The sequence below is a fragment of the Staurois parvus genome, unplaced genomic scaffold (assembly GCF_062004578.1).
Source record: "Staurois parvus isolate SC_StPar_1 unplaced genomic scaffold, SC_StPar_1.0 ptg001812l, whole genome shotgun sequence".
NCBI lineage: Eukaryota > Metazoa > Chordata > Amphibia > Anura > Ranidae > Staurois > Staurois parvus.
In genome coordinates this window covers 689,175-750,575 of record NW_028319608.1, presented here as the reverse complement: position 1 = coordinate 750,575, position 61,401 = coordinate 689,175, and the positions used below count along the sequence as shown (strand labels likewise).

Here is a 61,401-nt window from a genome sequence, read left to right as displayed (position 1 = left end):
TTACATAATTCCTTTTTGTCCATTATTCAGAACATGATGGGGCCAATTCACTAAGCTGCTGGAGGTATTTTATCTTTGTTGCTTTATCTCATCATGAAATCATCCCATTCATGTACATAAATAATGTGACCCCCCCCCCCCCCTTCCCTAGGTCAGGCATCACTAAATAGTGCACCATGGTCCGGATCCAGACTGAGCCGCTGTCACATCCGGACCCGCAGTCGCGCCATTTAGGAGCCTTCCTTCCCCTTGGCCTCCACATCTGTCCTTCTAAAGGCAGAGCAGAGAGCGGAAAGCAGGGGGTAACAATGAACAGAGAGCGGGAGGCACAGCAGAACTAAATGGATGGGAGTGGGAGCTGCAGGAGTTGGAGTTAACTTACCAGATTAACTACCAGGTGATTGGTTGCTAGGACATTTGGCTGTCCTAGCAACCAATAACCAGCTTGTTAATAGGAAAAGTTAACCTCGGCAGCCCTCCCATCCAGTGCTGCTGTACCTCCTGGCCGCTCTCTGCAAGGTAGGCAAAAGGACATGGTTGTGAAGTGGAGTGGGCAGGGGGGGGGGGGGATGTGAAAAGGGGGGCAGTGCTGTGATGGAGGGGAGATGTATTGGGGGTCAGTGCTGTGTGGGGAGATGTAAAGGGGGGCAGTGCTGTGATGGAGGGGAGATGTATTGGGGGTCAGTGCTGAGTGGGGAGATGTGAAGGGGGGCAGTGCTGTGAGGGGGGGGATGTAAAGGAGGCAGTGCTGTGATGGGAAAGTATTGGGAGGCAGTGCTGTGGGGGAAGATGTAAAGGGGAGCAGTGCTGTGGGAGGTGAAGTAAAGGGGGTCGGTGCTGTGGGGGGAGATATAAAGGGGAGCAGTGCTGTGGGAGGTGAAGTAAAGGGGGAACAGGGCTGTGGGGGGATATGTAAAGGGGAGCAGTGCTGTGATGGGGGGGGGAGATGTATTGGGGGTCGGTGCTGTGGGGGGAGATATAAAGGGGAGCAGTGCTGTGATGGGGGGGAGATATATTGGGGGTCGGTGCTGTGGGGGGAGATATAAAGGGGAGCAGTGCTGTGATGGGGGGGAGATGTATTGGGGGTCGGTGCTGTGGGGGGAGATATAAAGGGGAGCAGTGCTGTGGGAGGTAAAGTAAAGGGGGGACAGGGCTGTGGGGGATATGTAAAGGGGGGCAGTGCTGTGGTGTGGGGAGGGGTCATGTAAAGAGGGGGGCAATGCTGTGGGGAATGGGTGATCTTAAGGGGGCAGTGCTGTGTGTGGGGGGGTGATATAAAGGGAGGGGGGGTCAGTGCTGTGGGGGGGGGGATCATGTGAAGAAGGGGGTAATGCTGTGGGTTAGGATGATGTGAAGGGGGCAGTGGATACTAATGTGAAGGGTAAACTGATGTGAAGTGGGTGGGTGTGATGTGTGGCGGACTGAGGACACTGATGTGGGAACCGGATTGTGATATTAGGAGTGGGCTGTGATGGGAAGGATCTGTGACATCGTACAAAGAAGCAATTTGGACCTCTGCTGGAAGAAACGTTTGCTGATTGGACCTCCATGAATTTTAATTCAATACCCCTGCCCTAGGTCATTACAGAACTCTGTAAGGAATTTAGAGAAGACCGCAGATACACAGGTACAACTTCTGTAGGAGGATTTGTTTCATCTCTGTGTATCACCTGAGGCCAGTCACTTCACTGGGTATATGTGAGGGTTTACAACCACTTTAAGCTACAACCAGTTGGTTGCTTTGGTCCAATCAGAGTTCACTGATACATCCCGCCACCTTGTAGATTACAGTACCATGTGGGTCGCCGTCCACCAGAGTGAAAATCGGAATCTGAAAAGTGTCCCACAGCTTGCGGACGAAAAGCCTGGTGTTCAGATCCGGAACTCCTTTACCCTGCCAACAAGACACACACAGGAGGTTACAAAACCCGAGTCCTGAGGTCAGCCCAGCAGACAACACAGTCTCATCTCACCGTGATGAGGATGCAGGGGCCGCACCTCCCACAAAAATCGTCATCGAGGAGCCTCTGGAAAGTGGCGTCTTTTTCAATAACAAGGACAAAGCGGGCATGGGTTCTCATGTCTCCAGGGTGAAGGAGGAATAACAACTGCACAACATATATTCAAATCTTAATTTTCTCTACTTCATGTCCTCTTATTGGCCAGTGAGGCTGACATGTTTCAGGCATTATAGGGGGCCCGCTCCATCAGGGCTTCAAATGTTAAATGGAAATACCCAGAATGTAGAGGACTCCTAAAGTGGCTGTAAAGCCTTCAGGTTTTTTGTATTCTATGCAGTTAGGGTATAAACCTTCAGTGCCTGGGATCCCCCCCAGACCCCCTTATACTTACCTGAGCCCTACTGTGATCCAGCACTGTGCACGAGAGTAGTGGCTCTCCCAGCTCTGTCTCTCTCATCACTGGGCAGATCGATAGCCATTGGCTCCTGTTGCTGTCAATCAAACTCTTTGATGAGGCAGTGGGGGCCGGGCCTTGTCCCACTGTCTTTGTCTATGGAAGCAGGAAACTGCGCTCAGGAGCGAGCCCGCACAAGTGCCCCCATAAGAAGCGGCTTCCTATGGGGCAGTGGCTGAAGAGGAGGCCCCAGGAGTGTCGGCGGGGGACCCAAGAAGAGGAGACTGCTCTGTGCAAAACCATTACAGAGCAGGTAAGTATGACATGTTTATCTACTTCTCGACTTCAGCCCGTCAGATTTTGTTCGTGGGATCACAGCCGGCGGCCATAGCCGCGAGCACTGATCATCAGAATACAGAATACACTGATCATCAGAATACAATAGCTCAGCAGGAGGGATTCCCCCATCAACCCTGACTGGGTTGATGGGGGAATTGAGCAATTTTCTTGCCTTCAACCCGTGGTTGAAGGCAAGAAAATTGCACAATCTATGGCCACCAATTCTCTCCAAAGCAAAAAAAAGCCTATAAAATGTAAAATGTAGTGCACCCGCTTGACATTTTCCTGTAGTTGTGAAGCTATTCCATGTGTAGGATGATGGTGGATCAGAGGCCACAACCTCCAGTTGAGTCACAGCCCAGGAAAGCCGATGCGGCTAGTATCTTTACAGACTTTGATTTGGAGTTTCCTCGCCTTCTGGGAGTTTTAATTTCACGCCTGGTTTACCCGCAGCTCTTAAAGGATACCCAGGACTCCGTCTACATTTGATGGAATGAGAACTCCCTAAAAAACACACAAAAAAAAACAAGGAAATTGGTTTGGGTTAAAAAAACACCCCGCTCATAAATATTCCTCTCAGGCTAAAAAAAACATTCTCTTTGTTTTGTTACAAGCAGTATTGTCATGATTCTTTTCCCGTGTTTAAAAAAAAAACTATTCTTTGAAGAACTGATCCAATGGCAGTGTAATACAGTACCGATGGCGGATGTATGAACTGATGGCAGGAAGGCAAGCTCCTACACATTATCCGCATGTCTGCAGTGGCAGGGCTCTGGTTTCATACATTGTGTTTGACATTTGGGTGTTAATGTAAATTCAGTCAGCATTTAAAATGTAAGTGTCATTTCAAAAGCCATTTTCAATACTTCAGAATATTTGGTGATCCTGCCATGAAAATGCTTATTCTGGCACTTCCTGTTATAGGATGACAATGCCTGGTCTCCCTGTTGTGCTCCTGCATTTTCCCACCACATGGTGACTACAATGGCCATTCCAACACATATTCCGCAGGCAAGGTTCACTGTTGTCACTATCAAGGAACCTGCCCTAGGAAAGGCCATGCTGCCATTGCTGGAGCGCATGTAGACAGGAAGTGGCTGAAACAAGCGATCAGAAGCATTGAGACAAATGTACAAATTTAGTAAAAAGAGGCAGTTGTTTATGATACATGGCATTTAGGCAAACAAAACATTATTCAGTTGGGCTCCTTCAATACAAGGCGGACTCCGCCTGCGATCTGTCTGCTCAGCAGGGGGTCTGTCTGCTGATCGCCACTAAGCAGGCAGATGACTAATGCAGGCCATAGATGGGTCGTTTATCGGCCGATTTTTCGTGCGGAGGAAATATTCACACCGTTAGTGGGGTCGGCCGTTTTTCGTGGATCGTCTCATTTACTTTTATCGATCATGCTGGAAAATCCACAAAAAACCGACATTTTTCGTGGACGATGGTGGCAGCATCGGCAACGGCACAGACCGATTTTTTGTTTATCGGACGACAAACGGCCCGTCTTATGCGGAGCGGACACAGACACAGCTCGGTCTCGGCCTCCCAAATGCCATTCGATTTGACCCACTGGACGGAAGGGGAACGGATCCACATCCATCTGTTTTTGGCGGATCGGATCGTATGTAGGCAGGTACAGGGGCGGACTGACAACTCATGGGGTCCCCGGGCAATAGGGGATCATGGGGCCCCTGTTCCCTTGCCCAAACTCAAAAAATCCTATGAAAAAGGTACCAGGGGCATCTCATGGGGCCCCCTACTGACCCTGGGCGCTTGGGCAATGCCCAAGTTTCCAAATGGGCAGGTATAAATGGGCATGTGTCCGTTTACACCCGCCGCTCCACAAAGAAGAATGGAGCTTTCAATCGGGTACGCCTGAAAAACCAGACAGGCGGACCCGATGGGAACGTTCGTGAAAGGGGCCTTGGGGTTTACATTTTTTGTTAGTGTACTGTCTCAGCAGGGCTGGGGGATGGTCGTGGAATGCCTTTGGTGGTACTTTGGTAACGTTTATTGAGCTGAAATGCCTACCAGCCTTCCCTCGGTGCCAACTGCATCAACAGCCAAGACTGTGGACAAATCCCGAAATGCTATGACAGGACATATAGACACCTTACAACTTTCCAAGAGGCCAGTACATAGTTTGCAGACCCTATACCACTCCATAGATGATTCTAGAAATCTACAAAACGTTATGTATGGACAGGTGGTATCAGCTGTGTAACCTGTACCATACATACTGAGGAATGAGTGTTGCAGATCACCCTTGTCCCGTCTTCCTCGGTGAACACCAGATCTCCAGCCACGCAGCCTTTGGAGGTAGAGAGCTGAAAGGAGAAGCACAGTTAGGGGTAGACGTACAAAGTGGACAATCTGATTTCCAGCAAACATTCTCTGTGGGTGAACCATCCAGGCCCATGTATTTCAAATCAAAGCGATTGCTTCTCTATCAAAGAATGTTTGGTGAAAGTCACATTTACTGCTTTATGAATAATTCAATCAGTGTTTGCAGATAATGTGGCTTATTCTTAGATTGCCAGCTCCCAGGATCAGGGTCCTCCTATCCCTCTTGTATTGAACTGTATAGTCTCCCGTTATATTGTAAAGTGCTGAGCAAACTGTGGGCGCCATAAATCCTGTATTATAATAATAATATTCCTCCTACCAGTCCATCCCCCACAGTTATTACCTTTTGTACCACCAGCCCCTCCCTCTTAGATTGTCAGCTCCCAGGATCAGGGCCCTCCTATCCCTCTTGTATTGAACTGTATTGTTCCTGTATTGTCTCCCGTTATATTGTAAAGCGCTGAGCAAACTGTTGGCGCCATAAATCCTGTATAATAATAATATATAAATCCTGTATAATAATAATAATATATAAATCCTGTATAATAATAATATTCCTCCTACCAGTCCATCCCCCACAGTTGTCACCTTTTGTACCACTAGCCCCTCCCTCTTAGACTGTAAGCTCCCAAGATCAGAGCCCTCTAGTATTGAACTATGGTGTCACTATGGTGACACTGCATTGCTAGGGTGACAGTACGTTAAAAAAAAAAACAAAACACAAATAATAATATAAAAAAAAAAATAAAAATGTAAAAAAAAATTTTTTTTTTTAATTAGAAATTTTGGTTATAAACTAATTTGGGTTTTTTTTTACTAAAAAGATAACTGAATACATTTTGGCCAAGATTTATAAAGAAAGATTATTTATTTGCAAAATTTTATAAGAAAAACACTTTTTTCTAACTTTTTGGACTTTTTCATTTATATAGCAAAAAAAAAATAAAGATCCCAGTGGTGGATAAATACCACCAAAATAATGTTTTATCTGTCTCAATAAATGCTAAAAAATTCATATGGGTACAGTGTCGCATGACCGCGCAATTGTCATTCAAAGTGTGATAGCGCTGAAAGCTGAAAATTGGCCTGGGCAAGAAGGGGGTGAAAGTGTCCGGACTGGAAGGGGGGAAAGTGTCCGGACAGGAAGGGGGGAAAGTATCCGGACTGGAAGGGGGGAAAGTGTCCGGACTGGAAGGGGGGGGGGGGAAGTGTCCGGACTGGAAGGGGGGGAAAGTGTCCGGACTGGAAGGGGGTGAAAGTGTCCGGACTGGAAGGGGGGGAAAGTGTCCGGACTGGAAGGGGGGGAAAGTGTCCGGACTGGAAGGGGGGAAAGTGTCCGGACTGGAAGGGGGGGAAAGTGTCCGGACTGGAAGGGGGGAAAGTGTCCGGACTGGAAAGGGGGAAAGTGCCCGGACTGGAAGGGGGGAAAGTGTCCGGACTGGAAGGGGGGAAAGTGTCCAGACTGGAAGGGGGGGAAAGTGTCCGGACTGGAAGGGGGGAAAGTGTCCGGACTGGAAGGGGGGAAAGTGTCCAGACTAGAAGGGGGGGAAAGTGTCCAGACTAGAAGGGGGGGAAAGTGTCCAGACTGAAAGGGGGGGAAAGTGTCCGGACTGGAAGGGGGGAAAGTGTCCGGACTGGAAGGGGGGAAAATGTCTGGGGGGGAAAGTGTCTGGACTGGAAGCGCTTAAAGCCAACGTTGGACAGCTGCAGCATGGAGGTGAATATGTGTGTTTGTTTATTTTCAATCGCCATACTTCTCCTTTACAGGGCCATTTGAACAAAAAGTTATTCAGCAGCAGTATTTTTATCTATTTTTGGATGCTCCAACAGCAAGATTCCCCTACCATAATTCCAGACTCGGTTTCCTGGGAGTTTTGGGTCCCCCCCCCACCTTTGTGTGTTCCAGCTCCTCCTGTTACCTTCTCCTTAATAAAAACAAATATAAAATGTAGACTTTTGGTGGACCGACCCTTTAAGAGAAATGCTAAAGTTAAGTGACTGCCAGGGGAGGACTGACAACTCATGGGGCCCCTGGGCAATAGGGGATCATGGGGCCCCTGTGTCCTTGCCCAAACTCAAAAAAGCCTATGAAAAAGATACCAGGGGCATCTCATGGGGCCCCCTACTGACCCCGGGCCCTCGGGCAGTGCCCGAGTTTCCAAATGATCAGTCCGCCCCTGGTGACTGCTATGATTCACTGAACATCAAGCCTGTTCTTTGAACTGATTTATTGAAGAATCTGCTCTGTGGCATAAAAAATCACTAGTGACTGAGAAATGATACCACAACGTACGACATGTAAGCTCCTTCTGGGAATCTTCAGCATGCAGGAAATATCTGTGATAATACTGTCCACTGTCCTCTGGCTTCCATAGAGCTGAACATTGTCATAAAAGATGTCCCTAAGGAATAAATCACATTAAAATGACAGTTTGTTCTGTAAAGGTGGCCGCGCTTTAAGCCCCTGCTGCCCAACCTCCAGCGAAGGGCTGCATATGGCCCACTGGCACTTATTGTGTGGCCCTTGGGGCCCCTGCAGGCAGTAACCTGTGTTTCCCTTACCTAGTTTCTTACTCAGAAAAACATCTTTGCACTTAGTTCTAGGAGGTAAACAGTTTGTTTTTTTACTTTCACACCATCTTACATTTGTCATTGCCATCTATCCCTTTCCTCTTTTTTATTATTTTTTCATTCTAAAATGTTTTACAATGGATCTGACTGGGAAAAAAGTCACGTGTGGAGCTAGAGGGAGCAGAAGTGTGGAAGCATTAATCTGAAAAGTGATGAGACAGCAGAGATCTCCAACAGTCTCATGTAATGTATTCCAGTCTATGACCTTCTCTTCAAACATGTCACCGCTCTCCAACAAGTGCATGTTCACAGCCTGAAACAACCCCTGTAGCATGTTCATAGTCTCCAACCACCAACTGTAGCGGGTTCACAGTCTCTGAAATCCCCACAGTGTGTTCACAGTATTCAACAACCCCTGTACCATGTTCATAGTGTCCAACAACCCCTGTACCATGTTCACAGTATTCAACAACCCCTGTACCATGTTCACGGTGTCCAACAACCCCTGTACCATGTTCATGGTGTCCAACAAGCCCTGTACCATGTTCATAGTGTCCAACAAGCCCTGTACCATGTTCATAGTGTCCAACAAGCCCTGTACCATGTTCATAGTGTCCAACAACCCCTGTACCATGTTCATAGTGTCCCACAACCCCTGTACCATGTTCATGGTGTCCCACAACCCCTGTACCATGTTCATAGTGTCCCACAACCCCTGTACCATGTTCATGGTGTCCCACAACCCCTGTACCATGTTCATGGTGTCCCACAACCCCTGTACCATGTTCATAGTGTCCCACAACCCCTGTACCATGTTCATGGTGTCCCACAACCCCTGTACCATGTTCATGGTGTCCCACAACCCCTGTACCATGTTCATGGTGTCCCACAACCCCTGTACCATGTTCATGGTGTCCCACAACCCCTGTACCATGTTCATAGTGTCCCACAACCCCTGTACCATGTTCATGGTGTCCCACAACCCCTGTACCATGTTCATGGTGTCCCACAACCCCTGTACCATGTTCATGGTGTCCCACAACCCCTGTACCATGTTCATGGTGTCCAACAACCCCTGTACCATGTTCATGGTGTCCCACAACCCCTGTACCATGTTCATGGTGTCCCACAACCCCTGTATCATGTTCATGGTGTCCAACAACCCCTGTACCATGTTCATGGTGTCCAACAACCCCTGTACTATGTTCATGGTGTCCAACAGCCCCTGTACCATGTTCATAGTGTCCAACAACCCCTGTACCATGTTCATGGTGTCCAACAACCCCTGTACCATGTTTACAGTCTCCAACAACCCCTGTACCATGTTCATAGTGTCCAACAACCCCTGTACCATGTTCATGGTGTCCCACAACCCCTGTACCATGTTCATAGTGTCCAACAACCCCTGTACCATGTTCATAGTGTCCAACAACCCCTGTACCATGTTCATAGTGTCCAACAACCCCTGTACCATGTTCATAGTGTCCAACAACCCCTGTACCATGTTCATAATGTCCAACAACCCCTGTACCATGTTCATAGTGTCCAACAACCCCTGTACCATGTTCATAGTGTCCAACAACCCCTGTACCATGTTCATGGTGTCCCACAACCCCTGTACCATGTTCATAGTGTCCAACAACCCCTGTACCATGTTCATAGTGTCCAACAACCCCTGTACCATGTTCATAGTGTTCAACAACCCCTGTACCATGTTCATGGTGTCCCACAACCCCTGTACCATGTTCATAGTGTCCAACAACCCCTGTACCATGTTCATGGTGTCCAACAACCCCTGTACCATGTTCATGGTGTCCAACAACCCCTGTACCATGTTCATAGTGTCCAACAACCCCTGTACCATGTTCATGGTGTCCCACAACCCCTGTACCATGTTCATGGTGTCCCACAACCCCTGTACCATGTTCATGGTGTCCCACAACCCCTGTATCATGTTCATGGTGTTCAACAACCCCTGTACCATGTTCATGGTGTCCAACAACCCCTGTACCATGTTCATGGTGTCCAACAGCCCCTGTACCATGTTCATAGTGTCCAACAACCCCTGTACCATGTTCATGGTGTCCAACAACCCCTGTACCATGTTTACAGTCTCCAACAACCCCTGTACCATGTTCATGGTGTCCCACAACCCCTGTACCATGTTCATGGTGTCCCACAACCCCTGTACCATGTTCATGGTGTCCCACAACCCCTGTATCATGTTCATGGTGTCCAACAACCCCTGTACCATGTTCATGGTGTCCAACAACCCCTGTACCATGTTCATGGTGTCCAACAGCCCCTGTACCATGTTCATAGTGTCCAACAACCCCTGTACCATGTTCATGGTGTCCAACAACCCCTGTACCATGTTTACAGTCTCCAACAACCCCTGTACCATGTTCATAGTGTCCAACAACCCCTGTACCATGTTCATGGTGTCCCACAACCCCTGTACCATGTTCATAGTGTCCAACAACCCCTGTACCATGTTCATAGTGTCCAACAACCCCTGTACCATGTTCATAGTGTCCAACAACCCCTGTACCATGTTCATAGTGTCCAACAACCCCTGTACCATGTTCATAATGTCCAACAACCCCTGTACCATGTTCATAGTGTCCAACAACCCCTGTACCATGTTCATAGTGTCCAACAACCCCTGTACCATGTTCATGGTGTCCCACAACCCCTGTACCATGTTCATAGTGTCCAACAACCCCTGTACCATGTTCATAGTGTCCAACAACCCCTGTACCATGTTCATAGTGTTCAACAACCCCTGTACCATGTTCATGGTGTCCAACAACCCCTGTACCATGTTCATAGTGTCCAACAACCCCTGTACCATGTTCATGGTGTCCAACAACCCCTGTACCATGTTCATGGTGTCCAACAACCCCTGTACCATGTTCATAGTGTCCAACAACCCCTGTACCATGTTCATAGTGTCCAACAACCCCTGTACCATGTTCATGGTGTCCAACAACCCCTGTACCATGTTCATGGTGTCCAACAACCCCTGTACCATGTTCATGGTGTCCAACAACCCCTGTACCATGTTCATGGTGTCCAACAACCCCTGTACCATGTTCATGGTGTCCAACAACCCCTGTACCATGTTCATGGTGTCCAACAACCCCTGTATCATGTTCATAGTGTCCAACAACCCCTGTATCATGTTCATAGTGTCCAACAACCCCTGTACCATGTTCATAGTGTCCAACAACCCCTGTACCATGTTCATAGTCTCCAACAACCCCTGTACCATGTTCATAGTCTCCAACAACCCCTGTACCATGTTTACAGTCTCCAACAATCCACTATAATAGGTTCACAGTCTCCAATAACCCCTGTAGCATGTTCACAGTCTTGGGCCAACTCCTATTGCATGTGTGCAATCTCTGATAGCTCTGTGTGGCTTTACAATCACTGAACATTATGTGGGACCCTTTGGTGATGTATCGGCTGCACTTATGACCCCCCGTAGCTAGAAAGTTCACCAGCACTGCTTCAAATGAACCTGTGTGATAATGGAGGAAGAGTTAGAGTACAACCAGAGTGCAATAATGTACTGCTAATGCATGCATCTAGCATCATCCATTCAGTCTAGTTGAGGTGCTGAGGAAGTAGATTCGGCAGGAAGGCCCAGACTACCCTGTGTCATGTAACAACCCTGGGGATTCTGAGGTGTTCCAAGGCCAACAAGAAGATATAACCCCTCTGGTGCCTTCTGGGTCTGCCCTGGGCCTTTATCCCATTGATCAAGGCTGGGAGGAACTCTGCTGGTGACACAATACAAGTGATACACTGACTGCTAACACAACACTCACCTTTTAGTGGCATATGTGTCGGTCTGTACTAGCTTGTAGATCACAGACAGGATTTTCATGGTAAGGGCTAAGGGTCCAAGAAAACAACATCGTTATTCATGATTTATGACCAATTCCATCTTTATACCATTGTGTTACCAATAATCTAAGCCGTGCACATAACAGGAATACAAATGTCACGTGAATGAGCGCTGCCCTCCTCTAGCACACTGCATGTCCAGGGGTCTCCTTCTAGGTGACAGACTACTACTCAGGGGCATCCCTAGGGTTGGTGTCACCCGGTGCGGTAACACTTGGTGCCACTCCTTCGACAATCCCCGCAGAATGGATCGGATCTGCGGATTGAGCATAATAGATCGGAGTCCGATCCATTATGCTCCCCAATCCGCAGATCCGATCCATCCTGCGGGGATTGTCGGCTTGCAACCTATATGGGGTTAAACTGATCTCTCCACGAGCTCCACGAAAAGTTAAGTTTCAAAGCAAGCCGACGATCCTCGCAAGATGGATCGGATCTGCGGATTGGGGAGCATAATGGATTGGACTCCGATCCGCAGTTCTGATCCATCCTGCAGGGATCGTTGGCTTGCTTTAAAACTTACCTTTTTGTGGAGCTCGTGGAGAGGTCAGTTAACCCCATATAGGTTGCAAGCCGACGATCCCCGTAGGATGGATCAGATCTGCGGACTGGGGAGTATAGTGGATTGGACTCCGATCCATTATGCTCAATCCGCAGATCCGATCCATCATGCGGGGATTGTCGGCTTTCTTTAAAACTTACCTTTTCATGGAGCGGGTCCGGTGTCACCCCGTGCGATAGGTGTCACCTGGTGGGGCGCACACCCCCCACATCTGCCTTGGGATGCTACTGCTACTACTATCTCTATTAAGTACGGTTATCTAAGCTGCTAGGAAAATGCCGGTGTTATTTTAAAAAATCTTAATTCATTTCTTATACCTTATCTTCCCCCGCATCTAACAGCCGTACATGTGTGGAAGATTTTTAAATAATTAGGAGCTGTGTGTGGTCATTCCCCCTCTACCATATTTCCCAGATGTCAGTGAGCGGGGATATGTTGATCCTGAGTTAGTATTTTCTAACCTTGTGCTCACATATATAAAGGAAACATGCTATTGAAATACAGATCAGATAGACCCATATGACATGGTAACAAAACTATTCATTTTCGCAGAGCACTAACCGAAATGCAGAGCAGATCTGGGACAGTCACTCCTGATTTTTCTGGTGCTACAATCCTTCACCATTTGCAATCCAACCGAATAATTGAACCTGAAAAACATTCATATCATAGTACACGATGGGAGGAAACGCAAATAGGTGAACCTAAAAGACAGGTGGCTCTCCCTCCCTGAAATGTACTGCTGGAGGACTCCGCTCCTTCCTCTATAACTCCTCTCCTGAAATACTCTGCACTGCTGGAGGACTCCACTCCTTCCTCTATAACTCCTCTCCTGAAATACTCTGCACTGCTGGAGGACTCCGCTCCTTCCTCTATAACTCCTCTCCTGAAATACTCTGCACTGCTGGAGGACTCCGCTCCTTCCTCTATAACTCCTCTCCTGAAATACTCTGCACTGCTGGAGGACTCCGCTCCTTCCTCTATAACTCTCCTCTCCTGAAATACTCTGCGCTGCTGGAGGACTCCGCTCCTTCCTCTATAACTCTCCTCTCCTGAAATACTCTGCGCTGCTGGAGGACTCCGCTCCTTCCTCTATAACTCTCCTCTCCTGAAATACTCTGCGCTGCTGGAGGACTCCGCTCCTTCCTCTATAACTCTCCTCTCCTGAAATACTCTGCACTGCTGGAGGACTCCGCTCCTTCCTCTATAACTCCTCTCCTGAAATACTCTGCACTGCTGGAGGACTCCGCTCCTTCCTCTATAACTCTCCTCTCCTGAAATACTCTGCGCTGCTGGAGGACTCCGCTCCTTCCTCTATAACTCCTCTCCTGAAATACTCTGCACTGCTGGAGGACTCCGCTCCTTCCTCTATAACTCCTCTCCTGAAATACTCTGCACTGCTGGAGGACTCCGCTCCTTCCTCTATAACTCTCCTCTCCTGAAATACTCTGCACTGCTGGAGGACTCCGCTCCTTCCTCTATAACTCTTCTCTCCTGAAATACTCTGCGCTGCTGGAGGACTCCGCTCCTTCCTCTATAACTCTCCTCTCCTGAAATACTCTGCACTGCCGGAGGACTCCGCCCCTTCCTCTATAAATCTCCTCTCCTGAAATACTCTGCACTGCTGGAGGACTCCGCTCCTTCCTCTATAACTCCTCTCCTGAAATACTCTGCTCTGCTGGAGGACTCCGCTCCTTCCTCTATAACTCTCCTGAAATACTCTGCTCTGCTGGAGGACTCCGCTCCTTCCTCTATAACTCCTCTCCTGAAATACTCTGCACTGCTGGAGGACTCCGCTCCTTCCTCTATAACTCTCCTCTCCTGAAATACTCTGCTCTGCTGGAGGACTCCGCTCCTTCCTCTATAACTCCTCTCCTGAAATACTCTGCACTGCTGGAGGACTCCGCTCCTTCCTCTATAACTCTCCTGAAATACTCTGCTCTGCTGGAGGACTCCGCTCCTTCCTCTATCTAGCTCTCCTCTCCTATGATATGCAGTCCTATCCTCGCACACACATGTGTAAAACAGTAGCAGCGCTGACTAGGTCCAGCCGCACAGAAATACTGCTTACTCTATGTTGGTCCATGATGATCTGTTGTCCATAGTGAGTACAGGGGCTTCATTCTTGGACAGGCTCTCTAACACTCCCTGGACAATCCCCTCTATTGCTACTATTACCTGAGGACTGAGAGAGACAAATTTTTATTATACATTTATATAGCTCTGACATATACCACAGCGCTTTATAGAGAAAACTAAACCAGTCACATCAGTCTCTGTACCAGAGGAGCTTACACTCTAATGTCCCCTCCCCCACAGTCACATCAGTCTCTGTACCAGAGGAGCTTACTCTCTAATGTCCCCTCCCCCCACAGTCACATCAGTCTCTGTACCAGAGGAGCTTACACTCTAATGTCCCCTCCCCCACAGTCACATCAGTCTCTGTACCAGAGGAGCTTACTCTCTAATGTCCCCTCCCCCCACAGTCACATCAGTCTCTGTACCAGAGGAGCTTACTCTCTAATGTCCCCTCCCCCACAGTCACACACTATTAATATAATATTATTATACATTTCTATAGCTCTGACATATACCCCAGCGCAGAGAACACTTACCCTAAGTTCACATCTGTGCGGGTGGTGCCGCTCTGGATCCACATGAAAATCCGTGCAGCCGCACCACCCGCACAGAGAAATGCGGACCCGCGGGCAGGTGCCATTAATTCTAATAGCACGCTGTCCGCACTGGGAAACGCAACCGTACTGGGAACCTCGGCTGCGTTTTCCAAAGAAGTGCAGAGACTTCACTGCGTGTCACGGGCACGGGAGTCCATTCAAATGAATGGGCTCTCGTGCCCGTGCAAAACGCAGCCCGTACGGCCGCATAGATGTGAACCGGGGATGAGACAGTCACATCAGTCTCTGTAATAGAGGAGCTTACACTCTAATGTCCCCTCCCCCACAGTCACATCAGTCTCTGTAATAGAGGAGCTTACACTCTAATGTCCCCTCCCCCACAGTCACATCAGTCTCTGTAATAGAGAAGCTTACACTCTAATGTCCCCTCCCCCACAGTCACATCAGTCTCTGTAACAGAGGAGCTTACACTCTAATGTCCCCTCCCCCACAGTCACATCAGTCTCTGTAACAGAGGAGCTTACACTCTAATGTCCCCTCCCCCACAGTCACATCAGTCTCTGTAACAGAGGAGCTTACACTCTAATGTCCCCTCCCCCACAGTCACATCAGTCTCTGTACCAGAAGAGCTTACATTCTTTCTCTCACCTGGTAATGGGCTCCACAGCAATACCTGCCATTTCGGCGACCCCTCTCTCGACTTTCAGCGCAGCCTTCAAAAGGGACATCCTGTGGCCATCTACACAGTCAAAGAAGTCTGGACTCTGAAGAAAAGCCATGCGCTGACCTGTCGTAGAACACAAAGACTGCAGACAATGTAAAAAAAAACCAAAAAACTGAACCATGTATGGCCAGCTTTAGCCTTAAAGATTCTGAAAATAAAAGCACGTTTTGGCAGACAAAAGGAAAGAAAAACAAAACAGAAAACAATACAAAACATGTATGAAAAAATAAAGGGGGAGACTTGATGGAACGCTTGATTTTTCTGCAGCCACCTTTCTATGTTTCAGAGACTGGTCCTTGAACATGTCTACTTGCGAATGAACAGCAGGGGGAGCTCTTGGTCAGTATTAAAACCCAGCCATTGGCCAGAAACACAGCCTCTGCCTGCAAACCTAACGGGCTCTGTAACTGCATCTCATCCTGAGAACAGAAACGTAATATATTTCAGGGTGAAAGTCCTCAAACGCGGTGACTGCATTCCATTTCTTTTTTTATTTTCCTTTAATTTCATCTGGTGACATCCTTCCTGTCCTGGGGTGACACCCATACTGCGTTTATGCAGCGTTGTCACCCTAGCACGCGAAGTGTTAGGACTACAGAATCCCTCCACCTCTCATCTCCTAAAACGAGAGTGAAGTCGCACGATTTCAAAGTCGGATGAGACGCTGATTTAAGGTGCCATTTTCAAGACATCCGACACAGATGTCTATGCAAATCGCACATGGACTACTTTAGAAAACGGTGCGCCTCCGACCGAGTCGGAACCGCACCAGTATGACCGCTCTAATTGCTGACAATAGGGTGCGGCTTGGCATGCGATTTGCAGAACCCCTCCCCTAAAATAGTGGGGGAGATGTTCTATAGTTCACCTATGAAAGTTTGATAGAGTGCACAGGACGCAGGACGACACTGCATTTCTGGCAGGATCAAATGCTACGTGTTTGCACTTACTAAACAGGTATTTCAAAATAGTTTCCCTGCTATCTTTTCAGAGCACTTCCAGTCCCGGTCTCGAAAAAGTTTTTGGACCACTTTCAGTGGACTATTAACATTTTTATCTGGGGTAATAAGCGTCCACATTTTGCTTCATCTATTCTGTACCGCTCACAACGGACGGGAGGTCTTGGTCTTCCCAATTTTTGGATATATTACCTCTCGGCTCGTTTTGCGCAACTATCACAATGGGCAACTATTAACTCTCAGACCCCGTGGACCAAATTTGAATCTCAGTCTACACGCCCATTCTACTTACCAGGTATTTTGTGGTCCAAAATCTCCCCCTGATCGCTTACTTTCTATAACTCCATAGTGACTCATTCACTGAGGCTTTGGTCCAAATACAAAATTAAATTGAATCTAGTCTCTCTTACTCCCCCAGGTGTTTCATTTTTTGGTGATCCTACTTTTGTTGCAGCTTTTTCCTCCCCTCAAACGTTTCGTTGGTGGTATGATTGTTCTCTTATCAGATTATCTGATTTCCAGAGAGGAGGATCGTACATTACCTTTGATATGCTACGCAAGTTTTTTGATATCCCTCTTCATGAGTACCATCGATACCGACAGATTAGGCACTTTTTTAATTCACATTTTGGCCTTATACCATCCTCCCCGATTTCCATTTTTGAACGTATCAGCCGTGACTCTCCCAGAGGTAGGGGACTTATCTCTGATCTTTATCATCAATCTTTGACCTGTCTTTCTCATACACCCCCTTTACACAGACAAAAAATGGGAGGAGGATAGTGGTATCACTTTTTCAGATGAGGATTGGGATTCCATGGTGGATAAGATATGTAAGTGTTCTAGATCTCTCTCTGTTCGTGAGACGGCCCTTAAGGTTTTACTGCAGAATGAAATAAAAACGAGAAGCGCACCAACCTTGCGCATTACCTCAGTAACCAAAATTTATTAATTGTAAAAAATATACTCACAAACAGCGAATAAAATCAGGCATGTAAGTCCTCACAGGGACTTGAAAATAACATGAGTCCCATCAGGGGAGTGGGTGTTCAGTACAGCTGACGCGTTTCGAAGGGGGTCCCTTCTTCCTCAGAGCTCTGGTTAATTTTGGTTACTGAGGTAATGCGCAAGGTTGGTGCGCTTCTCGTTTTTATTTCATTCTGCAGTGTTGATTGGGCTTCCCCAGCCTTGTTTTGGAGCCGCACAGCCCTTTATGCATTGGTGGACGATCCCTCCAGGCCTGGTTCCATCTGTTTCGCCACCTGTCTGAGTCCCAGAGCGCAGGAGAATTCGTTCCTTAAGGTTTTACACCCCATCAAGACTACATATACTGTTCCCACAAACGTCCCCTTTATGTTTTCGGGGCTGTGGCCTCACAGGAACTTTGGTTCATATATTTTGGGATTGCCCGATCATATCTTTGATTTGGTGCAAGATATCTGAGGTGGCTACATCACTGGCGGGTACCCAGATACGATTGTCTATACAGACCTGTCTATTGGGGGCTCATATCCCAGGGGTCTCTAATACCATTATGAGATTGATACATACTATATTATTGCCACTTTATGGTCTATTGCCTTACATTGGAAGTCCAATGCCGTACCCTTGACCTCCGTTTTACACAGAATTGATGCTGTGATGCTCATGGAACGCATTCATTACACCCTACTGGATAAGATGCACTTATATGATAAAGAACGGGAGTCATGGAGGGATTATAGACATTGATTGCATGATTGACAACATTCCAAGCGAAAGCTGACTGGCATATACCGTTGACGAATGTATCATTTAACCTACCTCATCATTTACACATTTCATGTTCTTGCAATCTACTTTTTTCTATTCCTTCTCTCTCTTACATTAATATACTTTTCTGTATTGTACTTTTCAAAAGTGCCTTGTTTTTGCTGTAAGTTCTATTTGAAAATGTACTGTTGTTTAACAGTCTGCTTTTATACAATAAAATCGTTTGTAAACAAAAAAAAAATTGTTTCCCTGCTTTATTTACACCCCGGTCACGCCAAAGCCCACTTTGAAATAGTGTGACTTACGGTGAAGTCGCATGATTTCAAAGTCGGATGAGACACCGATTTCAGACGCGATTTGCAAGACATCTGACACAGAGGTCTATTTCTATGCAAATCGCGCCAAAAGTAGCGCATTGGACTACTTTAGAAATCGGTGCGCCTCCGACCAAGTTGGAACCGCACCGATATGACCGCTCTAATGGTTTACAATAGGGTGCGGCTTGGCATGCGATTTGCAGAACCCCTCCCCTAAAATAGTGGGGGAGATGTTCTATAGTTCACCTATGAAAGTTTGATAGAGTGCACAGTACGCAGGACAGCACTGCATTTCTGGCAGGATCAACTGCTATGTGTTTGCACTTACTAAACAGGTATTTCAAAATAGTTTCCCTGCTTTATTTACACCCCGGTCACGCCAAACCCCACTTTGAAATACTGCGACTTACAGTGAAGTTGCGCTATAAACAAAAAAGGCCGACAATTTTGGAAAAAAAAACAATATTTTTGACTTTTTGCTATAAAATATGTCCAGTAAAAAAATTTTAAAAATCAAATTTCATCATAAATTGAGGCCAAAATGTATTCTGCTGCATGTCCTTGCGGAAAAAAAAAAAAAAAAGAGAAACCCAATACGTGTAAATTAATTAGTTTGATTGAAAGTTATAGCGTCTACAAATGGCGGTATAGATACTGGAATTATTTATTTATTTTTTATACCAGTAATGGCGGCAATCAGCCACTTATAGCGGGACTGCGGGGGGCATTCTGACACTTGGGGGGGGGGGGGGGACTGACTGTCACTGACATCCCCAGTGACACCAATTCAGTGAACAGTGCTAATAAAAAGCACCGACACTGTACTAATGGCACTGGGCAGGAAGGGGTTAACATCTGGGGAGATTAAAGGGGTAACTGTGTGCTGTTTTACTGTGTTGTCTGTGTGTGGTTTACTATGTAAGCATGCTGCTTTGTATTGCTCTGCAGTGCAGAGCAATACAAAGCAGCATGCTGGTGCTGACAGGGGAGATTGTTTACTTACAGACCTCTCCCCCGACAGTGGTCCTCGGTGATCTCCGGGTGCCAGCGGGACCCGGTGATAGACAGCTGTAGTTGCAAATGGCGGCGACCAGGGGCAGAATGACCATTTGGAAACTTGGGCACTGCCGGAGGGCCCGGGGTCAGTAGGGGGCCCCATGAGATGCCCCTGGTACCTTTTTCATAGGCTTTTTTGAGTTTGGGCAAGGACACAGGGGCCCCATGATCCACTATTGCCCAGGGGCCCCATGAGTTGTCAGTCCGCCCCTGGCGGCGACGCGCGCGCACCCTACCTGTAAATACAAAATTACACACATATATATATATATATATATATATACACACACGTGATTTTGCACAACCCTGCCGCCCTGTAGCAGTAGTTCTGCTATAGGGCGGTCCGGAAGCGGTTAAAGGCATACCCCTTCACCACCTTTCCAACACTCTCACCCGATGTATTGACCCAACACATATCAGATCTCATGCGCTTTGCCTTTAATGAGTCTCCCAGGATAGAGCTACTGATTCCTTTCTTTCCTGTCCAGCTGACCGTTAAATCCATCTCCATCCTCCATATTCCTTAGGTTGTTATTCATGAAAAGCTCAAAAAAGAAAATATCTAGTTCTCTGCATATAATCACTCGTATTTTCCCTGATGAAGTCACGTGATCTGGTGATGTAACGCACCGGGAGGAGCCTGTGACGTCACACCGCTAACCAGAATACACGGTCCTCCGTTTTGAGAAAGGTTTTTCCTATTGAAATACATGTACGATGTTGTGCATCGGGGTGAGTGCACATTTTAAGTTGAGTGTTTAGAATTTTGGCTCGTATTTCTTTTTTCAAAATAGCCAAAATTCTCAAAACGGAGGACCGTGTACTTCTGGTTAGCGGTGTGACGTCACAGGCTCCTCCCGGTGCGTTACGTCAACAGATCACGTGATTTCATCAGGGAAAATACAAGTGATTATATGGAGAGAACTAGATTTTTCCTTTTTTGAGCTTTACATGAATAACAACCTATGGAATATGGAGGATGGAGATGGATTAAACAGACACCTGGACAGGGAAGAGAGGAAACAGCAGCTCTATCCTGGGGGACCCTTTAAAGGGAAAGCGCACAGAGTTCAGGAGCAAGCCCGCATGAGTGCCCCCGTAACAAACGGCTTGCTATGGGGCACTTGGCACAGGGAAGAAGCCAGGAGTGCTGGCGGGGGGACCCCAGAACAAGAGGATCTGCTGATCGCTGGTGCAATACTTTACAGGCTCCTGCTACCAAAAATAATAAATGGACTTTTTTTTACCTGCAAAAAAATGTGCATTTTTTTTTTGTCAAAAGGTGGACTTATCCTTTAAGAGCGTTAAATGCCGGGAGGCGGGGGCAGGCATTTGGGTCATGTGGCCACTGAGATTGGCTGTCACATGATTGGAAAACTCCTGATCAATAGTATGCTTCGGGAGCTTTCCAGTCCCCGCCGGTGTCTGTACTGGAAGCGTGCAGGGCGTGCGCTCTCAGCACAGAGAGCTGTGTATTTGGGGCCGTTTTGGGAATTAAAGCCCACCCACTGAGAGGCCGCATATATGCGCCATGTTGGTGGGAAGAGGTGAACTCCGAAACAAATATTTGTCTAAATACCAGAGCCATGTGTATTTTTCTTGAATCTCTGTGTATTTCTTCCAGACCTGTGCAGTAATCCATTGTGATACTTCCTGTAAGAAAAAAGACCGCTCCTTCTCCTTGTGCAGGGGGACTGGTCTGGTCTCTGCCCCTCCTGTAGTTTTCTGTAATGGGTGGAGCCTGCTGGGTCCCTCCCACAGCTCTGCTCTCCTTGTGCAGGGGGTCTGGTCTTGTCTCCGCCCCTCCTGTAGTTTTCTGTAGTAGGTGTGGCCTGCTGGGTCCCTCCCACAGCTCTGCTCTCCCTCCTTGTGCAGGGGGACTGGTCTTGTCTCTGCCCCTCCTGTAGTTTTCTGTAGTAGGTGTGGCCTGCTGGGTCCCTCTCACAGCTCTGCTCTCCCTCCTTGTGCAGGGGGACTGGTCTTGTCTCTGCCCCTCCTGTAGTTTTCTGTAATGGGTGGGCTCTGCTGGGTCCCTCCCACAGCTCTGCTCTCTCTCCTTGTGCAGGGGGACTGGTCTTGTCTCCGCCCCTCCTGTAGTTTTCTGTAGTAGGTGTGGCCTGCTGGGTCCCTTCCACAGCTCTGCTCTCTCTCCTTGTGCAGGGGGACTGGTCTTGTCTCCGCCCCTTCCTGTAGTTTTCTGTACTGGGTGGAGCCTGCTGGGTCCCTCCCACAGCTCTGCTCTCCTTGTGCAGGGGGACTGGTCTTGTCTCCGCCCCTCCTGTAGTTTTCTGTAGTAGGTGTGGCCTGCTGGGTCCCTTCCACAGCTCTGCTCTCTCTCTCCTTGTGCAGGGGGACTGGTCTTGTCTCCGCCCATTCCTGTAGTTTTCTGTACTGGGTGGAGCCTGCTGGGCCCCTCCCACAGCTCTGCTCTCTTTCCTTGTGCAAGGGGACTGGTCTTGTCTCCGCCCATTCCTGTAGTTTTCTGTACTGGGTGGAGCCTGCTGGGTCCCTCCCACAGCTCTGCTCTCCTTGTGCAGGGGGACTGGTCTTGTCTCCGCCCCTCCTGTAGTTTTCTGTAGTAGGTGTGGCCTGCTTGGTCCCTCCCACAGCTCTGCTCTCTCTCTCCTTGTGCAGGGGGACTGGTCTTTTCTCCGCCCACTCCTGTAATTTTCTGTACTGGGTGGAGTCTGCTGGGTCCCTCCCACAGCTCTGCTCTCTTTCCTTGTGCAGGGGGACTGGTCTTGTCTCCGCCCCCTCCTGTAGTTTTCTGTAGCGGGTGTGGCCTGCTGGGTCCCTCCAACATCTCTGCACAGGCTATGTACAGCACAGGGATGATGTCACTGCTACTTTTACAAGGTAACATCTGGGTTTGAAAGGCGTATTGTGCACAGGAAGTGGATTTATATCCTTTGTGGCTATTGAGGAATATATTTCAATGAGCGTTTTTTGTTTTGTGCCCGGAGGAGCTCAGCTTTAAAACATTAACACCCATAGATAAGATCATTTCCAGTGATGTGATCGCTTTCACATGTATATTAAAGAAAAAATGTAAGCGATTAAACGTGCTCTTTTAACGAAAGGAAACTGGCTGTTTGCATCTACCCAGCAGTTTCCTCCTCACTTTAAAGAGAGGAAGCAATAAGTTATGAATCGGAAAAAAAAAAAAAAATCTCTCTTTATTCACAGCGGGTAATAAATTGTGGAATTAGCTGCCTGAAATGGTATTTGCGGATGTGCCAGGAACCGTTTTAAGCATGGAAGGCCCATCGCAGAGAGGTTTGGTTTGGCCTAAGCGCGGCGTGAAATCTCTTCGGAGAGCTTTTTTCGGCCCGTCTGAACCACCCCTAATCCTACCTGCGGCTGAGCGGAGAGAAGAATGAACACAGTGGCTGCGCTCTTCTGATTAACCTCCATAGAATGTCTATGTGACAAGTTGGATTCCATTCGTGTTACGGGGATGTCTGGGCTTTTGACGGCATTGGTTCAAATTGACGGACTCTTGTGGGTAATGGCGAGTGTGGAGCTACCGACGGCCCCTTCTATAATATAACTACCGGCAAAGCAGGGGCAGACTGACCATTAGAGCACTCGGGCACTGCCCGGGGTCAGTGGGGGGGCCCCATGAAATGCCCCTGGTACCTTTCATAGGCTTTTTGGGTGTGGTTCCCCCTATTTCCTGGGGTCCCCATGATCCCCTATTGCACGGGGGCCCTATAAGTTGTCAGTCCGCCCCTGCTTTCTATTATAGTTTTTGGACTTCTTTCTTTTTGGGTGTGTTTTGAGTTTGGGCAAGGACACGGGCCCCATGTTCCCCTCTTTCCTGGGGTCCCCATGATCCCCTATTGCCCGGGGGCCCTATAAGTTGTCAGTCCGCTCCTGCTTTCTATTATAGTTTTTGGACTTCTTTCTTTTTGGGTGTGTTTTGAGGGTGGGCAAGGACGCAGGGGCCCCATGATCCCCTATTGCCCGGGGGCCCCATGAATTGTCAGTCCACCCCTGCTTTCTATTATAGTTTTTGGACTTCTTTCTTTTTGGGTGTGTTTTGAGTTTGGGCAAGGACACAGGGGCCCCATGATCCCCTATTGTCCGGGGGCCCCATGAATCGTCAGTCCGCCCCTGCGGCAAAGTCGGTCATTCGTTTTACACCGATGTGAGATGAGGCGTCATGACCGCTGGAAACCCAAATCCGACAAAATCTCCTTTTTTGTTTGTTTATTTTTAACCATTTATATCTAGACTTGAACTGAAAAAAGTGATGGTTTGCTTAGCTATAGGGAACATCCAGAAAATGTAATTTTGTCTGGGAGGCCTCAAAAATAGCTTCCTGTATGTGCCTAGGCACTTCGTTCAACCTGTCAATGAAAGTGAAAGTAGACTTAAATTTAAAAAAGTAACAATTTGCTTAGCTGTAGGGAGCGTCCAAAAATATTAATTGTGAGTGAACAGTCTCTTTTTGTCTGGGAGTTTTCCTGAAAACAATAGCAGCGCTCCTCCTGGTATGTGAGGGTGCCTAGGCACTTCGGTCAACCTATGAATGAAAGTGCACTTGAATTTAAAAAAAAGAAAAGATTTGCTACGCTATAAGGCACATCTAGAATTATTAATTGTGCCTGAAAAAGTCTTTTTGTCTGGAAGGAGGCCTGGAAACAATAGCAGCTCTCTTCCTGGTATGTGAGGGTGCCTAGGCACTTCAGTCAACCTGTCAATGACAGTGAAAGTAGTGACTTGAATTTTAAAAAGTAACAATTTGCTTAGCTATAGGGAACATCCAAAAATGTTAATTGTGAGTGAACAGTCTCTTTTTGTCTGGGAGTTTTCCTGAAAACAATAGCAGCGCTCTTCCTGGTATGTGAAGGTGCCTAGGCACTTCTGTCAACCTATGAATGAAAGGGAAAGTGCAGTTAAATTTATAAAAGAAAATATTTGCTATGTTATAGGGCACATCTAGAATTATTAATTGTGCCTGAACAGTGTCTTTTTGTCTGGGAGGAGACCTGGAAACAACAGCAGCTCTCTTCCTGGTATGTCAAGGTGCCTAGGCACTTCGGTCAACCTGTCAATGAAAGTGAAAGTAGTGACTTGAATTTAAAAAAGTAACAATATGCTTAGCTATAGGAAACATCCAAAAGTATTAATTGTAAGTGAACGGTCTCTTTTTGTCTGGGAATTTTCCTGAAAACAACAGCAGTGCTCCTCCTTTTATGTGAGGGTGCCTAGGCACTTCGGTCAACCTATGAATGAAAGGGAAAGTGCAATTGAATTTCAAACGAGAAAAATTTGCTATGCTATAGGGCACATCTAGAATTATTAATTGTGCCTGAACAGTGTATTTTTGTCTGGGAGGAGACCTGGAAACAATAGCAGCGCTCTTCCTGGTATGTGAGGGTGCCTAGGCACTTTGGTCAACCTGTCAATGAAAGTGAAAGTAGACTTGAATTTTAAAAAGTAACAATTTGCTTAGCTATAGGGAACACCCTAAGATATTAATTGTGATTGAACAGTCTTTTTGTCTGGGAGTTTTCCTGAAAATAATAGCAGTGCTCCTCCTCAATGGCAGTAAAAAAAGGGGAAGGGGCGGGTCTTGACGCCGAGAGGTTGCATATTTCCATACCAAAATGTAAACACAGCCCTGCACGCTCCCTTCACATTTACTGGCACCTAACGGAGCGCTCCCGATCGCTACATGCGTATGGGAGCTTTCCAATAATGTGACAGCCAATCACAGCAGCGATCACATGATCATAATCCCCACCTCCCAGCATCAGAAACCCCTTAAAGGGATAAGGGGTTTATGATCATGTGATCGCCGTGATTGGCTGTCACAGCGGTCATATTATTGGAAAGCTCCCATACGCATCTGGAGCTTTCCGTTAAGGGGTTAAAGTGGTTGTAAACCCTTCCATATACCCAGTGTGACTGGCCTCAGGTGATACACAGAGATTAAATAAATCCTCCTACATGAGTTGTACCTGTTTACCTGCAGAATTCTCTCTTCACCAGTCTCAGAAAGCATAATTTTACACAGCATTGTAGAAGGCAGTGGGTGGGGATGTGATGTCACACACTGAACAGCATAGAGCAGGGAGCTGAGTGTAATCTGAGACCTGAGTGAAGGGAAAGGACAACCCCCCCCCCCCCTACACCCACACACACACATAGTCTCATAGGGAAATATGCACAGCCGAGGCTGTCAATCAACTTCTGTGTGCTGAAGGAGGGGGGCGGGGCCATCTGTTGGGATTGCCTGGCATATTACTGTCAGGAGTGACTCATGCAGTTAACGGAGAAATGAGAAGACAGACAGAATTCACACTAGGTGCTTTGGACTGCAGCTAGTACACACTAAACAGGGAGGAGTTAAGCAAATATCAAAATGCCTTGATGTTTGGGTGCTACTCTGGAGGAATCGGCAATCCTAGGTAGACTGTATCTGCATGTAGACTGCCCTAGTTATTCCCACATGTGATGCTGAACCTCCATGATTGAAAGAACTGAAATCTATGGATGAAAGTTTCCGGCCAGGCACAGTCAGTCTTGCGAGGAAATGGCTAGATGATGCTGGACGTCCTCCAGCCAGGAAATGAGGCGGAGCTCTATCTGACTTGCTGCAGCTTCTAATGCACATTGTGAAAAGCTCACAGTATGCTGAGAACTCAGAGCATGCCGTTTCAGTCCAGGAGAGGAGCCGCTACAACCATGCAAGACTGAAGGGAAGGCCGGAGAACACACTGAAGACAAGCTGTATTGAAAACATGATAATGGGCAGCATTAAAATCTAAAACGATAATGACAGGTTCAAGCCAACCACAAAAAAACGAGGGAAGATCCCCTTTACGTAAGCCAGAGACGCTAAGGGCCAAGGAACAAGAGCCAGCTGTGTCGCCCTTTCCTCTCCCTCCAACCACAAAAACCCAAGTCTTCAGAATCCAGCGGCCCTTTTCTTTTCTAAACAACTTGCGGTGGATAAATTCTCTGCTGGGACTTCTCTTCCCCACAGCGCTGGGGATCCTTGACCTTATCTTCTAATTGCCCTTTTTTCCATTTTTGTACAGAGCAGAGCAGCGACTCTCCAGAAACTCTGGTAACGTAATCGGCCTTAGACGCACACGGGGTCATTACCGATTCGACACGCACGTTGTAGACGATGAAGACTTCCTTTATGGTGATACGTCGTTCACTTTCCGCTGCTCCTGTAATGTCAGTCTGTGGGCGACCTACAAATAAGACGAACACTTCAGTCTGACTTCACACCAACAAAAAGGTTATTACCCCTCCCTCCTAGATTGTAAGCTCGAAAGAGCAGGGCCCTCAATCCCCTCATGTTTTGCATTGTATTGGTATTGTTCTGCCCCCCTCTGTAATGTACAGCGCTGAGCGAACTATTGGCGCTTTATAAATACTGTATAATAATAATAATAATTATTATAAAACAAACAAAAAAAAAATACGTCGTCTCCCGAATTCGGACCGTCGGATCTCATTTTGTAACGCGGCGTGAAAGCCCGACTGACAGTTTAAAGTACATTCCAGGGGCAACGAAACAAAAGGTGTGCAAAGCCGTATAGTTAGTTTTCGTTAAAAAAAAAGCAGCCACAGCCTGAGTAGAAAAAAGCCTGTCCCCTGCCAGCATGCTGCAGAAAAGGAACCCTTGCTCTGTGTGGAAGTAGTGGTCTCTCTGCCGAGGTCTGACATGCCCCCTATGGAGTCAGAACACTGCAATCAGTAGGAATCATAAGTATTGCCCATTGCAGAACTGTAAGTGTGACTCAGCTGGGGGCATGTCAGGCCTCTGCAGACAGACCGGTACTTTAGAAAGTAGCCACAGCTCAAATAGGAAAAGCCTGCCACCTGCCAGCATGCTGCAGGGAAGGACCCTTGATCCCTGTGTGAAGGTTTGAGGATCCACATGCCCCCTGCTGAGTCAGACCTATTGTTCTGCAATTAGCAGCTTATGCTTCCTACTTGGGGAGCTCTGGGCTTTGACTCAGTAGGGACGTGTCAGATCTCTGCAGAGAGACCACTGCTTTCACACAAAGAGCAATGGTGGTTATCTGCAGCATGCTGAAAAAGTGACAGTTCTACAACCAGCAGAGCCTATGCTCCCTGCTGATTGGAGAGCTCTGGTTTGGACTCAGTAGGGGGTGTCAGACCTCTGCAGAGAGACCACTGATTCCACATGAAGAGCAAGGGCCCTTCTCTGCAGCATGCTGGCAGGGGACAGTTCTGCAATCAGCAGAGCGCATGCTCCATGCTGATTGGAGAGCCCTGGTTTGGACTTCATAGGGGGCGTGACAGACCTCTGCAGAGAGACCACTGATTCCACATGAAGACCAATGGCCCTTCTCTGCAGCATGCTGGCAGGGGACAGTTCTGCAATCAGCAGAGCGCATGCTCCATGCTGATTGGAGAGCCCTGGTTTGGACTTCATAGGGGGCGTGACAGACCTCTGCAGAGAGACCACTGATTCCACATGAAGACCAATGGCCCTTCTCTGCAGCATGCTGGCAGGGGACAGTTCTGCAATCAGCAGAGCGTATGCTCCCTGCTGATTGGAGAGGTCTGGTTTGGACTCAGTAGGGGGTGTCAGACCTCTGCAGAGACACCACTGCTTCCCAACAAATAGTAGGACCCTTTTCTGCAGCACGCTGGCAGGGGACAGTTCTGCAATCAGCAGAGCTTATGCTCCATGCTGATTGGAGAGCCCTGGTTTGGACTTCATAGGGGGCGTGACAGACCTCTGAAGAGAGACCGCTGATTCCATATGAAGGACAAGGGCCCTTCTCTGCAGCATGCTGGCAGGGGACAGTTCTGCAATGAGCCGAGCTTACGCTCCCTGCTAATTAAAGAGCTCTGGTTTGGACTCCATAAGGGGCGTGACAGACTCCTGCAGAGACACCACTACTTCCCAACAAATAGTAAGGACCCTTTTCTGCAGCACACTGGCAGGGGACAGTTCTGCAACCAGCAGTGCATATGCTCCCTGCTGATTGGAGAGCCCTGGTTTGGACTTCATAGGGGGCGTGACAGACTTTCCAGCATGCTGCCAGGGGATAGGCTTTTCTATTTGAGGCTGCGGCTGCTTTCTAAATTAAAAAAGTGTGTCAATTTGGATGAGATTTATTTAGCTGATTTACCTCCATGCGAGGATCCTGCCCTCAAGGTCCAAGTTCTGGCAAGGGTGGCAACTGTCTCCCACTTGTTCTCCTGCATTGTCACCCTGTCATAGGCAGAAGACCGCACAAACACATTGAGCAGGCATGGTCCACCGTTGTCGCCATCAAGAAGCCAGCCCAGAGCACCAACGTAAATACAAGCGCATCTAGACAGGAAGTGACCGAATGAGGCTGCAGGAGATCAGCAGCCCTGAGATTGTAAATACGTTAAAGCAGCTTTTAAAATGACATTACTATCTTCGAAATTTCTTTGAGTGGGTCTACTTTATGAACTATGGTAAGGTGCTGCAAAAATGTTGACCAAAATCCTTGAAACGCATGCAGTTCCCATTGAAGAAGAGCTTCTTAACACCGTCAAGGGCTTTCTACGGCGCACTCCTTTAATCAGGAAAAAAAAATCCATCCTGATAACAGAGGACAGGAATTGCAGCAACATAAAAGCAGCCACAATCAGCAGGCCCATATTGAAGCGGTTCCATGGTCTGCTTGGGGGTTGTCCCTGCGATCGCAGCGCCCCGTGGTATCTCCCATCTGAGGCTACGTTGGGTAAATGAGGGGAGGACACAGCTGGTTTGTGTTTGAGGCTGGATGGTAACATGTAATAAACTGGTAATAGGAGCTGAAATGAAAATGCTGTCATCTGTTGTTTCGAGTTTTTTTTCTCTTTTTTCTTTTTTTTCTTCTAACTGGAAAGTCAAGTGCTTGGCTGCCAGACAAGAATGATCAAAAGCTTTGCTCTCTGCTTACTAAAAATGACTAAAAACTTTTTTTTTTTGTTCTGGGCACAGATTACGGAGGCTGTGCATGTAACCCCTTGTCAGAGAACTGGAACAAAACTATCCCCGACTATGTGGACATCTGCATGGAAGGTGGAAACTCCTGTGATTGATGGGGGACGTGGCCATGGAGAAGAAGAAGAGGTCTCTCCAATGGACGCCATGCCACGGCAGAGCGGGATCACAGTACCAGGTGCTTCTCCAGAACCACCCCACACATCTGCATGAACAATATGTCCCTCATCCCCGTAATCCCTCTTCCTTTCCAAGTGGAACCATCTCTACAAACTTCCTATGGCTGCCAACTAGACCACAGAAGAGACACCACCAGGGGCGGACTGACCATTGGGGAACTCGGGGCATTGTCCGAGGGCCTGGGGTCAGTAGGGGGCCCCATGAGATGTCCCTGGTACCTTTCATAGGCTTTTTTGTGTGTGGTTTGAGTGTTGGTGAGGACACGGGGGGCTCCGTGATTTCCTATTGCCCGGGGGGGCCCCATGAGTTGTCAGACCGCCCCTGGACACCCCTGATACCTTTCATAGGCTTTTTTGGGTGTGGTATGAGTGTGGGCAAGGACACAGGGGCCCCATGATCCCCTATTGCCCGGGGGCCCCATGAGTTGTCAGTCCGCCCTTGGACACCACCCTCCTGTGCACCTCCAATAGTCACCTGCCTATCCCTTCTCTCTGTGCCTGTAGGCCTTTTGCCCTCATTGCTCTCTCAGCTTCTTGCCGATGTTAAATCTGACCATCCGAGCCTAACCTCCGCTCTCGCACAGTTGTGCCGGTTCCTCTCCTGGACTGAAACGGCTTCCTCTGATTTCATTGCACACTGTGAGCTTCTCACCATGTGCATTAGAAGCTGCAGCCAGTCTGCCTCATTTCCTGACTGGACGACATCCAGCATTATTAGCTCTTTGCACCCCAGCCTGACTGTCTCTGACCCCCTTACCTCTTTCATTTATTGGATTTCAGTTCTTTCAAGGCCAATTCACACTTACCGCATGGTAAGATATCTATCACGCAAGCAGGGGCAGACTGACAACTCATGGGGCCCCCTGGGCCATAGGGGATCATGAGGCCCCTGTGTCCTCGCCCACACTCAAAAAAAGCCTATGAAAAAGCCAATTAAAAAGGTACCAGGGCTATCTCATGGGGCCCCCTACTGACCCCGGGCCCTCGGGCAGTGCCCGAATGGTCAGTCCGCCCCTGCACGCAGGAAACAAGGGTGTCCCAATCACGCTGCTCTGCAGCCTAGCGCTGTGGTAAAATGCGCACATGCTGCACCAGGGGCGGACTGACCATTCGAGCACTTGGGCACTGCCCGAGGGCCCGGGGTCAGTAGGGGGCCCCATGAGATCCCCCTGGTACCTTTCATTGGCTTTTTCATAGGCTTTTTTGGGTATGGGCAAGGACACAGGGGCCCCATGATCCCCTAATACCCGGGGGTCCCATGAGTTGTCAGTCCGCCCCTGTGCTGCACACCAGCCCGAATCAAATCTGCGATGCTAAGAAGTGTCAATAAAAGGCACACAGAGATATATTGAACATTTTGTTGTTATATTTCACCCAGGCATCTACAGCCGTAGACCAGAAGGCGCGTCTGAGGAGGAAAAAAAAAAAAGAATAGAAAAAGCGATCTCCAATGTTTTTGAGGTCTTTCTAATTGACCTCGCTCAGATCCTATTTGCGAGTCCAACGCGGAGAACACTTAATGCCGACAAATGCTAACTGCTCCGGGCAACTAGTCTCATGGGGAAAGCTCTGAAGTGTTTATAAAGCACAACTATGTTCCATTAATGTCTTAGCGCTACGACTATCGGCAGTTACCCGGTCCCTCAGCTGGCTCTTAAAGAGATAGAAGTGCGTCCATTACCCACACTAAGAAAATAAGTCATTAATAGCCGTAATTAAAGCCGATTAGTAAGACCAGATGAAAGTAAGAAAAAAAACAAAGACGTTCCTTTGAGACTAGGCTTCTGGCTGAACTCTGTCCAAGGCACTGGCTGCATGGTGTCATTGCTTTTTTGGGGAATATAAAAAATGTGAAATTCAAAATATGAAGCAGATGAGTATGAAGTAAATTTAGAAAGAGAATGATGGAAAAAGAAGAGATGAATTATTGGTTCCAGGGTTCGCAGAACATGGCCAACGCCAGAGATCCAAGAAGGAAAGGGATATTGTCAGGAAGGCATCTGAAGACGGCATGCACTGATGCACAGAACAAAGGTCACTTCCAGCCAGCTGCATGTGGATGCACATTCACGCAAAAACAATACGTCGTGTGAGCTAAGTGACCTTGGCACGCTGAGTAGCGTGAGCATGCAGGTGTATGGGCAAGCGCACCGAATCCCAACCTAGCCACCAGACGACCTATCCAAGGAACAGAACTGAGCCAGGAAGTTGTCAGGTGGCCTTCAGCTGGGAGACTTGAACCTGTTCCTGAGATCTGCTTTCCCGTTGCTGACCCAGCCTAACCGTAGACTTGTCTCTGTTGTCACTCACGGCTTGTCCATGCAGATTCCCAGTTTGACTTCAGTTCCCAATCACAGCTGGTCCCCGCTGATTACCAGTTTGACCTCAGATAGTTCCTGATCACAGCTTGTCCCTGCTGGTTCCCAGTTTGACCTCAGATAGTTCCTGATCACAGCTTGTCCCTGCTGGTTCCCGGTTTGACCTCAGATAGTTCCTGATCACAGCTTGTCCCTGCTGGTTCTCAGTTTGACCTCAGATAGTTCCTGATCACAGCTTGTCCCTGCTGGTTCCCAGTTTGACCTCAGATAGTTCCTGATCACAGCTTGTCCCTGCTGGTTCCTGGTTTGACCTCAGATAGTTCCTGATCAGAGCTTGTCCCTGCTGGTTCTCAGTTTGACCTCAGATAGTTCCTGATCACAGCTTGTCCCTGCTGGTTCCCGGTTTGACCTCAGATAGTTCCTGATCAGAGCTTGTCCCTGCTGGTTCCCGGTTTGACCTCAGATAGTTCCCGATCAGAGCTTGTCCCTGCTGGTTCCCGGTTTGACCTCAGATAGTTCCTGATCACAGCTTGTCCCTGCTGGTTCCCGGTTTGACCTCAGATAGTTCCTGATCACAGCTTGTCCCTGCTGGTTCCCAGTTTGACCTCAGATAGTTCCTGATCACAGCTTGTCCCTGCTGGTTCCCAGTTTGACCTCAGATAGTTCCTGATCAGAGCTTGTCCCTGCTGGTTCCCGGTTTGACCTCAGATAGTTCCTGATCACATGCAAAACAGACAAAAAAAAAACACCTCCTGCGCTCAAGAACAATGTGTTGGCACCATTAAACTGTCAACAGAGTGGATGGCCTTTGAGTCAATGGTGGCAACGGCTTTGCGCTCTCCGACAAGTCAGGGGGAACCAAAGATACAACTGTAACGCAGGCTGGTGCGCCTTCTGTTCTTTATGTTTTTACAGTTCCTGATCACAGCTTGTCCTTGCGGATTTCCGGTTTGACCTCAGATAGTTCCCAATCACAGCTGGTCCCTGCTGGTTCCCAGTTTGACCTCAGATAGTTCCTGATCACAGCTTGTCTCTGCTGATTCCCGGTTTGACCTCAGATAGTTCCTGATCACAGCTTATCCCTGCTGATTCCTGGTTTGACCTCAGATAGTCCCCAATTACAGCTTATCCCTGCTGATTCCTGGTTTGACCTCAGATAGTCCCCAATTACGGCTTGTCCCTGCTGATTCCTGGATTGACCTCAGCTAGTCTCCAATTACAGCTTGTCCCTGCTGATTCCAGGTTTGACCTCAGATAGTCCCCAATTACAGCTTGTCCCTGCTGAATCCTGGTTTGACCTCAGATAGTTCCCAATCACAGCTTGTCCCTGCTGATTCCCGTTTTGACCTCAGATAGTTCCCGATCACAGCTTGTCCCTGCTGGTTCCTTGTTTGACCTCAGATAGTTCCCGATCTCAGCTTGTCCCTGCTGGTTCCTTGTTTGACCTCAGATAGTTCCCGATCTCAGCTTGTCCCTGCTGGTTCCTTGTTTGACCTCAGATAGTTCCCGATCTCAGCTTGTCCCTGCTGGTTCCTTGTTTGACCTCAGATAGTTCCCGATCTCAGATTGTCCCTGCTGGTTCCTTGTTTGACCTCAGATAGTTCCCGATCTCAGCTTGTCCCTGCTGGTTCCTTGTTTGACCTCAGATAGTTCCCGATCTCAGCTTGTCCCTGCTGGTTCCTTGTTTGACCTCAGATAGTTCCCCATCTCAGCTTGTCCCTGCTGGTTCCTTGTTTGACCTCAGATAGTTCCCGATCACAGCTTGTCCCTGCTGAATCCTGTCGATCACCCTCTCACTAATTCACACAGCTTCCTGGGCCCCCTGTTAGCCTGGGCCCCGTACAGAAGAACTGGTGGTACCCCTTTATCCACGGCCCTGACCACGGTACCACCTGCCTGGAGTTTGCATGTTCTCCCTGTGCCTGTGTGGGTTTACTCCAGGTACTCCGGTTTCCTCCCACACTCCAAAGACATGCTGGTACGGTAATTGGACCTTGTCTAAATTGGCCCTAGTATGTGTATGTATAAATGTAAGTTAGGGACCTTAGATTGTATGCCCCTAAGCCTGGGTTCACATATATGCGGTGCAGTATATCGCATGTGATTCGCATGGGAACCGCACTCCTGTGCAAATCACATGCCATTTGTGTGCGGTGGGATTGCAGCCATACATTTTATACGGCTCTGATCGCACCGCACCCAAAACGTGCGGGATCCTTTTTTTGGTCGGCACTAGAATCGGATCGCATGGGTATTCACACCTATGCGATCAGATTCTGCACATCGCACCGCTTTTTGTGGACCGCTTTCAGAGTGTTGTTAACATACACACCCGCAGCGGTTCACGTGAACAAGGTGCGATTATGATGCGGTGTGGAATCCTCACAGAAAACGCTGCAAATTCCGCACCGCAACAGTACGTACCTGGGCTGAGGGTTAGGGACTGATGTGAATGTACAATATATATGTAAAGCGCTGCGTAAATTGATGCCGCTATATAAGTACCTGAAATAAATACATAAGAGGAGATTACGTTTTTTCTGCATTACAATTATCTTAAGGCTAGGTTCACACTATCGCATCGCATGTGATTCACACAGGAACCGCATCGCATTCCTGTCCAAATCACATGCGATTTGTGTGCGGAGCGATTGGAGCCGTACATTATATATGGCTCTAATCGCACTGTACCCACACCAAAAAGGTGTAGGACCCTTTTTTGGGTCTGCACTAGAATCGGATCGCACGGGTATTCACACCTATGCGATCTGATTCTGCACATCGCACCGCGTTTTGCGGACCGATTTCGGGGTGTTGTTAACTTAACATACACACCCGCAACGGTTCGCATGGACGGTGTGCGATTCTGATGAGGTGCGGAATTTGCACTGAAAACACTGCAGATTCTGGACCGCATCAGTGTGAACCCGGGCTAAAGGGGTTGAAGCTGAAAATGTGGAAAGAAATCTAGAGCTCCATTTGCTACCCCGATGGAGGACTGCAAAGTATTAATTAATTCAATATTTTAAATCTCCTAGATTGTCAGCTCCCAGGATCAGGGCCTCCCATCCCTCTTGTATTGAACTGTATTGTTGCTGTATTGTCTCCCGTTATATTGTAAAGCGCTGAGCAAACTGTTGGCGCCATAAATCCTGTATAATAATAATAATAATAATATTCTTTATTCTATACTTACCAAACAAAAATAATAAATATCTTTTACAAATGTTATTTTTGAGTCCCGATCATAACAAAGAAAAGAAACCTCTTCAAGGAGCGCTCTACATCCCCATCCAAGTTCCTTTAGCCTTTTAAATATTTAATTCCCAGATACAAAGGCTTAAAAGTAAAGGGCGACGTGACCTTGAGGTCAGATGCGATGAAAGCCCTGAATTGGAGAAAATGCGATTGCCTAACATACCTAGAAGTGCACAAGGAAGCTTTAAAGCCGGCTGCATGGATGAGCGCCTCGGCTTCACTGCCGCCAGTCTATTAAACGTGGGGAAGACTGGGACCCAGGCAGCTCAGCAGCATCACGGGTCATCGCTCCGAGGTTGCGGGTCGTTTGGATCTGCCACTAAAAACTTTAAGACTTTTTTAACAAGGACAAGATTCTCGGGATTCATAAACTCCCTCCGAGAACTCCACTTCCGCAGGTTTTATCGCTCGCTGAAAGGCTCGGCTCCCAAGGCCCGTGCTGAGAGCATTCAAAAGTAAGCGAATCTCTCAAAGAAGTCGAAGGAGCACACCGGAAGAAGAGAGATGATTTCAATACGTGCATTTTACACGGACGTCCATAAACTGAACTTAACTGGGTGATTTCCTGTGAAATCCTCCCTCCGGCCTACCCTTCAGTCTCGCACAGTTGTAGTGGCTCCTCTCCTGGACTGAAATGGCTTACTCTGATTTCACTGCACACTGCGAGAAGCTCACAATGTGCATTAGATGCTGCAGTCAGTCAGATAGAGCTCCGCCTCATTTCCTGGCTGGAGGACATCCAACATCATTTAGGCTAGGTTCACAACTCTGCGTGTCAATTGATGTGTTTTTCCAGCGCGTTTTGCATATCGGAACACGCATTTTTGATAAGTTTAGGTAAGTATTGACTTTGATGCCACTTTCATGTGACTTTGGATAGGTGTGACTTGGATGAAACTTGGATGTGACTTTGGATGGGTTCAACTTGGATGCAGCTTTGGATGGATGCATCTTGGATGCAACTTGGATGTGATTTTGGATGGGTGTGACTTGGATGTGACTTTGGATGGGTACAACTTTGATGCAACTTGGATGTGACTTTGGATGGGTGTGACTTGGATGCAACTTGGATGTGACTTTGGATGGGTGTGACTTGGATGCAACTTGGATGTGACTTTGGATGGGTGTGACTTGGATGCAACTTGGATGTGACTTTGGATGGGTGTTGATTGGATGCAACTTGGATGTGACTTTGGATGGGTGTGACTTGGATGCAACTTGGATGTGACTTTGGATGGGTGTTGATTGGATGCAACTTGGATGTGACTTTGGATGGGTGTGACTTGGATGCAACTTGGATGTGACTTTGGATGGGTGTGACTTGGATGCAACTTGGATGTGACTTTGGATGGGTGTTGATTGGATGCAACTTGGATGTGACTTTGGAAGGGTGTGACTTGGATGGGTGCGACTTTGATGCAACTTGGATGTGACTTTGGATGGGTTCGACTTGGATGCAGCTTTGGATGGGTGCATCTTGGCTGCAACTTGGATATGATTTTGGATGGCTGTGACTTGGATGCAGCTTTGGATGGAAGCGACTTTAATGCAACTTAGATGTGACTTTGGATGGGTGTGACTTGGATGCAACTTTGGCTGGAAGTAACTTTGGACAGTTGCAACTTGGATGCAGCTTTGGATGGGTGCATCTTGGAGGTGACTTTGGATGGAGCTTTGGATGGGTGCTACTTTAATACAACTTAGATGTGACTTTGGATGGGTGTGACTTTGGCTGCAAGCAACTTTGGACGATTGTGACTTGGATGTGACTTTGCTGCAACTTTGGATGGGTACGACTTGTGCATTTCCCGCACCACACTGAAATTGCATGCTGTTCATGAGATCGGCTGCGGGTGTCAATGTTAAATGAATGACACCCCAAAACAGCATCTGCCTGAATCGAATGGCGCGGGTGTGAACACCCATGCGATCTGATTCCGGTGCGGCATTTTGGTGCAATTTGAGCCATGCAAAATGAATGGCAAATCACATGCGATGTGCCGCATCACGGCAGTGTGAACCTAGTCTTAGCTTAACAGCAGTGAATGATCCCATTATACCAGAGCTCCGCCATCTTGGATGGGGAGGCTGTATAGAAAGAATGATTGGCTGAAGTGCTGGGAATTACTGTATATCAGGGTTTCTCTACCAGGGTTCGTTGCTAGGGGTTCCCTGAGCAATTTCTGCCTCTCAGTTCCCAATCACACTGTTGTTCTTTTTAGCTATCTGTAAGGGGGTAATTCTAAGGCCATTCTGACCACCATGGTAAAGGACATTTTTGCCACTGAACACTAATAAACTGGTTTTAATAAGGGTTCCGTGAGACCTGAATATTATTTTAAGAGTTCCCTCTGAGGCAGGGTTTCTCAACCAAGGTTCCTCCAGAGGTTGCTAGTAGAGATGCACCAAAATTTTGGTGGCCGAAACGTTTCAAACAAAAAACACTCCTTTCGGCCGTTGGCTGAAATGAAAAAAAGCACCAATACAGGTGCCGAAAAAACCTCGCCCCTAGCCGCCGCTGCCACCGGCCGCTGCTCGATAGTTCTCAGCCTTACCTGAGAAACCATCGAACGATCCCGGCGCTGGGCATAGAGAGGAGTGAAGGAAAGATGGCCTCCACTCATCTCTATGCCCTTGGAGAACCGGAGTCAAGTCACTTCCGGTTCCGGCCATGTTTTAAAATTTTTTTTTAAAGCACTAGATCAATGCTTTTTTTTGATCCAATGATTTACATTACAGAGGAGAGATGTGGGGGTCTTATTGACCCCATATCTCTCCATAAAGAGGACCTGTCACTAATTATTTCTATCTCAAGGGATGCATGCATTTCTTGTGATAAAAGTGATTACAATTTTTTTTAAAGGGACAGTGAAAAAAAACAAAAAACAACCAACATTAAATAAATTTTAAAAAAAAGCTTAAAGTGCCCCCGTCCCCCCTTGCACGTTGTGGTGAACGCATACGTATGTAAATGGTGTTCACACACTTGAGGTATCGCTACGAACATCAGAGCCAGAGCAATAATTGTCGCACTAGACCTCCTCTGTAATGTTACACTGCTAACCTGTAGAAATGTTTAAAGCATCAACCATGGAGATTTTTAAGTACCGCAGTTTCACGCCATTCCATGAGCGTGCGCAATTTTAAAGCGTGACATGTTGGGTATCTATTTACTCACTGTAACATCCTCTCTCATATTTTACAAAAAAATTGGGGTACATGTTGTTTTCTTTTGTTTTGTTTTTTTTTTTCAATCAAAGTGTATTTGTTTCCAAAAAATATAAATTACATTTTTAAAAACTGCGCATTTCGGTTTCGGTTTTCGGCCAAGATCATATTGAATTTTCGGTTTCGGCACCACAATTTTTATTTCGGTGCACCACTAGTTGCTAGGGGTTCCCTGAGCAATTTCTGCCTGTCAGATAAGCTCCCACTGCCGCCATCGATCTACTTAGCGATCTGTAAGGGGGTAATTCTTCCCTATGATCACAAGTGTAAGGAGCCTTCTTCCCACTGACCATCGCACTAAAGTACCACGTGTTGTAGATATAGTCATTTAGCTTTTAGTTTTTGTAGCTGCTGACTTTTATTTTTTGACAGCGTGAGTGGAACTCCACTTTAACCTGCTTTTGGGTTTACTTTGACATTGATTTAAAGCACCTGTGCAAGGTGCAGGAAATCCTGAAAATATGACCTGTTGGGGGTACTTGAGGTTGGGAACGACCAGTCTAGCCAAGTGACTAGCCAAGGTGGTAAAGACTTCTGCTGACTTCCATGACTTTGAGCGAGGGAATGGGTAGGATAACTGGGGTCGTATATGATGACGGCGGCTGACCTCTACTTCCACCAAAGCTCCTTCAGGTACTTGAGGTTGGGAACCACTAGTCTAGCCATGTGACCAGCCAAAGTGGTTGAGACTTCTGTTGACTCCGATGACTTTGAGGGAGGGAATGGGTAGGATAACTGGGGTCATATACGACGATGGTGGCTAACCTTTACTTCCACCAAAGCTCCTTCAGACAGGTGTGGCCGACTCTCCACCTGCTGGTCCCTCCATCGCTGTCTGCGCTACCTTTCCCTCTCTCCTTTCCCTCCTCCTACTGTTTTCCCTTTTCAGAGAGGACCTCAATGGGAGACTTGTTCGGGGGCCCAAAGGCTTGGTGTGACTGTTTACAAAGAAGATCATTAGGAACAGTTTAGGCGGAACAAAAGCCCCCTTGTGTGTATTGTTTGCGCTAGTTTGACAGATCAGCGGGAAAGCTACTCCGGACAATGCATTCCTATGGAATCTCCAGCATTGTCACAGCACCTTCCGCATCCCTTTCATCTCCAATAATAAAAAAAAAATTGTCTGCTCGCTGAAAGAGATATTTGTCTTAATTAACCTCTTCCTCCGCCCAGATGTCTCCTTTAAAGGGCCACAGACGTAAATGGCGCGCCAGTTTATGTAAAAGGAACCTTTTATAGCGTTCAGTGGATAAATGCGTAATAGTATCAGGAGCTTATTAGGGGATTACTGAGATAAAGCTTGTATTGTGGGGAGAGACATTTTTCAGCACAGCTGACTTCCTGCCAAGTAATCCCACAGGATAATAACAACTGACGATTTTAAAGGCCAACCCCGGCCAGAAATGTTTTGTTTTTTTTTTTTTGTTAGAAGAGTGGCGACGGGTTGGAACCTGTGTCAGGTTTGTATTGCTGTCTGTGACTTCTGGAGATTTGCCTTCACTGTGTGTCTTCTGTGACACCAGGACAAGAAATGAAGGGACCTGGGGTTACCGGGACAATAAGACACAGACTGCAATGAAAACCCCACAGAGGTTCTAATTTTCCCCACTGCTATTTGCATAACTCCTCCCAAGAGCCAGCCCACCTCATGATTCAGGGGTGAGGGCTCTAAGGGCTCATTTACATTTGCTTGGATTTTAACATCTATTATAGCGCCTACTACTTTACCATGCTTTTTTATGTGTTTTTGAAGTTTAAATAAAGTTTGGCAAATGTCCAGTGTGTGCGGATTTTCTATTTGTTTTAAAGGGGCCCAGTAGTACCCCCGGCTCAGCAGATCTCCAGTTCAGTGGTACCCTTGTTCAGCAGATCCCCAGATTAGTTGTACCCTCATTCAGCAGATCCCCTGCTCTGCTGATCCCCCGCTCAGTAGTAACCCCCAGCTCTGCCGATCCCCCGCTCAGTAGTAGCCCCCTGCTCTGCTGATCCCCCGCTCAACTGTAACCCCCAGCTCTGCAGATCCCCCGCTCAGTAGTAACCCCCAGCTCTGCCGATCCCCCGCTTAGTAGTAGCCCCAGGCTCTGGCGATTCCCTGCTCAGTAGTAGCCCCAGCTCTGCCGATCCCCCACTCAGTAGTAGCCCCCTGCTATGCTGATCCCCCACTCAACTGTAACCTCCAGCTCTGCAGATCCCCCGTTCAGTAGTATCCCCCAGCTCTGCTGATCCCCCGCTCAGTAGTAACCTCCAGCTCTGCTGATTTCCCGCTCAGTAGTAGCCCCCAGCTGTGCTGATCCCCCGCTCAGTAGTAACCCCCAGCTGTGCTGATCCCCCGCTCAGTAGAGACCCCCAGCTGTGCTGATCCCCCGCTCAGTAGTGACCCCCAGCTGTGCTGATCCCCCGCTCAGTAGTGACCCCCAGCTGTGCTGATCCCCTGCTCAGTAGTAACCTCCAGCTGTGCTGATTCTATGCTCAGTAGTAACCCCCAGTTGTGCTGATCCCCCGCTCAATAGTAACCCCCTGCTCTGCTGATCCACCGCTGTTGGAGGAATGGAGACTGCCAGCCAACAAAAGGGGTTTGGAGACCTCCAGAGGAGAGGAGGCTATTAGAGGATAGGGGACCATCAGCCAACAACAGGATTGAAGACTGCCTGAGGAGAGGAGACTTCCACTCAACAAGGGGAAGAGTAGACAACTAGGGGATAGTAGACTACCAGCCAAGGGGGGGATTGGTGACTGCTGGAGAAGTGTAGAATACCAGTGGACAAAGGGGATTGGAGACCGTCATAGGAGAGGAGACTACTAACAAATAGGAGATTGCCAGCCAACAATGTGATAGGGTGCTGTCAGAGGAGAAGAGACTATTAGAGACTGAGAGACAGCCAACCAACAACGGTATTGGACAGTGGCAACCAACAAGGGTGAAAGCAGACCACTAGAGGATAGGACATTTTCATCCAACGGGGGATTAGGAGACCACTGGAATATAGGAAACTATCAGACAAAATGGGGAATTGAAGACCACCAGAGGATAGGAGACTACCAGCCAAGGACTGGACTGGAATGGAAACTGCTGGAAGAGTGGAATTGTGTTGGGAGCTATAACTTTTGACTTCTCTACACAGGAACAGGAATGATTAGCTCCTGAGGATATTGTATGGAATCCTGAACAATCCCAATAGTGATCAATTCTAATGTTTGCAAGTTTAAATGAAATATTTCCTTGGACAATGGTGTCTTCTTTATCACTAATCATGGTAATTTGAGATCCAGATGGGGTGATCAGCGCTGATGTTGAGCATTGCAAATCTGTAACGTGATTGGACAGCCCCACTGTTTTTCTGCATCAGCACCAACTGCCCAATTTATGTGATGGCAAAAACCTTTAGGACTCAACTGGGGGTGCGTTGGTATGTGTTATGTTGCACTGCGGTTGTGGCACATCAAGGCAGCCTTTTGCAAAAAGCTAAAGCACCTGATGTGCCGAAAATTGAACATGACATTTTTTGGAGTGAGAGGCCATCATCAGGCCTTATTGTGACAAAATTGTGGAAGCTCATGCAATGTCTACCTTGTAGCTTCCTTCTACATGACCCCACCACACACCAGCCTAGATGGCAATGTAAATAAAGAACCCACAAGAAGAATCAGAAAAGCAGAGGCATGGCGAGGATACATAAGCATGGAATCCTGTGTCCCCTGGTAGTTTTACCATGTGTTGCAGTATACTGCCTCTCTGTCTTGTCATCACCAGAGTTCATTCATTCTGAGGTGACAGGTAATGGGGTGACAGGTTCTGAGGCAGCGTGTTATGAGTTGATGTACTGAGGCGACATGTCCTGACCCAACAGGTACTGAGGTGACATGTTATGAGCTATGTTCTCAGATTACAGGTTCAGAGGTGACAGATTCTGAGATGACATATGCTGCGGTGACATGTTATGAGATGACATATTCTGCGGTGACATGTTATGAGATGACAGGTTCTGAGGTGACGGGTTCTGAGATGACATGTTATGAGGTGACAGGAACTGAAGTGACATTCTGAGATGACAGATTCTGAGGTGATGGGTTCTGAGGTGACGGGTTCTGAGATGACATGTACAGAGGTGACAGGAACTTAAGTGACATGTTATGAGGTGACAGGTTCTGAGGTGGCATGTTCTGAGGTGACGGGTACAGAGGTGACAGGTTCTAAGATGAGGGGTTCTGAGGTGATGGGCTCTGAGATGACATGTACAGAGGTAACAGGTTCTAAGATGGAGGGTTCTGAGGTGACGGGTTCTGAGGTGATGGGCTCTGAGATGACATGTACAGAGGTGACAGGTTCTGAGATGACGGGTTCTGAGGTGACGGGTACTGAGTTAATGGGTTCTGAGGTGACATGTACTGAGGTGACAGGTTCTGAGGTGAGGGGTACTGAGGTGACATGTACAGAGGTGACAGGTTCTGAGGTGAAGGGTTCTGAGGTGACATGTACAGAGGTGACATGTACAGAGGTGACGTGTTCTGAGGTGATGGGTACTGAGGTGACATGTACAGAGGTGACAGGTTCTGAGGTGACAGGTACTGAGGTGACAGGTACAGAGGCAACGGGTACTGAGGCAACAGGTTCTGAGGTGACAGGTACTGAGGCGACATATGTGAGGGGTTCTGAGTTGACATGTACAAAGGTGACATAGGTGACAGGTTCTGAGATGACATGTACAGAGGTGACAGGTTTTGAGGTGACATGTACAGAGGTGATGGGTCCTGAGGTGACAGGTTCTGAGGTGATGGGTTCTGAAGTGACATGTACAGAGGTGACGGGTTCTGAGGTGATAGGTCCTAAGGTGACATGTACAGAGGTGACGGGTTCTGAGGTGACATGTACAGAGGCAAAGAGTACTGAGACAATGGGTTCTGAGGTGAGAGGTTCTGAGGTGACGGGTACTGAGGTGATATGTACAGAGGCAAAGGGTACTGAGGCGATGGGTACAGAGGTGACATGTACAGAGGTAATGGGTTCTGAGGTGACAGGTTCTGAGGTGAAATGTACAGAGATGACGGGTTCTGAGGTGACATGTACAGAGGTGATGGGTTCTGAGGTGACATGTACAGAGGTGAGAGGTTCTGAGGTGACATGTACACAGGTGATGGGTTCTGAGGTGACATATTCAGAGGTGAGAGGTTCCGATGTGACATGTACAATGGCAATGGGTTCTGAGGTGACATATTCAGAGGTGAGATGACATGTTCAGAGGTGATGGGTTCAGAGGTGATGGGTTCTGAGGTGACGGGTTCTGAGGTGAGAGGTTCCGATGTGACATGTACAGTGGCAATGGGTTCTGAGGTGAAGGGTTCTGAGGTGACATATTATAAGCTGATGTACTGAGGTACCTGTTATGAGGTGACATTTATTGAGGGTTTTGAGTTGACATACTGAGGTGACAAGTAATGAGGTGCCATGTTTTATGAGGTGACAGGTACTCTCTCTAATAAAAGCACAATATCCATTGAGTGACCATTTAATTATATTGCCCACAGCCCACTATCACTGTAAACCTCTATACACCCCACCTCTGTCCATTGGAACCCTCACCTCAAACTCTTCCAGCGGCCGCCTCTTCTCTGCGTGACATCATCACCCTGCGACGCCGAGGACTGGCCTCCTTCCACCTGGAGCACTTCAGGGGGCGGGGCTTGCCGTGTAGCTCTATGGAGCTGAAGCCGGGTGTACAGGGTGTGCTCTCCAGTGTACCCGGTATCATGGTTTCCTGGCTGCCTTGTGTGAGTTGTGACCGTACAGTTTGGTTGATTTCCTGTCGGATTTGGGCTCCTGGGACTTGTTCTGAGTTGTGTGTTGTTAAAGATTAGCAAATGATTTGATCCTCAGCCAATGAGAGAACATTGTCCCTTCTGCCATGTTTACAGCAGCCTGGAAGGGGTATTGGGATTTGCACCCCTTTATTACCTCATATTTATACCAGGTACCCCCTTAATGTAGAGTACCCCCTCAGGTGTGCCGATTTATCCCATAAATATGAGACCAACAATCCTGTCTGCCCTGAGAAGTCCTTGTTCGGTTTCCTTCCATTTTATCACACGGACTTCATTTATTAGGAATCCCCCCAATTGTCTTCATTTGTTGTCACTCTACCATGAATGGGACCCACGTGTCCACGTGACTTAGGGGTTCATGCATCCACGTGACTTTGGGGTTCATGCGTCCACGTGGCTTTGGGGTTCATGCGTCCACGTGGCTTTGGGGTTCCTGCGCCCACGTGGCTTTGGGGTTCCTGCACCCACGTGGCTTTGGGGTTCCTGCGCCCACGTGACTTTGGAGTTCATGCGCCCAGCCACATCAGGATGTGTAATGTTAAATCTGGGTGGATTTTGGGCCCCAGAGGGCCACAGGTTTTGCGTACAGCCGTATCCTGAATGTATACTAGGGTTTCCGCCTTAAACCCGAACACATATTAATGACACGGGTTCTGTGGTTGATAAAGGTGGTAAGTAAACTCACTTAGTGCCTTATCTGCTTTAAAATTATCCTCAGAACCCGTGTCATTAATGTGTGTTCGGTTCAAAGGATAAGTTCACCTTTTGGACAAAAATAATAAATGGACATTTTTCAAATCTGACAGGTAGTACGGGGAAACTTCTCTGTCAGAGGGAGGGGGGCGGCGGGCGCTGCTGCAGGCTATGAGAACATATTGCACCCTAAAAGCAGGTGGAATATGTAACATGTTCCAAAGGTGAACTTATCCTTTAAGGGATTTAAAGGATAAGTTCACCTTTTGGACAGAAATAATAAATGCACATTTTTTTGCAGGTAAAAAAATGTGTATTTATGATTTTTGTCCAACGGAGCACGACAAGCATTGCACCAGGAATCAGTAGATCGCTGATGCCATGCAGGTCTCCTGCAGACCTGTCAGAATATCTTCTTGCCGTACTTTGATGTACAGTCAAGCAGATATTCTGACAGGAAGCTTCAATGACCTACCACGGTGCTCCACAGAGCCGTGGTAGTCCATTGAAAACTACAAGCCGACAGCTGCTAAGGCTGCCGTGACTTGTAGGCACTCATTCACAGAACTCAGTGAATGAGTGATGTGGCCGTGTGGGCGGAGCCCCGCAGGGCCGCACTGTTTTCAAATCTGAAAGTACGGGGAGAAGTTTCCCCGTACTACCTATCAGAGAGGGGGAGGCGGGCACGGCTGCAGCTATGGGAACATGTTACATGTTTCATCCTAAAAACGGGTGGGACATGTAACACGGGGCTGTGTGGGCGGAGCCCCGCAGGGCCACACTGTTTTCAAATCTGACAGTACGGGGAGACGTTTCTCCATACTACCTATCAGAGAGGGGGCGGCGGGTGCGGCTGCAGCTATGGGAACATGTTTCACCCTAAAACGGGTGGGACATGTAACATGTTCCAAAGATGAACTTATCCTTAAAGGCATGAGGTGGCAACCCTAAGGCCTACATAGCTCTGAGTGTAAACATCCGGACACAGAAAGTGTGTATGAGATTGGTTGTAGGAGGTCTTATTCACACGGGCCTAAAATAGCATACACCCGTGTAGAGGCGTGTTTACGGGAAGGGGGATGCACATATGTTCCATGCATTACCTCACAGGCTGTCCCATTCACGTCAGCTGCTGTGTCCCAATATGACATCCTTGGGGTGTGCGTGTCCCCCTGAACCCACCCTGTGTGCATTCACCTGCACCCACACAGATGTCATATTGGGACACAGCCCAGGTCATATCAGTGGGATTGCCTACACTGGGATGCACAGAACACCTGGAAACATGGTCCTGCATGGGCGTGCACCATAGCTATCCTGTGTGATCAAGGCCCAAGGACTGATGAAAACCTCCATTATGTTAAAGTGGTTCTAAAGTCAAACATGTTTTTTTTTACCTTGACCGCTTGCGGACCAACTGCCCGCAGGCACAGCATCTTACCTGTACATCGCTGGCCTCTTTGGGTACAGGGTGCCCGCTGATCGGCTGCATTCAATCACAGCCCAGAGCCCTGTGTTGACCATCAATACAGGGCTCTGTACTGAAAGAACAATCTCTCTGTTTCTTCTCCCTGCAACGCAGGGAGAAGAAACAAAGATGTATTTAGTAAAAAGCTGCACACATTACACACATTTAGGCCCCTTTCAGAGGGGGCGGACCCATTTAGCGTATCCGCTTGCTCAGCGGGGGGGGGGATCTCTTAGCTGATCCCCACTGTGGAAGTGGATGACAGGTCTGTGTCCGCTCTGCAGCAGACACAGCCTGCTGTTTTCTATGGGGCAGTCAGCTGGAAACGGACTGCCTGTCCATTTCCACCCAACTGTCATCCGATCCGATCTGCCAGACAGATGGGGATGAGATCCCCATGGGAGCTACTCTGTACAAAACCATTACACAGAGCAGGTATGTATAGCATGTTCGTTGTTTTAATTTAAAAAAAACCCAAAAAACTAAGCTTTATTGTCGCTTTAATAACCAGGCCTATTATGACATTTTTTGTTTACAAGTAAAAAGAAAGCCACCAAGTGGTAGGCCACGTCACATGACAGAGCGGGGTCAGCGCATGCTGAAGCGCACAGTGCGCAGAAGTCGCCAACTGTCTGCAGAGTCAATAGCTAAAGACCTCCAAACTTGGTGTGGCCTTCAGATGAGCCCAACAACAGTGCGTAGAGAGCTTCATGGAATGGGTTTCCATGGCCGAGCAGCTGCATCCAAGCCTTACATCACCAAGTGCAATGCAAAGCATCAGATGCCGTGGTGTAAAGCATGCCGCCACTGGACTCTAGAGCACTGGAGACATGTTCTCTGGAGTGACCAATCACGCTTCTCTGGCAATCTGATGGACGTGTCTTGGTTTTGCGGTTGCCAGGAGATTGGTACTTGCCTGACTGCATTGTGCCAAGTGTAAAGTTTGGTGGAGGGGGGATTATGGTGTGGGGTTGTTTTTCAGGGGTTGGGCTTGGCCCCCTAGTTACAGTGAAGGGAACTCTTAAGGCGGCAGCATACCAAGACATTTTGGACAATTTCATGCTCCCAACTTTGTGGAAAGAGTTTGGGGATGGCCCCTTCCTGTTCCAACATGACTGCCCACCAGTGCACAAAGCCAGGTCCATAAAGACATGGAGGAGCCAGTTTGGGGTGGAGGAACTTGACTGTCCTGCACAGAGTCCTGACCTCAACCCCATAGAACACCTTTGGGATGAATTAGAGCGGAGACTGCGAGCCAGGCCCCCTCCCCCGACATCAGTGCCTGACCTGACAAATGTGCTTTTGGAAGAATGGTCCAACCTTCCCATAGACACCCTCCTAAACCTTGTGGACGGCCTTCCCAGAAGAGTTGAAGCTGTTATAGATGCAAAGGGTGGGGCCAACTCAATATTGAACCCTATGGACTAAGACTGGGGGGCCATTAAAGGTCATGTCTGTGGAAAGGCCGGCGGCCCAATACTGGGGGCGATATAATGTACAATACATATCATATAATACACTAATAACTGAGTATGAATTCCTTTTACAGGCAGAGGCCAGGAAGCATGGCATAGAGAACAGTAAGCGCTAGATCCTTTTTTTTTTTTTTTCGCGGCCCCAGTGTGAGGGAAAATGTGAACATCTGATGGGTATCTATTACCTCGTGTCCAACGCAGTAAAAATCAGGATCTTGCTAAGCACATAAAACTTCTCTGACTCGTCACGAACGGCCCGGGCTGCGCATGGTAACAATTTCTGGCCAGATTTCATTTTTTTTAACCCCCCCCCCTTTTTCTCTAATTTATGGAGCTGGTAATGCAAAACCACTTTCTCTCCTCATGCAAACTGATTTTTGGAAGCAATTGTTAAATTGCTTCCATCGCTGGGGCTCAAGTTTGTTCTCTGCTGTTGAAGTTCATTTTAGTTAAACAGTCTTTTTCGAACATATGGTGCGCGATGTTATCAGCCAGTTGGACCGCTTCCATTGATAGGCGCGCGGCCAGGTATGCAAATGAGGCTGGACCGCTGGGGGAGACCATCTGCCAAGTTACGCGGGATGGATTCTGAGGCGGAATGTGATGTAACCAGCCTGGAGAACATGACAACCAGCGACGGGCTGTCAGGACAAAATGATTTCTTCTTGGTAACTAGATCTTAAAGGGCACCTGTGTTTAATTGTCAAGTCCTCGCAGCAGTTATGAGCTCCTGCCTTCAAAAGCCGAAATCCTGCCAGAAAGTTTGATTTCATTTTGGACAGAGAAGGTAAGAGGTAAGTCCATCTATTGTGAAAAAATGCCAGTGTTCACCTGGTGATGGGAAGCTGCAATTCAGGACAGGTGACTGATCTTGTTACTGCTCCTTGCATCGTGATCTATTGACGTTGCCAGTGGAAGTCTTCTGGACCCTGTGAGAACTCCCTGGGGACCCTGTGAGAACTCTTTGGGGACCCTGTGAGAACTCTTTGGGGACCCTGTGAGAACTCTTTGGGGACCCTGTGAGAACTCTTTGGGGACCCTGTGAGAATTCTTTGGGGACCCTGTGAGAACTCTTTGGGGACCCTGTGAGAACTCCTTGAGGAACCTGTGAGAACTTTTTGAGTACCCTATGAAAACTCAATGGAATCCCTGTGAGAACTCCTTGAGGAACCCGTGAGAACTCCTTGAGGACCCTGTGAGAACTACTTGGAGACCCTGTAAAAACTCATTGGGGAACATGTGAAAACTCATTGAGGACCCTGTGAGAAATTCTTGGGGTCCATGTGAGTACTCCTTGGAGAACCTGTAAGAACTCCTTGAGGACCATGTAAGAACTTTTTGAGGACCCTATGAAAACTCAATGGAAACCCTGTGAGAACTCCTTGGGGACCCTGTAAGAACTTTTTGCGAACCCTATGAAAACTCAATGGAAACCCTGTGAGAACTCCTTGAGGACCCTGTGAGAACTCCTTGAGGACCCTGTGAGAACTCCTTGAGGACCCTGTGAGAACTCCTTGAGGACCCTGTGAGAACTCCTTGAGGACCCTGTGAGAACTCCTTGAGGACCTTGTGAGAATTCCTTGAGAACCTTGTGAGAATTCCTTGGGGAGCCTGTGAGAACTCCTTGGGGGCCCTGTGAGAACTTTGTGGAAACCCTGTGAGAATTCCTTGGTGACCCTGTGAGAACTCCTTGAGGACCCTGTGAGAACTCCTTGAGGACCCTGTGAGAACTCCTTGAGGACCCTGTGAGAACTCCTTGAGGACCCTGTGAGAACTCCTTGAGGACCCTGTGAGAACTCCTTGAGGACCCTGTGAGAACTCCTTGAGGACCCTGTGAGAACTCCTTGAGGACCCTGTGAGAACTCCTTGAGGACCCTGTGAGAACTCCTTGGGGGCCCTGTGAGAACTTCATGGAAACCCTGTGAGAACTCTTTGGGGGCCCTGTGAGAACTCCTTGAGGACCCTGTGAGAATTCCTTGGGGACCTTGTGAGAATTCATTGGGGGCCCTGTGAACTCCTTGGGGACCCTGTGAGAACTCTTTGGGGACCCTGTGAGAACTACTTGGAGACCCTGTAAAAACTCATTGGGGAATATGTGAAAACTCATTGAGGACCCTGTGAGAAATTCTTGAGAGCCCTATGAGAACTACTTGGGGTCCATGTGAGTACTCCTTGAGGAACCTGTGAGAACTCCATGGAGACACTGTGGCAACTTCTTGGGGACCCTGTGAGAACCCCTTGGGGTATCCTGGTCTTGATACCAGTTTCCTTCGGGTAGTCCAGTTTCCTCCCACATTTCAAAGATACGCAGGTATGTTACATGGCTGCTGTATAAATTGGCCTCTAGTAAGTATATGCATGTGTGTATGTATCTAAGATAGGAACCATAAGCTGGCCACAAATGGTTCAGACAGGCAACTGGTTGAAAAAAATGAAACTGATTCCACCATCCACACATTCAATACGGATAGGGGAATCCTCCCCGCTGTCTCATTTCATTCTGACAACGGGACTCCCCCCCCCTACCAATAGAATAGCCTAACCAATTGGCTGCAACGGCTGATTGAGCAAAAATTTACCAACGAGCTGGTTTATAAGAAGTCGATCAACATATCAACGTCTCATAAGCAGGAACAGCCATACATGGATCGCAATTTAGCCAATTCCTACCAAAAGGATTGCTAGATTTTGAACTGCGAATTGACAGAGTGCTGGCTAAGGATGCAAAGGCAATCCGAAATCCTTTTGGGAAGCAATCCCCCCCACATCAGTACCCAGCAACAGCCTTGAAGCCCATTCCTCCGAAACGCATTGGTTCGATAGACATGTTTACATTTTTTGATAAACGTTCTATGAACCCTACATCAAAAGTTGCTTTTTCTGGACACTGCGTGCTGCTTCCTCTCCGCCCAAACCATGGCAGATATGGAAGATTCCTGGTTTCTCTGTACTCTAATGCAGAATAACACACCGTTCAGTCAACGGGAAGCACCCACGCTGTCACTAATGCAGGCCATAGACGGGTCGAAAATCGGCCGGGAAAAAAAAAAAATCGGCTGATTTTCGCACCATTAGTAGGTTAATTGGTCGGCCATTTTTCGGGGTTTTGGCACATTTTTTTTTATCGGTAAAGTTGGAAAATTTGCGGCGGATTTTGACGGCAATGATGGGCAAATCGTTTTACCGATAAAAAACCTGCGCATGAGCCGTGACCAGTGGCGGATTGACAACTCATGGGGCCCCCGGGCAATAGGGGATCATGGGGCCCCTGTGTCATGTGTCCCAAACTCAAAAAAACCTATGGAAAAGGTACCAGGGGCATCTCATGAGGCCCCCTACTGACCCTGGGCCCTCGGGCAGTGCCCGAGTTTCCAAATGGTCAGTCTGCCCCTGGCCGTGACCTGCAAGAAGAAGAAAAGAAGCAGAATAAGAAAAAGAAGAAGAAATAGAAGAAGAATTCCAGTCCGCTATTATAATTTATATGAAAAGTCTTGTAGTTGCAACAATGTATCCATTTGTATCCGAATAAAAACATCTGTATCTGTAATGGATACATTGTTGCAATCGCAATACTTTTTCATGTCAAATATTATAGCGAAGCTCTCTGCAAGGGACAGAAGTAATTAAATGTCGGCCGTAGACGGGACGAAAATCTGCGGATTTTTTTTTTTTACTGTTGGTGGTAACGTCGGCCGATTGAACGACCAATTTTTCTTTTTTTTTTCTTTTAAAACGTCCGGTTTTCGACCCGTCTATGGCCTGCATAAGGATGGCCATGGACAGATCAAAACTTGCCCACTTCAGTGGTGTCTGCTCGAATTTCGGTGTGTGTTTGTCTCTGCTCAACAGAAGTCAGTTGTTTGATCGGCTTCTGTTGAAGTGACATGCTGGAAAACTTCTGTTGATCAGTGGCTGTAGCCGCTGATCAGTGTATCCACTTGCCGATCACAATACATACATATACGTTGCAGTATGCAAGTGGTTTACCGGAATACCCCGGTATCTTTTTTTTTCCCAGCTAGCAGCTGGCTCTTTAATGAAAACGGTCCGGATGCCTTCCCGCCACTTGTCATTTCATCTGTGAGAAATGATCCTACGGTGCAGCCGGCTGGACACAGAACGGAAGAGAGACCAGATCATCTCTGATCGCCTCTATGGCCTCAGAGGACCGGAGCGACGGCATGACGTCACTTCCGGTCTAGGGCAGATGTAAACTTTTTCTTTAAAAGCAAAAGATCATAAAAAACTTCATCTTTTGCTTTTAAAGGTAAAGCAGAGATTTGGGGTCTTTTTGACCCCAAATCTCTCCATATAGAGGACCCGTCAAAATAAATAAGAAAGGAAAAAACATTTTAAAGCGCCCCCATCCCTCCATGCTCGTGTGCAGAAGTGAATGCATATGCAAGTCGCGCACGCATATGTAAACTGTTCCCAGCACATGTGAGTTATCACCTCGAACGTCAGAGCGAGAGCGATCATTTCTAGCGCTAGACCTCCTCTGTAACTCTAAACAAGTAACCTGTAAACTTTTTTAAAGCGTCGCCTATTGAGATTTTTAAGTACCATAGTTTGTCGCCATTCCACGAGTGTGCGCGTTTTTAAAGCGTGACATGTTTGGTATCTATTTACTCAGCATAACATCATCTTTCATATTTTACAAAAACCATGGGGTATATATTGTAGGGTTTTTTTAATTCAATAAAGTGTATTTTTCCAAAATAATTGCGTTTGAAAACCCGCTGAGCAAATACCATGTGACATAAAAAATTGCAACGATTGCTATTTTATATTCTAGGGCCTCTGCTTAAAAAAAAAATAAAAAAAAAAATATATGTGTGTATATATATATATATATATATATATATATATAAAATGTGTGTGTATGTATGTATAGATAATATTTGGGGTTTATAAGTAATTTTCTAGAAATAAATACTGAAAATGCTTGGTCTTTAAGTGGGTATTTTTACAGTGGTGAGTCCCACTGGCAGAAGAATACGATGTCCAGGCAGGGAGGATTCCTCCATTAACCTCACTTGTGGGAATGGAGGAATCTGTTAGGCCCCTTTCACACCGGTGTTCCATGTGTTTCTTTTTCATCTGTCCGTTTACAGATGAGAAACGGACACCCATGTATTTCTAAGGACTAGCGGATGTAAACGGATGATCATCTGTTTATATCCATTAATGTTCGCAACTGTTATCTGTTTTTCTAAGGGAAGAAAACCCTATTTTTCTTCCGTTTAAAAAAAAAAAAAAGACAAAAAAAAATGTAAACTGATAAAAAACGGATGTAAGCGGATGAAAAACGGATGTAAACGACATAATGTCCATTTTTGTATTGGTAAAGGATGTAATAAAACGGATGTAAACTGATGTGACTGGACTGAGGAAAAAAATGGAATGCCTGTGTGAAAGGACCCTATGTCTTTTCTGAAAAAAAAAGAAAACAAATAAAAAAAAATAACTGCCTACGGCCAGCTTTGTTAGCTTTATACGTCTACGGCCAGCTTGGCTAGCTTTATACGTCTACGGCCAGCTTGGCTAGCTTTATACGTCTACGGCCAGCTTGGCTAGCTTTATCCGTCTACGGCCAGCTTGGCCAGCTTTATCCGTCTACGGCCAGCTTGGCCAACCTCATACATCATGTGACTGGTGCTGAAGCAGCCGCAGGTTCACTTGGGTTTATAGACTTCACATGGCAGCCTCCCAATCCAGCTGCATTTTGATGCGATCGAATAACCATCTAATGTCTGTGCGTTACCTGCAGATACCACCAGCCAAGACTTTACGGGGGAAAATGGTAAATGGACAAGTGAAACCAAAAAACAATGTCCGACTGCTATTATTATCCAAAATTGATATTCCGGGGGCTTTAGGTGTCTGCAGCATGACCCCCCCCTCCCCAAAGGCTAAACCCAGACACAGGTGCACGGGGTGCGATCTGTCTGACTATGGGCAAGTTTTAAGGGACACAGCGGGATGTGGGTTCAGAGCTCGGCCTCTCCTGTAGGAGTAATGTGGATGATCCGAGGGAAGCTGAGCTCTGCAGTTTGTCTCCCAGCTCTCTGGATTACAGGAATGTTTTCCTCCAACAATCCTTATCTTCTGAGTTATTGTCAGATAAGAGAGTGTTGCATCACAGGAAGGATCTGCAAATTCCCCACTGCCTCTCTGACCGGCTCCTTTCCATGGGCCGGCCAGATGCCTGGAATATTCAGGGCGCCTTGGATCAAGCTGCCTGTGCTGCAGAGCGTACACACAGGTGCTTCAAGGGAGCGCTCCTCAGTTTTCTGATATTTTTAGCACTTGGCTCAGTGACTTGTACAGGAGGACACAGCACTGATTGGAAATTTAGAGTCTGTCTGATATCAGCCACAGAGCAACAGATTATCCATTATCAGGACTTTTGGATAAAGCAGCCCTCGGGCTCTGTCCTACGGCTGGTGGAGAGCATGTATTTAAAGTTGTATTAAAACCCAAAACCGAAAAATGTCATATATTGCAGCTTAGCAATCATGAGATGTGGCGGCTGCATTAGTTTTCTTTTATTTCCCCTGGTGATCTGGCCAGTAACACACCTCCTGTATTAGAGCACCCCCACTCTGGATGAAGGGGCACCTTTGGACAGAAGCATTGTCACTTTGGGGGGGAGGGCATTGTTAGATGGACTAGAATGTTTAGATACACTAGCAAATTGAAGCCAAACTCCAGCTCACCATAGATGGTTTGTTTCTTTGTTGCCGGCCATAGATGGTTTGTTTCTTTGTTGCTGGCCATAGATGGTTCGTTTCTTTGTTGCTGGCCATAGATGGTTCGTTTCTTTGTTGCTGGCCATAGATGGTTTGTTTCTTTGTTGCCGGCCATAGATGGTTTGTTGCTTTGTTGCCGGCCATAGATGGTTTGTTTCTTTGTTGCTGGCCATAGATGGTTTGCTTCTTTGTTGCTGGCCATAGATGGTTTGCTTCTTTGTTGCTGGCCATAGATGGTTTGTTGCTGGCCATGGATGGTTTGGTTCTTTGTTGCTGGCCATAGATGGTTTGGTTCTTTGTTGCTGGCCATAGATGGTTTGCTTCTTTGTTGCTGGCCATGGATGGTTTGGTTCTTTGTTGCTGGCCATGGATGGTTTGGTTCTTTGTTGCTGGCCATAGATGTTTCTTTTTTTGTTCAGTCAGTGGGCTGATTGGAAAAAAACCCAAAAAACTAACAGATTCCTCCATCCACACAACCGAGGTGAATGGAGGAATCCCCCCAGTTTGGACAATAAATCCTGACAGCGGTACTCTCTGTCAGAATACGCTGGTCAGCGTTTGCAGCTGCTGATCAACAAAGGTTTTACAGCAGGGAGAGAGGAGCTGAGGTTAGGGGTTACGTTTACTAGTTAGGTCAGTCTTCCTCAACCTTTTTACCACAGAGAAGCCTCTAAAACAATTATCAGGTCCCAAGGAGCCCTCAATAAATCACTTCATTGAGGTCCCATGGGAAAAAAGCCCTCTTACATTGGGGGTCAGTGGGAAGAATGCCCCTTACATTGGTGGTCAGTGGGAAGAATGTCCCTTACATTGGGGGTCAGTGGGAAGAATGTCCCTTACATTGGTGATCAGTGGGAAGAATGTCCCTTACATTGGGGGTCAGTGGGAAGAATGTCCCTTACATTGGAGGTCAGTGGAAAGAATGTCCCTTACATTGGAGGTCAGTGGGAAGAATGTCCCTTACATTGGTGATCAGTGGGAAGAATGTCCCTTACATTGGTGGTCAGTGGGAAGACTGTCCCTTACATTGGAGGTCAGTGGGAAGAATGTCCCTTACATTGGTGGTCAGTGGGAAGAATGTCCCTTACATTGGTGATCAGTGGGAAGAATGTCCCTTACATTGGTGATCAGTGGGAAGAATGTCCCTTACATTGGGGGTCAGTGGGAAGAATGTCCCTTACATTGGGGGTCAGTGGGAAGAATGTCCCTTACATTGGGGGTCAGTGAGAAGAATGTCCCTTACATTGGTTGTCAGTGGGAAGAATGTCCCTTACATTGGTGGTCAGTGGGAAGAATGTCCCTTACATTGGTGATCAGTGGGAAGAATGTCCCTTACATTGGTGATCAGTGGGAAGAATGTCCCTTACATTGGGGGTCAGTGAGAAGAATGTCCCTTACATTGGGGGTCAGTGAGAAGAATGTCCCTTACATTGGTTGTCAGTGGGAAGAATGTCCCTTACATTGGGGGTCAGTGGGAAGAATGTCCCTTACATTGGTGGTCAGTGGGAAGAATGTCCCTTACATTGGGGGTCAGTGGGAAGAATGTCCCTTACATTGGGGGTCAGTGGGAAGAATGTCCCTTACATTGGTGGTCAGTGGGAAGAATGTCCCTTACATTGGGGGTCAGTGGGAAGAATGCCCCTTACATTGGTGGTCAGTGGGAAGAATGTCCCTTAAATTGGTGGTCAGTGGGAAGAATGCACCTTACATTGGTGGTCAGTGAGAAGAATGTTCCTTACATTGGGGGTCAGTAGGAAGAATGCCCCTTACATTGGGGGTCAGTGAGAAGAATGTCCCTTACATTGGTGGTCAGTGGGAAGAATGTCCCTTATATTGGTGGTCAGTGGGAAGAATGCCCCTTACATTGGAGGTCAGTGGGAAGAATGTCCCTTACATTGGAGGTCAGTGGGAAGAATGTCCCTTACATTGGAGGTCAGTGGGAAGAATGTCCCTTATATTGGTGATCAGTGGGAAGAATGTCCCTTATATTGGTGATCAGTGGGAAGAATGTCCCTTATATTGGGGGTCAGGGGGAAGAATGTCCCTTACATTGGGGGTCAGTGGGAAGAATGTCCGTTACATTGGAGGTCAGTGGGAAGAATGTCCCTTACATTGGAGGTCAGTGGGAAGAATGCTTCTTACAATGTTGGTCAGAGTGTAGGCTTGCCACCTCATCCCTTTAAAACCGAACCCATATTAGGTACACAGGTTCTGATTGAGGTGGTAACTCAACTTACTTCGTGCACTAAATTAGCCTCAGAACCTGTGTACTTAATATGGGTTCGGTTTTAAAGGGATGGGGTGGCAGCCCTATCAGAGTGCCTCTTTTACACGCAGCTGAAAAGGTCTCTGGTGTCATTCTGCTGCATTTTCTGAGTGGTGTTGGTAATTCCCTTATCCCCTCTATCTCGTTCCAGGCACCATCAGATAGGAGGATAGTCAGCCACAAGTCAAGGAACCCTAGCAACCTCTGGAGCAATCCTAGGGTAAAACTGCGGTTAATTTAGGGGTTAAGTAAAGGTTATGGGTTGTAATTGTAATTTACACAACTATAAAAAGATTTGATCCCACAGTTCTGGCTCTGAAGCGGGAAACCCACATGGTGGACCTTCTAGCTGCTTTCAGATGAGGTGCATGGTGGCCACAGAGTCCAGGGCGGAGCCGCAGACAGTTTAACAAAGGAAATGCAGCTTTGCATATCAATTAGAGGCTCCTGTCTCCTGTCTGGAATGTGACAGATTACTCCAGGTGATAGTGGATTGGCTTGCATTTGCTATTAGGCAGCCTGCAGACATGACATGGGGTCTGGATTATGCAGGATATGCCCGCTCAGTTGACATGCATGCTTACATCAATGGAGGAGAGACTGGGAGAACACTCACCGATCAGCAAAGACAACCCAACCTAACCCGCTGACAAGGCTCAGCCAAGGAACATCTACCACAGCCAGATCTATATATATATATATATATATATATATATAAAAAACACCTTTGTAATAAGCCCTATCCTGGCTGATAATGTCACTAGGGGTGCCTGATAAGAGCTACACACTGGGCTGAGCCAGGCATGCACCTTTACTTCATGAAGATCATACAGAGTGAACATGCTGCAGCCTGATGTTCCTATTTGTGCCACAAAATTCTAATTATTATTATACAGTATTTATATAGCGCCAAAGGGTATGCTCAGCGCTGTACAGTAGCGAGGGGGACAGAACATGAGACAAGACAGTAACAAAACAGTACACGGGGGGTTCGAGGGCCCTGCTCTTTCGAGCTTACAATCGAGGATCAGTGTTGGGGTTATAGGGAGGATCAGTGTTGGAGTTATAGGAAGGGTGGGTATTGGGGTTATAGGGAGGATCAGTATTGGGATTATAGGGAGGATCAGTATTGGGGTTATAGGGAGGATCAGTGTTGGAGTTATAGGAAGGGTCAGTATTGGGGTTATAGGGAGAATCAGTATTGGGGTTATAGGGAGCATCAATGTTGCGGTTGTAGGAAGGGTCGATGTTGGGGTTATAGGGAGGATCAGTGTTGGAGTTATAGGAAGGGTCAGTATTGGGGTTATAGGGAGAATCAGTATTGGGGTTATAGGGAGGATCAATGTTGGGGTTATAGGGAGAGTCAGTATTGGGGTTATAGGGAGAATCAGTATTGGGGTTATAGGGAGGATCAATGTTGGGGTTATAGGGAGAATCAGTATTGGGGTTATAGGGAGGATCAGTATTGGGGTTATAGGGAGGATCAGTATTGGGGTTATAGGGAGGATCAATGTTGCAGTTATAGGAATGGTCTGTGTTGGGGTTATAGGGAGGATCAATGTTGGGGTTATAGGAAGGGTCAGTGTTGGGATTTTAGGGAGGATCAATGTTGGGGTTATAGGAAGGGTCGGTGTTGGGGTTATAGGGAGTATCAATGTTGGGGTTATAGGAAGGGTTGGTGTTGGGGTTTTAGGGAGGATCAATGTTGGGGTTATAGGAAGGGTCGGTGTTGGGGTTTTAGGGAGGATCAATGTTGGGGTTATAGGAAGGGTCGGTGTTGGGGTTATAGGGAGGATCAATGTTGGGTTTATAGGAAGGGTTGGTGTTGGGGTTATAGGGAGGATCAATGTTGGGTTTATAGGAAGGGTTGGGGTTATAGGGAGGACCAATGTTGGGGTTATAGGAAGGGTTGATGTTGGGGTTATAGGAAGGATCGGTGTTGGGGTTATAGGGAGGACCAATGATGTTATAGGAAGGGTCGGTGTGGGGGTTATAGGAAGGGTCGGTGCCAAGATTGCATGGATAATAGTAGAGAACTTTGGGGTAATGCATCCCTGTTTGCAACAAAATCTCGGCACTAAAGCCAATAGAAGGAATATTGGTGATAACACTTGTGTAGCTCCTACAATTACTGAGTGATCGATCGATCAGGGTTTCCTAATTGTTTTGCTTTGAATAGCTTCTGATTAGATCACCTCTATACTCAGCTGTTTCTCTGGAAGGGATAATTGCTCTATTAATGACATTGTCTGAAAAATCGGAGAATCATCAGACTGATATCTCTCCTTAGAAGATCTTCTACCTGGAATTGTCCTATGGTGGTGCGCCATCACCCCATCTGTGAGCACATTATGGGGCATCATCCGCCCTGGGCAGGAGCGCTCCTTCCACCGCTGCTCTCTCTTGCTCTGCCCGCTGCTCCCTTAGTTCTGCCCGCTGCTCTCACCTAGTTCTCCCCGCTGCTCCCCTAGTTCTGCCCGCTGCTCTCTTGCTCTCTCCGCTGCTCCCCTAGTTCTGCCCGCTGCTCCCTCATCCACCTCCTATTCTTGCAGCAGAGGAGAGCATTGCTGCCTTCTTACGAGCGGTGCTGACCTGAGCTCAGTCTCTGGGACCCTCCAGAGAAGTAACCTGGTGGGATCTGGCAGCGCATTAAACTTTCTTTCTTTGCTCGCACTCCCTCCTCCCAGATCCCTTCCCCTCCCATCACATTCAGCCTCCTGCTGCCTCCTCTGCCTTCACAATCCACCAGGAACTGGGCAGACTGGTCGGGTCCCACTGGTGCGGAGATGGCCGGCTTCAGCTGATGCTCAGGAGGCCACCAGCAGGCTCCGATCTCCGATGGTTCTCCTTGGTCGGATGGCCCTCTCTTTATGAACTCCCCTTGGGATAGAAGCGCAGGTGCTCCGATCTTCTCCCTACACCTCCAGGGGAAATGAAGGGTCCTCTGAAGACCACGTCCGCGGTGCTCTACCTGCTCTTCAGATTCCTCCTGGCCGACTTCACCTTGGACAATGAGGTCCACTCCAGCTTCATCCAGAGAAGGCTGCGCAGCCAGGAGCGGCGGGAGATGCAGAGGGAGATCCTTTCCATCCTGGGCTTGCCGCATAGACCTCGGCCACACTTGTATGGGAAGCAGAACTCAGCCCCGATGTTCATGCTGGATCTGTACAATGCCATGACGGTGGAGGAGGAAGAAGCTGAAGGCTTTTCTTACCCTTATAAACCCATCTTCACCACCCAGGGGCCACCACTGGCCAGCCAGCAAGACAGCAACTTCCTCAATGACGCTGACATGGTCATGAGCTTTGTCAACCTAGGTAAGTCCCAAGGGGGCAATCCTACACTTCTTTGTAGAGCAGTCAATTAAAGTCCCCAGGGACTTCTGATGGATGGGAGATTAGTAGATATCTTCTACTTGGCTTTGCACTTTGTGGGAGGAATTTTGTTACCTTTCAGCATATACTGGGCTTTGCACTTGCTTTCTGGGGGGATTTTTGGTTCATTCTTGCCAGTGGTGGGCTTTGTATTTGCTTTATGGTGCATTTTTGGTTCATTCTTGCCCCTGCTAGGCTTCCTACTTGCCTTCTTGGAGGATTCTTGCCTGTGCTGGGCTTTGTACTTTTTCCCTTTTTTGGGGGGGGGTGGGGAGGTTGGCTCACTCTTGCCCATGCTGGGCTTTGCACTTACTTTGTGGGGGGATTTGCGTTCCTTTGAGCACATACCATTTGCTTTGTGGGGGGGGGCATGTGCTTGGTTCCTTTTAGTATATATTAGGCTTTTCACTTGATTTCTGAGAGAAGTTTTGGTTCATTCTTGCCCATGCTGGTCTTTGCTTTGGGGGGTTGGTACCTTTTTTAGATCATACTGGGCTTTGCAAACAATTTCTGGGAGATCTTTGGTTGATTCTTGCCCCGCATCTTGCACTTGCATTGGGGGGTGCCCTCCCTTTTTTTTTATTTTTTTATTTTTTTTTTTTTTTAGACCATATTTGACCTTTGCAATTCCTTTTCTTTTGTTGGGGTTTTTGGTCATATTGGGTTGCGCACTTACATTGGGGGGGGATTTTTGGTTCCTTGCAGCCCACCCCACCATAACCTGGCTGGTCATACACTCTAAATGGATGTGAACTGCACAGCCTTGTCGGTGCAATTCACAGTTGGGTTTCTTCAAGTGCATTTGTAAGCTTGAGCGTCTGTGTTGTAGCCCAGCTTTTCTCAATAATTTTTACCCAATTAATTTTCAGGTTTCAGGGACCTACTAAAACCAATGAATCAGTGGTCCTTAAGAGAAAAAATCTTACTTTGGTCAGTGTGAGGAATGCCACCCCCCTCCCCTTTTAAAGTGGTGGTTCGCATTCCATTATTACAGACAACTAAATAGTTCTCTGGTCTCCTATTGCTGGCTCTGCCAAGTGACATTGGCCCTGGAACTCTGCAGGAACCATC

At 47.6% G+C, this 61,401-nt stretch overlaps 2 protein-coding genes across 3 annotated transcripts in view; one reads left to right on the top strand and one right to left on the bottom strand.

Annotated features, from left to right (window-relative positions):
* Positions 1-1,200: 1,200 nt before the first annotated feature.
* Positions 1,201-44,129, bottom strand: SPO11 (SPO11 initiator of meiotic double strand breaks). Of its 2 annotated transcripts, XM_089664014.1 has the most exons (11): positions 44,064-44,117; positions 26,658-26,752; positions 15,379-15,517; positions 14,166-14,279; positions 12,656-12,744; positions 11,454-11,520; positions 7,340-7,448; positions 4,941-5,027; positions 3,162-3,198; positions 1,974-2,083; positions 1,201-1,894 (listed from the first exon to the last, which is right to left on the bottom strand). In XM_089664014.1, the coding sequence occupies exons 3-11, from the start codon at positions 15,507-15,509 to the stop codon at positions 1,751-1,753; spliced, it is 888 nt and encodes a 295-aa protein (XP_089520140.1). In that variant the 5' UTR covers positions 15,510-15,517; positions 26,658-26,752; positions 44,064-44,117; the 3' UTR covers positions 1,201-1,750. The 2 variants fall into 2 exon arrangements, with proteins under 2 accessions (XP_089520140.1, XP_089520141.1); XM_089664015.1 differs by lacking the exon at positions 26,658-26,752 and having other exon boundaries at positions 44,064-44,129.
* Positions 44,130-59,644: 15,515 nt separating this feature from the next.
* The window catches only part of BMP7 (bone morphogenetic protein 7), a 78,998-nt gene continuing 77,241 nt past the window's right edge, over positions 59,645-61,401 (top strand). The window contains exon 1 of the mRNA XM_089664023.1: positions 59,645-60,273. Within this exon, the coding sequence (XP_089520149.1) occupies positions 59,889-60,273 (385 nt within the window). The 5' untranslated portion in view covers positions 59,645-59,888. The remainder of the gene's footprint in view (positions 60,274-61,401) is intronic.

Coding starts and splice junctions, on each gene's coding strand:
- SPO11 (XM_089664015.1), bottom strand. CDS start 15,509: ATGGCTTTTCTTCAGAGTCCAGACTTCTTTGACTGTGTAGATGGCCAC. Junction 11,521..12,655: donor CAGATCTGCTCTGCATTTCG/GTTAGTGCTCTG, acceptor TTGGACCCTTAG/CCCTTACCATGAAAATCCTG. Junction 5,028..7,339: donor CCAGAAGGAGCTTACATGTC/GTACGTTGTGGT, acceptor TTCTCCTTTCAG/CTCTCTACCTCCAAAGGCTG.